This window comes from Hetaerina americana, unplaced genomic scaffold (genome assembly GCF_022747635.1).
Source record: "Hetaerina americana unplaced genomic scaffold, ioHetAmer1.1.p SCAF_10, whole genome shotgun sequence".
In the NCBI taxonomy this organism is placed as follows: Eukaryota; Metazoa; Arthropoda; class Insecta; order Odonata; family Calopterygidae; genus Hetaerina; species Hetaerina americana.
In genome coordinates this window covers 60,892,694-60,964,782 of record NW_027286070.1, presented here as the reverse complement: position 1 = coordinate 60,964,782, position 72,089 = coordinate 60,892,694, and positions in this window count along the sequence as shown.

The following is a 72,089-nucleotide window of genomic DNA, read 5'->3' as shown; positions in this document are numbered from 1 at the left end:
TTTATGGTTTATATATATGCTATGGTATAGTTAAAGTTTTATACATGCTTATATGGATATGTATAAATGTATTTTTTATGTATGTATATAAATACCCGACGCCGACCCCAGTGGCGGCGGTGTAACGTCCTCGCCTGCCATTACAGGGGTCGCGGGTTCGATTCCCGCCTGGGTTAGTTTTCCTCCACCCAGGGCTTGGGTTTTTTTGAATGTGACCATTGTTATCCGTGTTAATAGTTCGATGTAAAGGCCAAAATGTGCTGTTTTCGGACTAATACTGAATAAATAAATAAATACATAAAAAATAATATATATATACACACGTATTTATACAGGTATATGTGGCTCCCGGTAATCTAGAGGTAGAGCGTTGGACTAATGATCGGTGGGCCCAGGTTCAATTCCCGGGAAAGCCTCTCTGGGCACCTACAGCTGCACCCAAGCTATGTGATTCTATTGGTTACCAGATCTCCCTGGGAAACCATAACCGGTGTAGGGAAAGAAGCTGGCCCCCCTGCCCTGATGTGCGTATTTCACACGCCGTCTGGCTAAATACTAGGTGAACTCTACCATCACCTACCAAACCGACCTTCGGGTTGAGTAATGTGTAATTATAATATATATATAAAAATATATATATATATGTATATATATATATATATATATATATATATATATATATATATATATATATGTATGTATATGTGTGTGTGTGTATATATATATATATATATATATAATATTTTTTATGTAGACATATATATATACATTTATTTATTTATTTATATATTTATGTATAAAGTTAGCCCCAGCGAACAAAAACAAAAATTGACACAGAAAAAAAAAGAAACACGTTTTTAAATTTTCGGTGGATAAGCTAACCTTCTCAAGGAAGAGTTTCTGTTCTTATTGTATTTTTTTGTTTGCTAGAGCTAATTTGATATACATTATTATTCACGTCTGTGAGACTTAACATATATGTATTATTTTTAATTTTTATGATGCTTTAAACATATTTGTGCCATCGAAAGTCTTCAAAACGGTTACTGAAATGTAACTAGTTTTGTTTGAATAAAAGGCCTTTGAGGAGTTATGTGAATGTGAGCTTAATGTTCCTGTACTATGCTCATATAATTTTTTTGTTCTTACATGCGTAGGATTTAGGTGAATACTTAATGAAGCTAATTGAGCTTCACGTAAATTGTGATCACCTCAGCCATCGGTGACTGCCATTATTAAAGGTCTTTGAAAAGTATTGCATCGCATGGCTTCCGGCGACTTTCGGTTGGGCCTTGTCAATAAATTTCTGGATTCTCGTAAATGTCACCTTAAGTGCCTCCCAGCCTCGTTGTCTTGGTGCGTTTTGTAATCGTCGAATAACTCAATGGGTAGTAGATTTATATGCCGCCTATTGGTTGGACTTTGTGCTGCTTTCCTTAATGAATCTTTTAAATGAGTGGTGTGAGATAACCATCCTTATACAAACTCAAGAAAGGAATGTTGTTGCTCAGAAGGGTTTTTTCATGTTACTGTTTGCTGTGTTTTTTTTTATGTTTTCACATAATTTGTTTAATCTCAAGTGATTCAATTAAATGGCCTTTCCTGAACTATATATATATATATGTATATAGTTCAGACACACACACACACACATACATATATATATATATATATATATATATATATATATAGTACAATACACAGTAACACACAATATAGAAACACAAAAAAAGAACACTCACACGTATTTTCTTGATATTTCGACGGAAACAATCCGTCTTCCTCTGAAGATATAGAAGTAATGATTACTTCTATATCTTCAGAGGAAGACGGATTGTTTCCGTCGAAATATCAAGAAAATACGTGTGAGTGTTCTTTTTTTGTGTTTCTATATTGTGTGTTACTGTGTATTGTACTATTCGGCACTTCCGTGTTACGTCTACGAAAGCATATATATATATATATATATATATATATATATATATATATATATATATATATATATATATATATATATATATATATATATGTGTGTGTGTGTGTGTGTGTGTATATTTTCCTATTTTTATACTTCATCTAGTCAAACTATCTAAACGCGAAAAACAAGTATCTATCCCCTTTTTTAAGCAAAATCAATCTTCGGGTGGAGGAAACATATGACTTAATAAGATCACGCACCTTTAACGTGCCCTATACCATTATCAATGTGAAAACAATATTAACGGTGAAAAAAGTTGTTAATTTCGGCAATTCCAATGATTATGCTGTCAAAACGTTACCTTCGCAATTGATGCATTGAAGGATCGTCAGTTTATTATGAGCAATTGACGAAAGATGAAGTCAGTCTGAAATGTGTAAAATAATTATGTGTTAAAATATTTATAATTAAGGTATCATATTTATTTCAGAAATGCATTACTGCATTTCTGTCGTTTATAATGCTCAACGGATATTTTTCAAATATGAATGACTATACGTATCTATTGTCACTGGAAAGTGTTGTGGTGATTTCTTTAAGACTTTTAAGGCAAATTTTAGCCACTCTGTACCAGTTTAGAAGGTTTTCAAAGTTTGTTTAAGTTAAAAAAAAAGCAATAACGGATTGCTGCTCGTAGTGACCCAATTGTAGAATGCAGAGTAAAAAGTGCAGCAGCGATTTAAAATAGAAATAAAAGAACAGAAGTAATGCAAATAGAATTTAGCAAGGGCTTAGTAGGTAACAACTGCGGGAGCAACAACAACAGCATCCTCCTTGCGAATTCCCTGCTCGAAAAGGACGCTCCGCGCAAATGGAACTCCGTGCAAACGCAGAGCAACAAATTTTCAGAATATTCCATTCCGTACGAGCGTCGTGAAAATATTTTGTCTTTAGCGTCGCCCGGCCCTTACCACGGTCTACACTCCGGCGCAAATGACAATCCACTCCCTCTTCCCCCTTTCCGCAATCCCTTCCAGTCCGACCTTAATCGTCGCGCCGACTGGTGGTGCCCTGCCCACGGACTCTTTCGGAAACTCCCTCCCCCGCCTCACTCGAACAGGGAGCCATAATACTGATCGCACGTGGTGTAGCCATAAATGCGATTGTATCGGAAACCGTAAGAGGGAGAATCGGTGAGACTGGATTGAGGGGGGTGGGGTGATCGTGGTGAAGATCAGGGGTGATTGGGACAGCCTGCTGCAGGCTCCAGGTGCACCGTGCACCGATATTTGACAATTAAAATCTCAATATTTGGCATTAAAATATATTCCCGCCCATTTTCCGATGCTGGATTCGATCGCTCGAACAGCACTGGGCTATTTAAAAGTTAAATGGCCTTTATTTGTGTGCACAATTCTCAGTCATTTCGTTCAATTACACACGGTGTCATTTCTAAAAATTACTCGACGATAGACTTTCTTTTAATATGTGCTTGTGTAAACGGAAATGGTAACAACATGCGTAAACGGTAACGTAGTGCATACGAGGGGAAGTAAATTATCCTCACGGAAAAATAATCCAATTTCAATTTTTTGCATCTGAGTGTTAGGTAATTGTTAAATCTGATATATATATATATATATATATATATATATATATATATATATATATATATATATATATATATATATATATATATATATGAGTGAAAAACATTCAACATAATCAGACGCGATTTCGTGTGCCGTAGTTAAAAAAGTGTCTGTGCTATCCATTATCTTATTTTATTTAAACTGCGCAACGCATTTCAAAGCTTTACCTTAGGAGAAAATAAGAATGATCGTTAAAACGAACCGTGTATATTCCAACTAAACACAAATTATTGACGGCAAAATCGTGTTTCCTATTGAATAAATGACAATATAATATAATTAAGAAAATATAAGATGAGATAACATTGGTATAATTATATAAGGAAGGAAATTCTCACTGAATCCTTCTCTCCTGTGAAACACCCACCGGATTTCAAAATTTCAAGGAATTTAACGAATTTTTCTACGAATAACTCGCTCCGGTATTCACGTTGGATTTGGAATTGGACCAAGGGGGATTGGTTGTTGTTGCTTCTGAAAGAAGCGTGCGGATATGGACAGAAATTACTTTGAAACATGGATGAGTCGAAAGTGTTTTGGACTGGAGGTTGAAAAGTGAACTTAGTGGGAAGGGGGCTTCTCTTGCCTGGTCACTGTCCGTGCGCAAGTAGTATGTGTTTGCATTCTCGTCGTAAAGCGTTCGATCGGTCGTCGTTGCCCGTTGTTGTCGGGTCTTAGGTGCGCCTGCCAAGTAGTCGGGATCAAGGAGTTAGGTAAGGGGTGGGGCGGGGGGGGGGGGTAAGTACGGCAAGGGAACTTTGGACATCGAGAAATAAAAGGGGCAGTCTGGTAAAACAGCAAGGGGGTGGGGGTGGGTGACATGATGGCTTGCTAAAGTAGACCAAGCTGAAAAGAATCGGTGACGGGTGTCCGGGAGACGGAGGGAGCAACGTGGAGGCAAAGTTGACAAAAGTGTGCACTCACTCGTGCTTTTCTCCGTGTTATGCATTTGCCCCACCTCCCTCTCTATTAAAATTCATTAGCTCGTTTGGCCTGCGTGCCACTTGAAAGGACATAGAGATGAGACGATCGAGTTTTGGTGAAGCCTTTCAAGTTTAAAACAGCATTAATTTTAGCGTTTGTTATCTGTGAAAACGCTTCATCCTCCTTGATATTTTGGGTGGATCGTTTGAACTACGATTTTGGCTCAGAGAAAATAAGATCACGAGGCAAAATTCCCGAAAGTGTCATTTAAACACATGAAAAGAATTTAGTGGGAAACTTTAATGGAAAATTCTTGGTTGGATTAAAACGGAAACCAACGTAGGCGGTATATCGATATCCTTAGGACATTATTTTATATTTACGTATCGTAAATACAATACATATAAGATGTATTTAATGAGCGTGTGTGCTTTATTGAATAAGCTGTGTTAGAAAAATCCTTCTCCTAGTAATATTACTATCGGTATTCATTAATCAATGACCAGAAATGAATTTTATGGATTCATTAGAATTAATGCGTTAGAATTCATTATGAATTGTAACGCAACTACACTTGTTCTCGCCTTTGTGCGTTTAAAAAGCTTTTGCTCGTGAGAAATAATTAATTTCATAATTGAACACTGTGAAAATAATCCAGAGAGTTTTTGGGTACACCTTAGAGGTGTATTTTAGTAGCATTTCCTCTGCATTTAATTACAATACCATTCCAGTAGCAGTAAAGCCCTCTAGATAATATTCGCGCGCCCTTTTGTCAGTACCCTGTTGATTTATTTTTAGTGAGTAAACATTCACAGGCCGAAAACGGGGTCAAAATTTAAATTTCATATCGGTATTTCAGAAAAATATCCATTTATGTAGGATGAAAACTTGAATTATGACCAGCTAATGAGAGTAAATGTTTGCCTCCCACGTTTCGTGTTTGGGTCATACAGGTCGTCTGAAATTCTCCACAAATACTTTGCGCTCAGAGAGAATATTTTTATGACCCTGTGTCCTCTGAATTACAACTTGGTTTTCAGTCAAACGGCACTTTTTTTATCCTCTCTTAATGTGATATTAGAATTTAAATTCAATTTATCCAGCACCAGCTCCTTAGTTTGGGTACAAATCGTTCGCGAGAAAGACATTGCAAGATATTTGATCGTTGCTTAGAACATTTTCGTATTCTTAAAATAAAAATACCATGAAATTGACTTATCACTTCTAACCCGACGCTTGCGGCAGATAGTATTAAATAAGTCTGTCGGCTAGTTAAAACATTTTCAGCCATGGTTACTGTGTTTCTTGCATACCTGCTAACAGCTACCTTTTTATATTTCCAAAAGCCGACTTTGGAGAAGCAGGAATAGTTATGATCCCCCATTGCCATGACCTTAAATTTAGTCATGAGGGACTATTGCGAGTTTTAATTAGTTTATATATTTTATTGGTTTACAGAGTCGATATAGGCCTGTCTGTACTCAATGAAAGTTACCAGTACACTTTAAATACTAGCGATACTTCCAGAGGAATTAATGTTCTCTACATGATTATATTGCATGGTGCATATTTCGAACAGTAGCCCAGCTAATTCCCCTTAAATGACCTTTTTATTTAACAGCTCCCTTCATTCAAAATATGGAAACTTTCCTCCCACTCTTTTCTTGCCTACCGAATATCCCATTCTGTCACTTAACGACAGCTATCGCTCATTAGTTATTATTTAGTAACAATTGGTTACCGTTAAGTATTGCTCTAATAAATTGTTCTTTTATCATAGTAATGGGTAAATATTTCCCCACTCATTTTTTCCGCAATTTTTTCTAGTAGTGCATTAATTACTCTAAATCAAAACTTTTGCTCCACATTCTACATTATTAGGATCTAAAATAATTATGTTACTTTAGTAGGACTAGTGAAATTGATACATAGGCTGAATTCTTTCGTGCCTTTCAGGTGTTAACATAAATAGAAAAAAATAGCATAATTCCTATCAACAAAATTTTCTTAGCAGACGTTATACATGTCGATCAACAAGCACCTACCAACTAGCTGTGGATTTCCAGACCGATGTTTAACTTAAGGTTTCGCTTAAAGACCCATTCTTCGCTTTGGGAAGGCCACGACTACGTTGAGAGAGAGCTACACTGTAGTCGATGAAGGGTTTGGTTTGATGGGATGTTGACTTTGAGGGAAAGGAATTGTCTGAGGAAAGATTTATGTGGATAGACGGCGATGAGTAAGAAATGAAGACAGTGGGAGGAAGGGTGGAAGAGAAAGGTGTCAGAGGATGAATTTGCGGGCGCCGAAGGATCTCGGTGTTAAGATATAAGCCAAATCCCGAGCCTGATCTCTATAATTGATATGATTGAGCGTAGTTGGTGGGCGCAGCTGATTCCAATAGTGGAGCAGGCGTTGAAGGGAAAGGCTATGCAGATTGGCGTGCCCAGGCTACCAGTAAACGTAACTCTTTTGTGACGCGCTGCCATGGTAGTTGTTTACCCGTTGCTTAAGTGTAAGGCTGGTGAGAGTGAGGATTGAAGGGCCGTCAGTGTTTGCAGCAGATTAGTGGATGCATTGCATTTGCTCGAGGAGCGAGTTCCCGGAGTGTACGTAGGCTATGAGAAATTAGTCAACGGGTTGGTTAGGGAAGAGGGAGATTGGTGGATGTGGTATGCGATACGACGGGGCTTGTTGTACCAATCGGGAAGTGATTTGCCCAAATTTCCGTAATTGAAGTTCGCCGGACTTCACGGTTCCATGGTGTATTTCTGTGATTCGGTAGGCGACGGATGGAGAGCTTCCGAGGCGGTCGGAGGATTGAGAAAAGCGTGGGTGAGGTTCAATTGAACATTGCCTCTGTTTCTCCAATGTTTCTAGTTCTTTCGATGAATCTTGCGGAAGAATTAAGGAACGCTTCACGAACTACCTTCCGCATTTATCATCCGATCGACTTCCTTAAATCTCTCTGTCATTCCCGTATTCAAGTGCGCATTCCTACTTCTTCGGGATCCTCTGGATTTATTTCTGAATTATTAATACCCTGTGGATAGAAACCGAAGAATAGGAGGATTACGGGAATTGAACTTCGAGGATTAAATTGAGAGGAACTTTTACGATTCACGTCATCTCATCTTTACCATTTTCCCAGTTATTGTTACTTCTTGTTGTTATCCCACAATGTCTTATGACTTGAATTCAAACATTACTTGGTTTTAAACCTCTTTTGGTAACATAACCTGAAAAGGTGTTAAGCAAAGTTTGCGCATGTGTCAAATTTATTTTTATGCAAATTATTTTTATATTGTTAAAAATACGATGTAATTTGATCTTCGTATCGCTCGTAATCGTGAAGAATCAGGTCGCTCCTAACAATTAGGCAATGCAGAAATCATTATTTTCGTCAACTGATCGCATTACCGTTTCTTGAGAATCTCTTTTGGACTCCTCCTTATGACTGGTCAGTGATATACCGTAACTCTCTTGTAATAGGTAATTTGATGGTCTATCCGTGTGCCTCTCATTGATAAGGAGCCTTAACGCTACTAAAAAGTCACTCAAACTCGAGTGACATCAAGTAAGAAGCCTCAGTGGGTGGCCGCTGGGATATTTATTACAAACGAAAGCTTATTAGTGTCACACTATGGATTCTTCATTGGATGCTCTTATATGTATACGTGCGAGGGTACACCATTCAAGTGGGCAAAAGACTCCCGGCCATTTTATGTTGAGAGAATACGGCGGATAATTACAATCGCCCAAGTATTTATTTCAAAGCAATCGCGCACTCTTAATTTTCTCAGTCATCTGCAATAATCAATGATTTGAGTCACGGCTATTTTTCTCGTACCCTGACGGGTAATTTATTTCGGAGGCCACTCTGGCAAGCCTCCTTACATTTCGGTAATGCTTCATGGAATCAGATTTACAAATGGAGAAAGTTCTGTGTATCATGAAATGACTCTCATTCCAATGGTAACTTTTCCCCTCCTTGGTATTTGAATTACCTCGCAGAACGGTAGTCTATAGCAAGCTAAAATATGCATAAGGTGAAAATTGTTACGCATCCATATTTAATCTGGAAACAGATTGAAAATTGCATTATAAACCGCAATATTCAAATGATGAGATCAAACCTGCTGCTGATTATTAGAGAATACGTAATCGTAGCAAACCAGCGAAACAGCTGAGAGCGTTACGTTTTTCTTTCAGTTTTCTTCCTCGTCAATCCTGGAGTCTAACTTGGATATTCGTGGCCAAGTCATATTGCGGAAGCTCCCCTTCACCACCTAATTTTCCTTCCCCTACATCTTCATTACCCTCTGATTAAAGATATCTTCTCCCAATTTATTTCCTCTAGTTACCCATCTCGCAGAAATAAGAGCTAGGATGCGCCGCCTCCCATTTCCTCGGTTCTTTCCTCAGAAGAGAAAATTCGACAAGAGAACTGAACTTCCCGCTGTTTTCCAATCATATCTTGATCCCTCTCGAGAAGAAAGCGATAGGGCATTCCTTCACTCCGCTACATCGTGGACTTGTCATTTGGCAAATTGCATCTCCGTATTCCGGGATGCAGGAGGCGGGGAGGATGTGGATTCTTCAGATCTTCTTAAAGAGCGAGTGTGGGAGGTTCCCTTACGGACCGAGGGTGGGGAGGGAAATGGCGTGCTTCGGGGTGGGTCGGGTAGGAGGGTAGAGGTGGTTGGGAGGGGGGGACGGAGATGATTACAAGTGGGGGTGGAGGTTCAAGGGGGGATATCTCCCCTCTCTCGTGAGCGTTTGATCGGGGCGCGTAACGGGGTCCGTCCGACCGTGGGTAGGGAAGGTGGAGGGGGGGTGGTGGTGCAGACAGGGGGGATGGCGTGCTGTAAATTCGTATGAGATGACTTTGATGGCGCCGAGCTGCGGGGTGTAAGAACAGTGCGGAGGGATGGGATTCAGGCTCGAGTGAACATAACAAGGAACGAGGTGGGGTCCACAACAGGGTCGGAGGGTACCGAGGAGGGTCGTCGTTAAGGGGTGGGTGCAGAACGATGAGTGGGACGTCGTCGTATCTCCTCTTCGTAACCCCCCCCCCCCATAGAGACAGGTTCGGCGGCATGGAGTGACGTGGTTCCCCGTCGTGAGACGCGCACTTTTTACGCCGATCAAACGTGGTCTGCGTCTGATTTACAAAACTCATGTCCCTCCCCCAGTCCTCTCGTTCGTCGGTTACTCTCGCCTCCCCTCCAACCACAGAATTTTTCTTCCCTGGATGTCTTCCTTCGGTCCTCCACTAATTCATCCGCAGTCGGACCGGAAGGGACCCCCCGCGGCATATTTGATTGGCCGCTTGGAATGCTTTCCATCCCGGACGCCCTCATCTCTCCTCATGATGCCATAGTCTTTTCTTTCCAAATGCTCCTTGGAATAATAATTCCTCTCCTCTCTTTTGTGTGCGTGGAAATGCACGTAGTCACTAATCTTCCTCTCCCGCACTCTCTCTCTCTCACACACACACGCACTTTGCCTTTATCCCTTCGTTTCGGTCCACGTCCTATCCCTTGGCTACAAAACCTCTCTCACTCATTAGACGGAGCCAGATTGAAGAAGGCTTGCGTATTGTTTAATGGGAATAGTGCTTCTCTTGATGAGATTCGTGCTCGTACAAAAGTGTATTCCTTTTCTTCGCTGGCGTTTAAATTCTGACTTTTAATGCCGCTTTCGTGAACGGTGCTTCGTGCATGAACCTATTACGACGCAGTCGAAGAATCATGTGCAATTTTTGTGATCAAAGCCTATTAGGGAGTGATTGTGAGTGGATGCGATAATTCGTATTTTTATTTTTTTAACCAAGATTTAGTTATTCAGCCAGTTTCTCATCATTTAAGTTGAGGAATGAAAAATAATCGATTGCATCGGAACCAAAAATAACATTTGTTGTTAAATGGGGCAGAATACGTGACACTTGTTGCCCAATGTACCTCATATTTTACAATTACGTCATGGATTTGTGTTTTCCTCTGGAATCCGGAGGTATTTCCATGCATGGGAAGCGTACAAGTAGTCCTAACTTCCATTTTATAGGAATGATTTTGGCGGTAGAAATTAATTTCTCGTATTATTAAAAATAGTGAGCTATGAAAAATGCTATATATATTCTCAAATTTCGAAGTTATTGGCTAAGCATGCGACTTTAAGCAAACCTTCTTTTCAAAACGGAAGGTTAGCGAGTGAGGATAAAGCTTTTACATAAAATTACGTATTCGAGTGGGAGAACAGCTCTTTCCTCTGAGTATACCATGGATTTAAAAGGTTATTCCAATGGCCAAGAACTCAAGCACTGTAACATTTAGGCGTGGATGAATATGGCCTGCATTATTTCACTTTGGAACCTCGAATACGAAGCCGACTACTAGATCGATCCATCATCTTTAAAAAATTGCATAACTTACTTTTAGGCAATTGTAGGTGCATTCTAAAATAATGCTAGGAGATAATAATAGAGGAATTAAAAAATCGTTATTTGAGTGAAAATGGTCGTTGCCTTCTACATGCAAAAATAAAGAGGTGTTTATGAGAATGCATTACAAACGCCATCAGCATAAATTTTTAGGTTTCCAAATTTACGAGTGTGCTGCATGTTCCTAACTTGGCTTCTATCTGGAACTTAATGCTTTGTTTCTCTATTCTAGTTTCCTATATGAATGTCGCCTTTTCAAAATAACTGCGCGAGTTTTTTTGCACACGTACGGAATATTTATTTACGGTTAATGCGTATGAATATGCATCGTAGGTTTTAAGTAATAAAATGAATTACTTTTCTTTGAAGGCACGAACGCATGTCATGAGTAAGGTCTTCTCGTCAAGAAAGATTCGTGACAGGACGGAAAAGAGGAGTGATTGCAGATAAACACGAAGCTTTACGCCTTCTGGCACCTAATTTTTGTGAAATAAATGTTTACTTCGTTTTCTGGTGCTTTTATTTTCTTGTTCAGGTGGCCAATGGTTATATATTGTATTTTGACGGAGTGGCAGGAAGGAAGATGCTGATCTATCAGCAGCATTTACTAAGACCTCGTTTCAGCCTTTTCAAATGAGGTTTCGTAGTCATTGCAGGTATGCCCTTCGATTGAACTTAAATTCAATTATTGTAACATTTATTTGTAGACATTAGTGACGTTTATTTCTAAAAAAGTTATGAAAATTTAGTTTTTTGTTAAACCTTTTACTTGAGTCTAAATAATACGAATTAAGGATTCACTCATCTGCCCTGAGGACGATGCACGAGTCGAGTATCGTAACTTCGACCAACATGGAACCCCTGGAACCCGGTGGAAGACCCGAGAAAACGTCATCAAGTAGAAACGCGAAGAAAGCACCAAATCTCACTTTATTTTAATCACTACTAATATTTTCCGTTTATTATGTTTCTCCGCTATTTGATTAATTATAGGCGGCATATCAAGGATGAACAGTATGCCATAGCATTTACCAAGCCATCATTTTAAATTAGGATACTTCTTTTCGAGAAAGATATCGAATTTTGAGAGAACACCAAACAATAAATTGTTTTTACACCTTATCAATAAATCTAGCTGGAATATTAAATACGTTACAAAAAGACATAAGAAAATAGTCCTACGATCATTTTTAAACTCTTCCTTCTTTTAACCTTTTATTATTGGCTTGACCCTATTCATGACAAATTATCCTCCATACTGCCGTTCTTAAAGAAATTGGACGCATTGTTTTTCATTGTTAGAGCCTTAAAATACGTCTAAAATAAAAAGTTTATATATGACATGTTTGGCAATCACATGTTGTTTTTAATTTCAGGCTATTTGGAATCTAGAGAAGGAGAAGTCCGAAGGTGCCTTCGGAGAGGAAGGAAGCACTCCAGCAAAAACTGAGAACAGGTGCTCTCATCTCGACACGCCAAAGAAACTTAATATATTCCTCACATGTTTAGTGGTAGAGCGGAGGGGGAGAGATGAATGCAAGCACGCTGTCTGTTGAGACACTGGTGAGTCCATTCCTCAAGGAGAGCGAGATTTTTTGTTTCCGTTCCGTTCGCAGGGTGTTAATGATAATAGTGAACCCCGGTTAGCTGGGAAATATACATACAGCATATATATACAGCCTGTATAAATACACAATATATATACAGCCTGTATAAAGACTGAAAGATTATAATTCCGCTAGATATCGGAGTAAACATTTGCCAGTTATGCAAACATGTAGGCATCATGAGGAAATTTTATTAGTTCTTTTATACCTTGAAAAAACCTATCAATTCCTTGAAAAAAATCGCTTATTTAAGATACAAGTACGTGGCCAACATCAGTTTGCTGGTTATTAAAGTTTCTTTACTTTGTAGGTTATTTTTTGGAGCTGATATTTTTTTATGACATTGGCCTAATCAAGAATGATAATGTTTTGAGGTAATGTGTTTCATGGCGTTCGTGTAAGTACAGAGTTAAACAGCAGTGTTAAAGATGTGCAGGGAAAAATTGGCATTGTAACCAACAAATAAAGCACATTTAGATACATTTTAAATGGTGTTATTCTAATGGTCATCAAATAATTTCTCTTAAACTATATTCTGAAATAAATAGATAAAGAACGTACTACGGCCGAGTGCATGGAAAGAAAGTAAAACCCAAAGCCGTACACTTTTTTTTTTTTTTTACTTGATTGAGGGGTATTGGCTGTTAAGTTGGTTTTGAAATGCTTCTAAAGAGCATGAGTTGGTATCAAAGACTGCAAATATGTCATCCACATATCTAAACCAAACTTTTGGGAAGTAGGTAAATTTTCTTTGACATTGCTCTTCAAAGCGGGACATGAACAGGTTTGCTAGAAATGGAGAAAGGGAATTTCCCATCGTGGTGCCGAAGTCTTGTTGGTAAAAGGAATTGTTGAAGGAGAAATAGTTGTTACTCATAACAAGGTTGGTCAGGAGGATGTATTCTCTAATTTCTACCGGGGAAATGTTCTTAGACTGGAGCCACTCCGCCACAAATGTTATGGTATCCGGGATTGGAACACTTGGAAAGAGTGACTCTACATCAAAGGACACAAGAATCTCATGGTCCGTAAGAGTGATGTTTTTGATTTTTTCAATGAAATCGATGGAATTTCTGATATTGGATGAACTTTGAAACCCAATCTTGGAGAATTCACCCGTAAGCCACTTGGATATTTCGTAGGTGGGGGAATTGATGGCGGACACAATGGGGCGCATAGGGCAATCTGTTTTATGTATTTTTGGGAGTCCGTATAGGCGTGGGAGGTGTGGGTTCGAAACATTAAGTCTGAATTTAAGGAAATTCTGAACTTTTCTATTCTGAACTTTTCGGAAATGAAATTGAGTTCTCATTATGACCACTGTTTACGAATAATATGACAAAAAAAATAAAAGATGGATTCCTTATACCGTTGTAGGGATATGGCGTCCTGCGTCAGAGATATGTTGCAAGATGAAGCTGTAGGCAACCGGCGTGTGGGTAATAGGAGCAATACAGGTGAGTTGTTAGACCATATATGAGAATACAACTAGAAGGTAGCGATACGGTTTTCGAAGGAGTAGGGAAATTGGGAGAAATGTGGTACGTATAACCAAAGACGGCCTAGTGAGGCGTGCCCATCGACTCAGCGTTCGTTCTCCACGTATATGTACCGTCGTTGAGTCCCAAAGAAGAAGAAATAGATTGCGGAAGAAATACTATTAGAAAGGAGAACCTTAGCAATAGACAATTGCCTCGCCCCGATCGGAGAGAGCAATGAGATGACCATATATTTGGAGCAGGTAAACGGAAGTTCCGACGGAAAATGAGTATATTAATATCCAGCACATTCTTCGAGCAACATGAGCGTGGAAAACAAGTGGAAGGTATTTGGAAATTGTTTTGAATGATACGGGAGCAGTCCCGGTGCAAACATGGAGGCTTTTAACAGAACACAATGGCTATGGCTCCCGGCAAATAACCGCCGCAATGTGAAAGGCTTAAGTATGTTCATGTAAAAAGATACAGCATGAAAACCCTGGAGAATAAAATTTCGGCAGGAAACCTAGCTTTCGATGAAAAAAGTGTCCATACACACTGGACGACATAGAACCGAGTATTAAATAAAAACTACGGGAAAATTGCGTGCAATTTGAGTGGAGTCACCCACTGAGGTACGCACAAATGCGAGGATTTCACAAAGCAGAAATCATTCAACTTGACCGAGATTTGGAATCCGCAGTGCAAGAGGACGCCTCGGTAGCTCAACTGACACAAGTATCTGGCCACAATTCGAGGGATCCGATTTCGCATCTCGGTCAAGGCAAAAAATTTCTACACTCTAATATTCTCGCATTTGTTAATCCGAGGACTGATTTGTAGCAGTTCCTCAAACTATCATGTCACTTGCCAGTCTGTTCATTTTCTCGTATCTACTGCACCTTCCATTATCTGCTTCTCGTACTTCCTCATTGTCCCTCCTACTTGGAGGAATAGTGACCAATATTTCAAGAAGATGAGCAATCGAGTGAAAGTAGTTACTTAAATAGCGAAAGAGCAACTCTTAAGCAAGAGAGCTAATGAGAGTCGGCATGAATAAAAGAAGCGGGCTTCGGGCCTTGCAAAATATAAAAAGTAAATGTAGGATCCCATGAAAAATAAGTGAAAAAGCTACGCCTTATCAGAAGCTACGCCAAAGTCAGAAACATGTAAGGAACTCTCAATTGAAAGCTGCTCTAAAGAAATAAAGTATAACACGAAGAAGGCAACCACTAAAGTGGAATATCAACTCTGAAGTGAATAGGCAGTTTGAAGAAAAGAAGACGATGAACAATAACATTTAGAATGCAAATAAAAATATGCTGATGGGAGATAGCTGAAAAGCAAATGGATGGATGAAGGCATGCATGGAGAAATTGAATGGGAACCAAAATATTTGGAAGGCGGTTTAGAGAAAGCATAAAAAAGGGGAAAGGAGGATTTAGATAAGGCATTGAAAGGAATGAAGAAAAACATGGCGATGAGAGCAGAAAAAAATCAGCCAATAAATTAATATGGCACTTGGGAGTAATGCAGAGGGCTTGTTCTCGGTAATAAAAGGAAATAACTCTGAAAGTGAAAGGCCGCCGCAGGAGAAAAGCGTAGTGTTGGAAATAGAGTAGAAAATGAAGACAACTGATGCGAGGAGCGCCGACAATTTGGTCTGATGTCACATGCGTTCGAAGCACTAAAACAAATCCACTTTGGTCATATTCAGTGAAAGGATATTGCTGTGACGTCATGTTTCATATGAATTTTATTCATATGAATCATGAAATTTAAATGAAAATTTTATTTTTAGTACCATGCAAGCCACCATTAAGGTGTGTGGCAGGGGGTGAATACACACCAAACTGATCTTGATCCAAATATGACCCTACCGCAGTCGGACAATGTTATTCTGATCACTGATCGTTCGTGGAAAAAATGACGACTTGAATTTATCTGTTTTGCACTTAAGTTCTCTAATTTTATTGACATGATCTCTTCTACCGTAGTACAATGGGGGAATGTGCATTGTCATCATCATTGATTGTTCAATGATTCATCATCATTTTCATGCATTGATTAAGTTAAGAATTTGACGCACTGAATGCCACTTAGAATGTGCATAATGACAGAAATGAAATGTCTGAACTTTTCTACAAATATTAATTTGCCATGAAAGAAGGATAGCAACCAATATAAATAAAGGAGTTGTAATATATTTGAATGCATGTAAAACAATTTTGAAAACAGACGGGAGAGAATGAGGAAACGGCATCAAAGAAATTGAGATGAACGGGGAATATATTAAAAAAGTACTTTTTCCTAAACACCTTATGACCTACTTGAACGATATGGTTCAAGTACGAGAGAAATACAAAATGAAGATTTCTGAGATGGGAACTAAATTTATATGTGTGGGAGAGATGGAATAGAAAGATCCTCAAACACTGAAAGAAAAAATACGCATATTTGGCGCTAAGAGGAGAGAAATTGGAGTAGAATCTTTCATCTGCATAGCAGTGGGAAGAAGAGTACACAGCAAGCGGCGATAAAAATCCTCGGCGGACTTCGAGGGCAGAATAGCTCAAGGCGTTCATAAATGAGGTACCCACTTCACTCAAAAAATATTCATTTGCAAACAAACAAAAATTCGTTTTGTGTTTAGGGTCGACTCGATTGTAATTGGATCATATCAGAAAAGTAATTGATCTTTGGGATCCTATTCTGTATGCTGCAAGACCAAAGGATGCCGAGCGGACAAATAGTAAAAGGTTTTTAGGGAAGAGAGCCATCGGGAAATAGGGTAATTAGTTTTGGATGAGAAAAATGGATGGCCGCTGCCAAGCATCTCGGATTAATCTTTGAATGAACGAGAGAGATTAAAACTATACATCCCCTCTATTGAATTAATTCCGATCTTTCAGAGGAAAAATTAGGTTGCTCTTCCGTGAAAGGTTTAATGTGTGAGTGAAGAGAGGACTAATTATCCAGGATCCGTGTAATCTCTCGATTTTTGAGGTATCTACAGCCACTGGTGTACAATGCTGGTAATATATTTAATATTCTTGTGAAGTCGATAAAAATTTTCTCAAATAAAATTCTTATTCATATGGATATGGCATCATTATCTCATTCTCCTTTTATATTGATCTGGTAGCTTATATGAGAAACCCATCATCCTCTTTCAAAAGAATCCGTATTTCTCGGTTAATTCATTCGAGAAGATTAAATATGTGTGTGTGTATATATATATATATATATATATATATATATATATATATATATATATATATATATATATATATATATATATATATATATATATCGCTATTTAATATTTGATTTAATTTTTCATGAGAGCTGATTAGTCAAATCTATGAATTTTATTCTATTAAAAAACGAATATTCGTTTTTTCAGCTTTGAATCCAGCTGAGAGAGAGAGAGAGACAATTACCTCTCGTCCAGGCAAACCTTTAATGCAGTATGTTCTGAGTTCCATGGACATTTTTAAACGAATACGACTCGCTCTTGAGGCTTTCGTGAACACTTAATCTATCCGCTCGCTGCTACTACACGTCACTAATATACTTGTTACAAGAAGAAAGAAGGCTTGCATTTGAAATAATCCCCGAGAGTGTTTCTTTCCCATCATTAAATTGTATTTCACGAGAGACCCCCTGCTGACGTTGACGTCTGCTCTCATTTTTCCACGGCCTTGTCATCGTTCCACTCCCCGTAATGATTTCATTTTTTCTATTAAGAGGCTCTTCTGGGAGAGTGAGGGAAGGCTAACAGGACACGTAATCTTTGTCACCGTGGGGAGAGGAGCCGTGTTCGACTCGGAAACCGCGTGTCCAAAACCACTGTGCCGTGCGTGTGCGTGCGGAGGGGGTGCTTGTTTTTTTCCTCAGTTCTTGGGCTCCCCCGTGCGCTACCGTGTCCTCCTCCGCTCCCGGGATTGGATCTCGCCGGTGGTCCCCTCCATCTCCCTGTCGCGCGTCTCTCTCCCTCTCCATTCTTCCTCCTTCCCCTTCATTATGCCGGCACAGCGCTGTTCGTCTCACCTCCCCCGTTCGTCCGTTCAAATCCCTCAACCCTCCCGCGGCACGCGCGTTCATTATCCACGTGCTACTTACTACGCGATCGCCCGTCACGATCTCGGGTCACCCATGTAGTCGCGGCGCTCCTGCCATTTTCTCTTAACTTCACGTTGTGCACTCGGCATTTTGAGCAGGGAAGTTAATCCGCCCACCGAAATCCCACCTCCCTCCCTCTCCACAGGGAAAAAATTCTCTCAGAGGCACAGGTGGAAGCTTGTTTCCGCCACGTGTTTTGCAGCCCTAATCAAAGTTCAATTTCTTTTGACCTTTGACGAAATCCCCCGTGAAGCTTAAACATAGCCGCGCGCGAACTTTTAAATAAATTTGTTTTAAGGGCCGATCAATATTATTAGTCTGACCATGCTTGAAATTTAACATGGGTTCAGAATTCAGGCATACACGCGCTAAGATAATTCACTTGGCCGGTATTTTCGTCAATTAAATGCCTAACCTCATTGCTATTGCCATTAGCAAAATGTATTGAGCGAAAATACGATGCACAATAAAAATTGGGCAAGTGTACAGGAAAAATATGGTCATGAAAAGGAGGGCCATTACTATCATGCCAGTGTTAATCGTGCATATGGTGTGAATGAATTTTAAAAGCTAAAGTTATGGCCGTGTTGGCGTTATGTAACTTCTACTTCAGATTTAATATAATAAAAATACCGCTCAAGATTTAAAATATAGCAACTGCTCGGAAACTTGAAACTAAAAGGTTATGGTTAAGTCATATTTTTTTTATTTTAGATATTTTTAGTACTATGCAAGCTACCATTAGGGTGTGTGGCAGGGGGTGAATACACACCAAACTGATTTTCACCCAAATATGACCCTACCGCAGTCGGACAATGTTATTCTGATCACTTATCGTTTGTGGAAAAAATGACGACTTGAATGTATCTGTTCTGCGCCTAAGTTCTCTAATTTTATTTACATGATCTCTCTAACCGTAGTACGATGGGGGAATAGTGCATTTTCATCATCATTGCTTAAGAGGTATCCTTCCAATGAATGCGAGAGGTTTAATCTGTAATTTAACCTTCGCTCCATGAGTGATTCCCAGCCTAGGTCTATAACATTTTGGATACGCTACTAAGTTAATCATAACGTTTTACAAATCTAGATCCACCTTCATCTACGTTTACATAACACCCCGCAAGCGGCCGCAGGGGCGTGTGGCGGGGGGTGTTTGGTTACCACCCGTAAATAGGAACAATAACATATACCAAATCAACAACATGAAAAACTACAGCCACTGCAGCGGACACACTCATGCAAACACATTGTCGTAGGGGTGGACGCCTGACCCGGGCGCCCACCTCATATCATGTCGCTGGTTTTGGATTTTGCCCGGCTACAACATGTACCATAAACCAACAAACAGTTGCACCCCAGGATGCAGCACGAAAGCCATCTAACAACGCGCAAGCCAAAACATGACAAGCAAGAATGCGATTGTGAGGATACCATACATGCAGCATATTCTAAATTAGGCCCAAACAGCGAAAGATATCATTTCTCTTTGACCTTTTCATCACACTTACCCAGTAATTTTCTAATAAATCCCAATTTTTTGTTAGCTTTTCCACAAATTCCCCGTGCATGTTTCACCAAGGAGGGATCGTGAGTGAGGGTAACACTTAAGTACTTAATCGAGTCGACACATTCCATGTCGGTGTTCCCGATGCAGTAAGCGTTCTGGAGGGAATTTGACTTTTTCCAAAAATTTATTTCTACGCATGTTTTTAAGTTTAATTCTAATTTCCAATTGTCGCCCTAGCATTGTATAGAATTTAAGTTATCTGATAAAGCTGCTGTGCCTTCAGGGTTACGTATATTAAGTAAATCACTGCATCGTCGGTAAATAAACGCATCTTACTAGACTACGGTGTCAATGTCTTTAAAGTAAAGTAGGAATTGAAGAGGTCCGATTACACTTCCCTGGGGAATACCTGAAGTAACTTCTACTGCTATTTAGATAACTCCATCTATGACTGCTCTTTGCACACGAACATTATAAAAATCTTTAATCCAACTCGGGATATTTTCATCTATCCACCTATCCATAGCTCCTAAGGGTGTTAGAAGAAATTACAGGTTGTCTCCTCAGCTTTAAGGCTCATCATGGAGTCTAAAAATGTTGGTTAGTGCCGTATGATAATGTTAATTTTATGGTACATGCACACATACGTATATGGTAAACTGTAAGCCACTCCTATGATGTGCTGCAAGGGGTCATTGCACAATAATATATAAAATCAACTCACGCTAATAATTATTGGATGGAAAAAGTAATTATGTACTCTCAAGTATGCTTTCATCCTATGCATTGGCAATTGTGCCCATAGTTTTTGCTTAATTATTTAGTAAAATATTTAAAATTCCCGTCACACATTTCCAACGCGTGTGACCAACTCCTGTTATACCCTGGATACTAGAAACCTATCTCTTTTTGTTTTGCATTTAATTGCATTGCATTTCACGGGTGATGTTCAAACACTCACCTCCACTCCCTGCGGGATATTGTGTAGATATAGACTGGGAGAAACCACAGTCGTCTAACCGAAGCTCTTTCCTAAAAGTACAGTATCCATCTATCATTTATTTATTAGTAGTGCAACATTCATTCATTAAGGAAAGCCGTGGCCTGTTCCTTTCCTTGTGCCATCTCTGGATATCCGAAAAGAACTATTAACAACGAAATCGAACAGCCGGAGTGACAAGAGAGGGATGACTATACCTCCGGATAGTAGGCGAATATTCCACTTGCTACGCATGTCGTCGAGGTTATCAAGTACCCATTTGGAAAATAAAAAGGAAAATTAAACCAGAAGCTTAGGTACAACGTAGGAACCATTCAACATCATTTTCACAGCTACACGTGAAATCTGGGAAACTTGAGCTCTATGGCCTCGTAAAATAACAAAATGAAAGGGAATCTCCAATGGCCGTAATAAATCAGTTCCCACCACTTGTTCAAAAGGAAACATATAAATTGCTGTGATAGTTTGTGGGAGATGGAATACCTCGGCAGTGACTAACCACGACCTCTCAACCACAATGACCTTCTGTAGAGATTTGAGGGAATGTTACTCCTTCGCCAGTGACCAACTGCAGCACGCACACTCAACCCAAAATAGAATCCCTCACAGGGTTGAAGGGATCCGCTAAGGATGCCTTGGGTTATGACCACATACTCACCATTCGTGAATGTTTACGAGAATTGATTCCGCGCCGGGGACAAGCGTCGAGCAGATACACTCATAAACATACATTCAAAGAGGGCCAAGTACTGGGAGAATATAACTCAAATTGAGTAAAGTCAAGGGATAGCAACAAACAGGGAAAATATAGTTTTTCGTTTGGACAATTGGTGCTAATTTACCTGTATTACGTCCGTAGGAGATATCTTTGCAACTCACGTATCTTATAATTGAAATTCAATGGCGATGGAAGTATATGGCACACGTTTGACTGCTTCCTCTTCTTATTTATGCTGTTTAAAATGATACAAAGCGATAAATGTCCGTCGGAGAATGTGAAATGTACAAGTTGGCAAAAATATACTTGTGAGAGGCGTTCAATAACACTTTTAAATGCCACTTAACCCTTAATTTAGATGTCCCTCAGGCTGCAGGGTGTAAGCTATGAAAAATGTTCCTGTTAAAAGGGTTTCATTCATTTCAATTCATTTTAAAGCTGGTGTTAATTAATGCGATTGATTCACGGATTTTATTGCGAGTTAAACCTTAAAAATAAAACTTACGGTAATTCGAACTCTTTTTTATCTCCAAATCCGCTGGAAGGTTTATCATTTTTAAACGGATAACGGTAGCTCAACCATCTAAATGCCTGATTTATCAATTTTTCGTGATATAATCATTAAATGTCAGAGAAAAAGCGTAAAGTTATACTTTCCTCAATATCATAATGATGCAAGCATTCGATAACACTCAGATTAGAGCTCTGTAAAAAACTATATATCTAACATCACTCCTCGCGCTTACACTATTGCACCATGAAACTAACCTGTCATGAAAATTTATCCATTTACTTAACCATGTATTAAATACAGGCCATTTATGAACTACTCCTCTTCGCATAGTTAAATTAACCGTATCAATAGTTTTGTGTTGTATTATTTCAATTTTTTTTAAAGATGATTCTCTGTCATTTATGAGTAAAAGAAACCACCCTACAAAAGTTGTAACACACTGTAAAATGATATAGACGTGGAAAAGTAAATTAGCCCTATATACCTGAATGTATTCGTCCGCGGGTGTTTAAAAAAGTTCAGGAAACACGTCTCTGTTACTATGGAAACGCGCGTTATACCAAAGGGGGTAGTCTCTCGTCCTATCCAGGCTGTGTCATTTTTAGTCTAACTCTGATGTTGGCCCTTCTGAAAATTCAACGCATTCGACCATCATAAGGCTTCCGGAAAGAAAAATTCTTGTCTCTCGAACCGGATCATCCTCCTCTTCCTCTTATCCTTTCCCTTCTTCACTGCATATCATTGTGAATATGCTTATCACTCGTGAGTTCTTTTCTCAAGAGTTTCATAAATTTTTCAGCTTAAAGCTTCAAAAACCGTGTTCCCTTAGGCACCCAAAGGGAAGAAAGAGCGGTCCTCGTTTTTCATAAGGGTCAAGAGCGGAGAAACTTTGAAATATGGATTGACTGCTTCGCCTGTTTTTTTTACGACCGCGGTGACCTAAGCTCACACACTCAAATTTCGTTTTATTCTTGTGGTCGCGTTTGCCTTTTTTCAGAGCCGAAACGCGTCCGCATCAGGTCTTTCATATGAAGTGCACTAGCTTGGATTGTTATTACTTCGATAAAATGTCATGCTTCGAACGAATAAATAGGTAGTTTTTTCGCATAACGACAATCGATGACACACGAGTCAGTGGCGGCAAAAAGTTATTGGAATTGGTGAAAACAAAAACAGTTCAAAGGTAATCAGGGAATTCCTAGACCGATTGGCCTTTTTCATCTATTATGTCATCTACTATTGTGCATTTGATGCAATAAGTACTGCATGTCTAAGGGAATTTTTAGTAGAAATGCAGAATCGACGATTTCTCCAAATCTATATTCGGAATAAAAAAACCCTTAAAATACCAAATATGATCGTTGAATATAGAAACTGACAACGGAGAAATAAATTCTTTGATACCAATACTATACGCAGTAATATAATTTGAAATATATACATATTTCTTCTCGTGGTTTTAGAAGAAGAGATAGCAGGACATCTGTCGTCGGAATTGATGAGAAACAAACATTCAAACTTCCTGGTCACAAAGGTTTGAAAGTTTTGAGTGGTGTTACATGTCTTCCCTGACATATTCGACAGCTTTCTCGAACTCGGCCGAATCCGCGAGGAACGAAAAAATTGCTTGATGATAGATCGTCTCGGAAGTTAGTTTTAGGGATAGGGATAAGGGCAAGATAAATCGAACATATTTCATCCATAAATAACAAAGGGGCACGATAATTGGACATATTGAAATTCTCTTGGGGTTACTCGCCACCCAATATTTCATTCTTTGTAAGTATTTTAAACTACCTCATAGTGTAACCCGACTATTAAAAAAGTGTTAGCGGATTAATACCTTGAGCCATCTTGAATGCCATGCTTCCGATGAGCCAAACGATAAATAAACGTAAGAGTCGAAATGACACGTTTCCTTCAAATCCCCTTGATAAGACTCTTCACATAGTAACAGATGCCCCATACGGAACAACTAAATGGACGTTGAACTATCTTTAAAATGGGGCATTTCACTGTACGTTGGCAACAAAGCTATCATATTTCAATGGCATTATACCAGAGTGCATAAAACAACTATGCCTAACAAAAGCTCTGGGACATTCATTCATTTAAAAGTGCAATCGTTAGGGAATATTGTCCGAACGAGGGAGGGCAGCAAGAAGCGACTGCGACACTTTGAGTTGAGACTCGTCTCTCTTTCGACACTGCCCGAAAAACACCTCCGCATTCCGTAGTTAAAATTAACGCGGGGCATAATGTACGCGGGGAGAGCATAAAGCGCTCGCTCGAAAGGGGTCCTATGCCTTATAACCTAGGCGACTGACTCCACCTACAGTGTTGAGAAGATGGGGAAGGCGCGGAGGGTGGACAATGCTTTTGTCCGACGGAACGGAAACTAAATTTCCCCCGCATTATCTGCCATCTAAGAGTCACCCGATTCAGAAGTTTCTTCTCTTTCTTGCTTCGCACCCACAATGGATCTAAAATATTCATTTCTTCCAAACAATGCCTCCTTCCAGAATGCTCCCGCTTCCTTTTATCTCCGTCTGCTCTACCTGCGTCCCTCTGCCCCGCCGCCGTCGCCTTACGGCACCTTCGCCCCCGCCCCTTTACGGCACCCCCGACTCACATTTACCTTCTCTTCGGGGTCCTTTCCATTTCTTTCCTCCCACGCCTTTTCTGTCCCCCCAATCTTTCTCCCATCTTTCGGAGGGAGGCGTGGACCTTGACGCGCCAAAAAGGTGTTGGGAGTTTGATAATGTGACGGAGGAGGTGAGGAATGGGATGGGGTGGGGGTGGAAGTGGCGGGGATGAAGAGGGGAATGGGTCCAATCAAAACCTTTCAGCGCGAGGCTTCTGGGATAACTTTTCCGTGTTTCACCCTACGTCGCATTGTCCAGGCGAATATTTGGTTCGTTTACGCAGATTAAGGGTCCCTGCATAGTTTGCTCACAGAAAGAAATTTGGAGCTTGTGCGACGTGGTTTCGGACGCAATCCCGTTGGATATTATTTGTGCTCACGCTTGTTGCAGTCATTGGCGTGTCTCAAATCTATTTCAGAAATGTGACCGAAAAGTTATTTTATTTGTGTGCACTTCGTATGAATATATTTATTATATTTTTACGGGAGAGCAGCTCGTTCTCTCCCGAAATGTTCGTAATTTGGATTTTTGAAATGGATAAAAAAAATCAACCTCTAAGAAAATGTATGGGTAAAGCACAGAGGTAATAGTGTGCAGGAAAATCTTTAGAGCTCGCGCGTAACGCTGTGGTTAGATAAATAAATAGCATTTTGAAGGACAAATCAAAGGAGCAGATCGGAAACAATGGCTCTTTTTATGATTATAATATCTGAGACGTGGAACTGCTGTTGAAAAATTTGCAATGCATATACATATATATATATATATATATATATATATATATATATATATATATATATATATATATATATACATATATATATATATATATATATATATATATGCATAGAAAACTATTCGTACTGAAGTCACGTAAGTGAAATTAAAATTTCTGTAATAAAATTCAAAATGAAAACCTCTGGGACTTATCTATTTATGTGACAAGTATATTTGGGAAATTCCAAGTATTTCATACTTGGATATTCCCAAACGACGAAGGGTTGAGTGCATTTCTGAAACCATATGTCCCTAATTTTTTAGCCACATGTAATTCCAAACGGAATCTTGTCTCGTAGACGCATTATGGAGGAGCAATTAGGAGTGGTGAATGTTGCTTTAAACGGTAGTGGCAGCTACGTCATATGATTGTTTCAGCTACTGAGTGAAGTATTGGGCTGTGCAAGACTTCGAGGCCGTCGAGTAAACGCTGTCAATGGCTCTTTAGCTGGGGAACATTCAAATATCTGCACGTAATATACACAATGAAGTATATTTATATGCATTTCTCCTCCCTAAGTGAGATGTATAAGGGAGCATCTTAGCAATGAGGAGCGCGGTTGCACAAACTCCAACCATGTGCCATTTAACGGCGTCTCGACTCTTGCTGAGCGCGCTGACGTAAACGAACGATGAAAATGTCTGCAGACTATGAAATCCAATCTCATGAAATCGTCAAAGAGCTTTTTGACATTCTGTCGTTCAAAGGATCTGTATGCCATTTGAAATACTAAGATCGTACAATTCTCAGATTATAGTGATTTTGAACTTCCATCGCGAACGATGCAACGCATTTGGGTAATGATTGTGTGAGGAAAGTTGGTTAGAAAACTAGTGCAGCTAAGTTCTAGTGACTTGTCATGGCTTAGGATTGTTACTTCATAATTGTCCACTTAAGTTTCCATTAACAGGCCTTTTACACACTTAAGAGTTTCATATTCCTGTTACATTTCCGTTGTAGAAGTGAAATATGTCTTTAAATCGAGGATCGAATATAAAATATTTGTTAAAAATTTGAAGTGTCTTAATGTTATTGATCATAATTTTTTGAGCAGATGTCATACTCTATCGTGATATTCCGATTATTAGCTTTCCCCCACTTCTCAATCAGTAACTACTAATTTTTTGGTCAATCTAAGAGAGATTGAAAGATTTCCTCACTTCGTCATTTATAGTTTTCATTGTGATAATCCAGTGTTAAGTATACATGGTATCGTCTTTTTTTAAAGTTTAAGACTTAAAAAATTCTCCCTCAGAAGTTTTTTAAGGATACGTAAATTAATGGTGAGGAAAATTATAACTTGACCATAGCAATTATTTTACAGCAATGCTCATCAATATTTTAATTAGAATAGCATTATTTATTTGATTAGCAGGAATCCTTACCGAATCAAAATCTTATTTTATTCATTACTCAATATTCTTGAAGTTGAGATTAATTTTAATACCAAAATCTCGTTTCCGCATGTAAAACTTTCACTAGTCTGGTACATTTCCATATATATTTTGTGGATATGGCATTCCCACGGTATGATATTTTTCCCTCGCTTGATTCAAAGTCGTAGCACATTGCGGAACAGCGGCAGGTCTATCGATTCATGCTAAAGAAAATTATACTGGTGGCTGAGTCGCGAGGGGAGAGAACCATTCCTGGGAGTAGTGAAATTATGTGGGGTTAAGTAAGCCTGGAGAATGAGCTCCCATTGTGTTCAGCAGCAGTAGTAACGGAGAGGAGACGGGTGGGGGAGAGGGAGGGAGATATAGAGAGATGGGGTGCATTCAGTGGAGATTTTGGGGTGCAGGGAAAGGAAGAGGGTTGAGGGGAGTGGGGGGGGGTAGGAGAACAGTGGCGCAGGCTGCTCAAGAGGTGGGAGGACAGGCAATGTATTCGGCTTGGTCACGGTCGCCCAACCTAGGAACTTGGGAAGGTAATGGGAAGATGTGAAGATTACGACGCCAGCCTCCTTGACTGTAGCCACTTTCACGCCTAGGGGCGCCTCGTCCCCCTCAACCCTCTCGTCGCTCGCCCCTCAACAACCATTTCCACTCGCCCAGGGCCGTCCGTTGTCCCCTTGTATCTTGGCCCAGGACTCCCACTTCCCTCCTCCCCTCCCCCTACTCTCCGCCTCTCACCGCCCCAATATCTCTCCCAAAATCCCGGGCTCTCCTTTCCCCCACCATTACGACTCTCGCCCGCCTCATTCGTATATCTCCATTCTCTTTCCCACTTGTCCTCTCCAACTGTGCGCGTTTACTTCATTCCGCGGTAGTATATCCAGGCAGGTAAGTAAGTATGCTATGTTTCTTCCTTCCGTCTCAGCGTGGGCGAGTAGTTTGGCAAAGACGCACGGTGGGAAATATGATTTTCTTCGCGAATATGGACATTCATGAGGTTCCTCTAATTTTTCATCCGCCGTTCTCAGAGGAAGTCCATTTAATTCATTTCATAAGCATTCATTTCGGGTGACGGGAGAAATGATTTTTCACCTCCATGTAGGCTCTGAGGAATTCCCTAGTTCGGTATTGCAGTGTCTAATGCGGTTCAACTCTGAATGGCTGATTCTTTGATTTATTTGAGACGAAGAAAGTTTATTTGATGTGCCTTGGGTGCCAGAAAAATATCGATGAAACTCCGAGGCAGTATTTCGAATGCTATGTGAATAATGGACCGAATTGACCTTTCAGTCTAGATTTTCAGACGTGGCTAAAGAATTGTGCGAGCCGGAACGTTTGCGATGAATCATTTTTTGAGGCAGTTATTTAATAATCTGATTAATTAACAAGACTTAACTTGAATTAATTATATTTTCTCAACTACTAAAATGAAGATACGAGAACGGAAAACTTCACATCTACTTTTTAGTCTGCCTTACTTGCCAAATGGAAGGGATCCATGGAATCTTCTCATTAATGGCCCTCCGGTAAATAATTTGGCCACATCATCGCGGGGATCTTTTTTCATGATTGAACTGCAATTAGATAATTATTGTTCATGTTTCAGAAGGCTCATTTTCATTTCGTCATTCCGCATATACACATAGGCTTTAGTTAGATGAAAAAATACCAAGAAGTATCAAAGATAATTCTTCGTGCCTTGTCATTAAAATGTCGTTCGAGCCTAGACCTTTTTTTGGGACCTCGAGAAAAAATTAAGGGTCGAGTTTTTTACTCAGCGAAGTCGTTTAATTTTCTTTTTACACCTTTGTTTTCAGTTTTTTCTTCACTTGACTCCTAGCAATAGGCAAATGTGGTGTCCTGAGTAACTGCATCGTCTTTCACGGTACGCGAAACTCTGTAACCCCTAACGACCATCGCTCACCTCGTCATCATTCTGCAAAGCTACCCCTTTACCGCTCACCGAAATTCCCGCCGGAAAGTTCTCTTCCACCGAGAGTACCTACCTGCCACACGGCCATATTTCTGCAGTCACTTATCATTGGGGATGACCGCTGACCTTTCATCTGGCAACAGTGGGACCATGACCCATGGAATAAAGAAAATGTCGAGAGGAAGTGTCACCCTGGGTGAGGAGGAGGAGAGGTGGGGGAAGTTAGGGTCTTTCCTGCCGTGCTCTCACGGTGAGCGGACGGGGGAGGATCGGGGTTTTGGCGGGAAAATGCGACCCTCACTCCCCCATTCCCGCTTGGGAATTTTCTCCTCGCACTTCGACCGTTTCCCTCCTTTTCTTCAGCGCCTTTATCCTCACTTGGTCCCTGCGTCCCTTTATCTTAAAAAAAGTGAAAGAAACTTTCCATTCCCCTCATCCTCCCCTCGAAGGCTGTGGTCTCCCTCTCTCTCTCTCTCTCTTTAGGCGATCCCACTCACACTGTCCCTTTGTTACGTCCCAGTTGTCGATGGTTTTCCGCGTTGCTCTTATTTATGTCCTTCCCTCTCACCCACCCCCGCAATGACGGGCTCTTTTTTGTGGTTCTGGGGTAAAAGTATACGCAGCCCCCTCCGCTCTTCCACCGTCGTCCCCGCAGCAGCAAGAGGGTTCCAATTTAGTTTTCCGAACTGCCAATCACGGTGGCTTATTTTTTTCGAGCGCTGGTGACACCTTGAGAGAAGAAAGGCGGGTGCCCAGCGGGGTTGGGGGAGAGTTTCCTTCCATAACGTGGAGTGAATGAGAATAATGCTCGCGGGAAGCACCCCCGCCGATGTCGAGAAATATTTGGAAAACGTCCACAAGCGGTTTGAAAATAGTCCCTCGCCACTTGAGCGTGGGAGACAGCTATCAATACGTATGTGGAATGTGTCTATTCCAAGTGAGCTGCTCCCTCGTAGAAGTAGAGATACGTCGCAATTCAGGCGCGGAAATAACAGTATTCCAAAGACATTTTGCAAAAGTTTTGACGCATTCATCTAGGTATCGTATTTCACTGACAATTCCAATAACTTTTTCTGTTCATTTTCCTTTGTGTAACATGGGTAATACGCGAGCACTTATTGCCCATGTATATGTGTCTATTTATCTGGAGGTTTGATCGATGATGTACTTGGTGAAGAAAAGGAATGTCCCAATAATACTGGTTGCTGCGGGCGTACTTCAGCCGCAAGTTTGGATTTCAATTTTGGCACTACTGAGGTTCCCAAATCATCAATATCCGCATTTTTCGAAGTGGTATGAAATTCCTGCACTATCATATTGAACTATTGGTCGTCTTCTTACTTCATGTTTTTCGTGTTCCTTTTATTGCGCCTCCATATTAAGCCTACTTGTACTTGCAAAACATTCTTTGGTTGCTGTGTATCTGAATTGATAACCATAAATCAAAGTTGGAGTCAAAATCTCCGAATGAGTCCCCAAAATCTCCTAGTGTATGACGGGTAGATAGTCATAATAAATTATTTTCCTGGTTTCTCCTATTTAAAAGGCACAAAGACTAAATTATTTTCAAATCAGGTTTTCTTTATGCCAACATACAAATGATCACTAGTGATTTCTTAATTTCTGACTTCTTATGCATTAAAAAAATGCCTTTCCTCTTATAATGCTTTCTTGTTGGTTCTTTGAAACACCCTCTATAGTCCGTTTGTAAAAAAGATATATTTCTACCAGCTCGTTATCTACGTTGCCTATTTTGCATTGGGCTCTTTTGCGGCATTGCTTCGAATGTTAAAAAATCAAATTCATATTGAGTTTTGACATAGGAGTTATTTATGCAAAAAATCTAATGCATGATTTATCTTCCTAGGATTTTTAATTCCCGAACATTAGTAGACTATAGTTTTTCAATGTTGATACGTTTCTGTACTAAGCAATATAACTTTAACTTCAAATATCATAGATAACCATTACAGTTCTAAAATTAGTATACTAATCTACTCCTGCAGCAGAAAAATATAGGTATGGTAAATGTCTTTTTAGCAGCAGTGAACAAATGCATCTTCAAAATATTTTACGCAAATTCGTTTTCCTGACCCATAGACGCAAAATGGATTATTTTTAGGTAGATATTCTGTCTAAATGGGAACAGTTTGAAGCTACTTTTTTTGCCTAATGCTTAAGTGGCGTAGGGAATTGAACTACTGACTGGAGGGCCCGGGCTCCATTCCCAGTTAAGCCTCTCTGGACACCCTCAACTCCACCCAAACTATCTTATTTTTCAAGTAACAGATCTTCCTGGAAAGCCATAATCCATACAGAGAAAGGAGATTGGCCCCCTAACCTGTTGTGTTGCTTTCACTCGCCGAATATAGTTTAGTACTGGGCGAACTATACCATCCACTTCTAAACCGATCCTGGGGGTTGATTACTGTGTTTTTATAGTTCATTGCATCTTTGGTTGAGGATTGAAAGTTCCTTGGCGTTCGAGCACCACCCAAACTATCGTTTATCTCCCAATACCTGTGAATTTATCATTCAGATTCATTAAGTCTATGTGATTATTCATGATAATGTTGTCTTTGATGCTGCTAGTTCCTTAGCTGTAATTTTGTGTTAATGTTTAAGTAATTATGCCATATTACAGAAAAGCTCGTCTTGACTTTTGGTTATGCCAATTCGTGAAAGAATAGCGCTGAAGCGCTGTGATATCTTTTAAGAATTTTGCAGGGAAAAATTATCTATGTCCCTAGAACCTGTAATGAATTTTCAGCTTCGTGTACAAACATGACAAAAGATCAGTCTGTTATTTCTCGGTAGGTTTGAATATATTTGGAATTATTTGAATCGTATTGAAATAAGTCCATGGTCTAAGATATTGACGATAATCAGCCTTATTATGATTATTTTCGTGATTAAATACTCATATTATTTACGTACGTATCTTCTATATTTTACAGTCCTCTCTCTTCTTAAACTTAGTATTTATAAGAGTAATGTCCCATTTCAACAAAATATTAATCTTAGCATGACGGGATGGAAATTCACCTTTCCAAATATGTCCTGTATTCCAAGATTAAATTTCACGTATGGACTGACCTACTTTAGTGTCAAAAGTCAATTTATTATATAAGGATGACTGCTGGAAACATTAGTGTATCTGAAGATGATCGTGCAAATTTTGAAAAAGGATTGATTGTCTCCGTGGAAATTTCGAACTCGATTGAAGAGTTACCAACCCTGATTGCCAAACCTTAGTACAAATACAACGAACGGAAATGAAACATAAATAACAAAGATCACCATGGTTACAAATTATTACTCAAACGTCCGTGCGTGCAGTTAATTGTGGTCTGCTAACTTTAAACGGCTCGCTAGCCAGCCAGCATTCTAGGCATTTAAAGAGAGGCGAGTGGGACGAAGTTACTGTGGAAACTCCGACCTTGGTAATGCATTATTCTCTTCCTTTCCGGTGGTGTCAGCCTGGAAACCGCACGATCACTATCATAAAGCATATCGTATTGATCAAGAATGCTATTAACGCTATTCGATTGGAGACGTGGCGCAGTGTAAAGCGTAAACAATCGTGGCTTGTCTCATTTTAGTCGCTCGTTATCTCGGAAAACGGACGTAGTAAAAATATTTCTTGTTTGAAGTTTGTGCTAAAATCATCTAATTTTCTTTTATTAATAGCGTATGCATAAATGAATGACTTTATTCATTGGCTTTAAGCCCTATAGCTCTTGCGAAAATATTACACTTTAGGCGCTTGTAACTGCTTTATATATTCTTGCACTTACTTTTCATTCCCTGCATGCAAAATGAGCGACAAATCTTATAATGTATGCTTTTCCATGAGCTGACAACATTTTGGCAAAGGGTTGTTGCTTGCTTTGAAAGGTGTTTGTTTTTCTTTTTTCAGCGTTCACAACTCTTTTGCCTTCATGTCGTTACAAAAGAAATGCCTTCCTACTCCGCACTGTCTGACTATCCCGTGAAAACATCGCTGGAAATATTAATAAACATTTTTGAAGAGAAGACATTATTGTTTTTCATTAATTTTTAGAGTATTACGCATGCTATTTTTTCATTTGCGAATCTAAAACACTGTAAAACTATTGTAGAAGGAGTAGCATTTGAAGTAGGCACTGAAACATTTTCATACATATTAATCGAAAAAATATCATCTATATATATGAACTTCAGTAAATTGTTCTACCTTCCGAAAATCATAGTAAATTAAAACCCAACAGTTAAAGTGTGAAAACCTTAAATATCTCAAGTAAGAAAGATAAACTTAAAACAACAATATATTAAAGGAATAATCGTAAGATATACGAGGGTCATCCGGAAAGTAGTACCCGTTCGTGCCGCATGAAGTGCTGACGACGCGAGTAGCCGCTGGACGAGGTCAGATAGCTTCAGTGGCTTGTCTGCCTTCTCTGAGCCAAGTTGCGTGACGCTAGCATTGCCTGTGTTGTTTCTGTGATTGTTTACAATGTTTAAAAAAATTGAGAACGCCGCCAGTTGTGAAGTGAGGGCAGTGGAGGACAAATTCCTCAATGCAAGAAACGTTCGCCCATGTGATATTCATCGCCAATTAAAGGAGGTGTATGGAGACAATGTAATGGACGAGTCGTCTGTTCGGCGGTGGTGTCGCAACTTCAACATGGGGAGGGGGAACACACACGACGATGAGCGTTCGGGGAGACCGTCTGTCATTACAGACCAACTGGTGAGCTCAGTTGACGAATTCGTGAGGAACGATCGGCGCGTCACAATTGATGACATCTGTGAGCATTTTCCCAATGTTTCTCGAACAATTGTTCATGAAATTGTTAAACACCATGTGCATTATGCAAAAATTTGTGCAAGATGGGTCCCTCGCGTATCTCAATGAGCTGGCGGCGAAGGACTATGCAGCAGGAATACAGAAACTTGTCACACGTTATGACAAATGCCTTAATTTGCTTGGAGATTATGTTGAGAAGTAGTTTAAAGTATCCTCTTTCAAATAAAATTTTTTATGTTTGTTAATATTTACTTTTGTCTTTTTATTTCACGAACGGGTACTACTTTCCGGATGACCCTCGTAAATAAGCACCTTTTCAATATTTTCAATTAATTTTTCTTTGCATAATTAGGGAGTAGATGTTTCGGTATCCTAACCCATGGATTTCTGTTCCTGTCGGCTCACATATGAAGTGTGCACGACTGTTTAATTTTCGTGACTCTGAGTGAAGTCATTATTTATTTTACTCCTCATGAATATTCGAAGAATTTTCCCAAAACTTAATGGAAACGAATCGTTAGCAGTACATCCGGTGATATTCACCCCATTCATCATTTCTACCCTAAAGAACATAATAGTGACTCAAAATCTTGTCTCTTCGTGTTGAATCGTTGACCAATGGGACGAAAGAGGTCGCAGATCGACCACAAGAGTTGAAAGGGCGCGCTAGTGGAGTTGTTTCTCTTTTAATTTCAAACTCGCCCTCTTCCCTTTCGGTTAAACGGGTCCCTAAATTCACACAGGAATGAACCGGGCTGGGGCGAGTTACCCACGCCGACGGGCGAGCTCCAACGGAGCGGGGAGAGGAGTGGTTGCCTGTTCTAAGAAATTAATCCACATATTCACCAAGAGATGGAGCGAGCGAGCGGCCCCGACGCAGGGCACCAATCCGACCCGGCGTGGCGCTATTCCGGACGCGGTCAAAAGTGTCCGGTGCTCCGGACTGACATAACTTCGCTCTAGGGAGGTGGTTTTGCGGAAGTAGGGGGAGGGGGGGGGTTGAGGAAAGATCTGGAGGGAGAGGCCGTTGGTCCCAGGACTGTCCGATAGCTCATTTATCCCCCTCCACCCCAACCCCGTGTTCCCTGCACTCCAAAGTGCTCACTCTCTTCTCCTCGGCGGCCTCTCATGCTCCTCCTCACAGTCGGTCCCCGTGGCAACTTGAGGTCAAGGGTTCGAACGCTGAGCAGAGGACCTCCCCTCCCCCCACCCCCAACGCCGCCATTGTTAGCGTCCCAGTACCAACGACCACGCCCTCTCTTCCTTCCCCACCTCCACCTTCCTTTCCCACTCTCTCTCTCTCGCTACCTTTGCGTCTTTAAGCGGGGAAGAGTTCTTTAGCGTCGGCCTTCTTCGTTCATGTTCTTTACCCTCATCTTTTACTTTTTCATCATCTCTTCCCCACGCTTTCACCAACCCGCAACTCGTTTCTCGTTCATTTCACTCCTTTGTTATGAATTTTCTAAAATACAGTCGGATGGGGAAAAAAACGGAAATGTCTCGATGACTACTCATGCCGCCTGAGTGCTGGAAGGAGTATGCGCTCCTGTTCTACTTTCTCGTCTATCACTCAAGCTTGTCTTCTACCCGAGCCGGACCGAGATCTTCCTTTTCCTCCAGCTTCCCTTAATATTTTCTTGACATTATTTTTTGACTTTTCAACGCCTACTCGCGATATCCTCCACGCTGCCATCTCTCCTCTTTCTCTCCTTTCTTCTCTCCCACACTCCCTTTTGTTTTTACACTTCCATTCTTTCCGTCTCCTTTTCTGTGACACTTGCCTCTTCATCCAGGCCGCAAAGCGTGTTTTGAACCGCCCCAACGACGCTCCTCCAAGTGTTTTGTCACACCCGGCCTAGTTTCTTCTCGTGTCTTCTCCGCGTCGCATGAGGTCTTCTTTTTCTCCGCGTTTCTCACATTCATCCGGTTTCCCTTTCCTCTCGCTCAATCATTTGAGGGCATTTCTTTCATGGCGGATTTTTGTGAGCTCTCTCAAATTGTTTGCGAGTATTTTAAAACTCGTGCGGTCATACGCTCGATTGGGAATGCGACGGGGAAACAGCACATTGTTGTCCCAAGATAGGGTACCTCTCGCTTTTCACTCGTTATTTAGAGTTGATAATTAATGTTTGCCGGAGTTGGTGGTTGGAAACCGTCTGTATTTCACTTGCATGATAAAATATTTGTTGTCTTTCACTGTTACTCTTATGGTATTCAAAGCTAGTGTAGTCCACTCTGGCATACAATGCACAATGGCATAAGTGCACACAATACAACATTTTATCTCTCCACCTTATGTTGTCCTTTCTTTCTTTATAGATAATTGGAACCGCTATGAGTAGAATATTCTTAAGATTAACTAATGTCGCATTCGTATCTCCATGCGAAGAAATGAGTGAGAGTGCTCCTTCAAGGTGTGTCAATCAATGTTGGATTTTGGCATGCATGCTATGGTGGGGAGTTATTGTCTAGTGGATGATTGAATAATCTAAAATATTGGATGTACAATATGAACTTTGAGTGTGGTTATATTCAGCATTGTCGGTATTAAGTAAAAATATGAAATTCCAAATAAAATTTGACATTTCAGGAGTTTCCTACAAACACCACCATCAATATTGGCCACAATTCTGTAATGATGGCATTAGAATCTACGATTGAAAACGTTTAAAATCCTCAAGTAATGAGGAAAAAAGAGCTCGTGTAATATAATTGCAATTAAGTGCTGCATCAAAACAATTCCAGGATAAATGAGTGGGACGATGACCGTGATTTGGCTGTCTCATTTTTCCTTATTTATAATGCGTGCTTTTCACCAAAATGTCAATTTTAAATTCGAATCTATAAATAATGAAATATCATTTTAAAATGATTTCATGTTCAAGAAGTTCTCTCGGGTTTCCCACCGGGTCAAGTTGCAGTACACCGACGTTTCGAAGGCTGACTCTGCCATCGTCTTCAGGGTGAAGTGACTTCACCCTGAACACGATGGCAGAGTCAGCCTTCGAAACGTCGGTGTACTGCAACCTGACCCGGTGGGAAACCCGAGAGAACTTCTTGAATATCATACGCCGGGAAAACCTGAGATCCTTCATGATTTCATGTGCTCATATTTTTTCCGAGTGGTATGTAAATTAATTAAATCACTAAATTAAAAGTTCCACTTTATTTAATCTCCAAACACAGGATGGTTTTGATAAAAATAACATTATTAAGCGCCAATATCATATTATGTAGGAATGCTGCAATGAAATTTTATTTGTGACAGTCGAGGATTTGTTCCTCTTCCTGGTTCCGGTACAGAGTGGACAAAAAAACTTCAATCGGTGGCTGTAGTTAACGTAATCGAAACAGCCACATAAAACCGATTGTGAACCCTAAATGAATTGATGGCCCATAGACGGACGGCATCGTTTCTTCGTCTTCCGGATTCCGCACACTTCCCAAGACTCTTATCATTCCTTCGGAGTCCCATTGCATTTCATTTCCTCGTGATTTCACCGCATTCCTGCTTTCCTCCCCACCTCCCCCCTCATCTTCCCCGCTCGGTTCCACTTTCATTCTTCTCTCATCCCTTCGTCTCATCCTCTCCTCCTAAACGTCGTCCCGTTCCTTCCTAGCTTCGCGCCCTCTTCCCCCACTCATTCAACTCACCCTTCCACCTTGCCCTCCCCGCACCATTTCATCCCCTTCTCGGGTATTTTTCTTTCCCTTTTCTTACTCTCATCTCGGTTCCTCCCTTCATAAGAAATGCAAAGCGCACTCGCACAAACAACACACTCCTCGCGCGCACGCACGCTCACGCACGAACGCTGAGGGCAAAAAGATTTTTATCTCCCGACATCTCGCCAGAGTTTTCCTTTTTGCTTTTGGGGAATTGCTTTCCAGACGGAAAAATGAAAAAAAAATATATCGCGTTGTGTTTTCTAATGGGAGCGTAACGGGAGGAGAACAAACACGCGGTTGTTCCTTTCTCCTCTTCCTCAACTCTTTTTATCCATTTTCTTCTATGCTGGAAGAATTCCCTTTAAATTTCCTCTTTCCTTCTGTCTCCAGAACCCTCCTTAAGATTGTACTAAGAAGTTGTTATTTTTAACACGAGATGGTGGAATTATTTCAAGATTCATAGGATGCGAAAGAAAATGTGTCGAGTGTGGTGACAGAGGTGACGGAGGAGCGGCTGTCTCCTCCATATAAATCTAAGTCTAATAAAAAATTCCGCAAGCCACTGGGAAGGTGTGTGGCAGGAGGTGTCGTATTCACACCAGGCATTCACGCAGCCTACGAACAGACAAAGTCACTCACCATATATGGAGCATAACTACAGAAAAATTCCAACATGCAAATGAACTTGTAACCACTTATCGGACTCGAGAGGAATGCACACGGTATGCATCTGCATTTTATTCTACAAACTATTACAAGGGCTTGCGGCCGGGAGTGAAGGCCTCGAACCAGTAATTGAATAGACGATTAATGTTAATCGGGAAGCTCACCTTGTCATGCATCATTCTTCATATTTCTGTGGTCGCGATTTTTTCGAGGGAAAAATGATTCCTGAATATCGATCGGTTCTGCAGGTTCGTGATCTCCGCAGATGGGTTCGTGGTCTCCATATTAACGGATTCAGGGCGATGAAGTTGTTTCTTTTGTGCTTCGGAAGAAGAGAAAACAATATGTCTACTTCCAGGTCATCTACTTTAATCAAATATAATTTAATATGCAATTTTATTTCATTGAAGAGAGTGGAATCTTGGAAAGTAATGACAACTAATCTTGTATTAGCTCTTAGCGTTACGACGTACGTACACAAAGAATCCATCCACATTTGACGAGAATAACGCCTAAATATATCTAAGACTCCATTTCATTCGTTACCTTATAAATTAATGAAAATTTGCTAATTTATAGTTATTATTTTGGAGTGGAAAACGTTGGAGGAAGATTATTTTAATACAGGGTGTGTTCCGAAGTTACGCAGCTATTTTTTGAAGTAATTAATTGAACAGATTTGTAAAAACACTTGAAATTCTTCAAAGTACTATCTGTCCTTGGGTCTCATTTTTTTCAGCGACTCTGCCATGACCTATACGCGCCCTAGAAGGCGTCTTCGGGGACCTCTCAAAGTTTTGGTCACGGCTGATTGGATCTTTTCTTTGGACAAAAAATCTATACCTTCCTAGGCTTCCTTAATCCGAGTGAACAAAAAGAGGTCTACTGGGGCGACGTCAGGACTACAGGGGGGGGAGGGGCAGCTTTGGCTCCTGATACTTGGCCAGGAACTCGCGGGCTCGTAGCGCGTTTTGGCAAATTCCTTGGCCACAAAATTGTCGCACACTTTCCTCATCGCTATATCGCCAATAACATTGCGGAACACAACGGTAACGGACAAGTTTAGTTCATTGGCCACCATTTTGATACTCAATCGACGGTTATCGAATACGAGCCACATTACTGTCGGTTTTGCGGGTTGAGGGCCGCCCAGAGGGTTTTTCGTCGTGAACCTCTTCCCGGTCCTCCTTCAGGGGCCCTAACCACCTCAAAAATTGTGGGTAGGACAGAACCGATTCCCCGTAAGTGTCACGAATCAATTTTGTTAGTCTCCTCGAGAGATTTATTCAGTTACGCACAAAACTTAGTAATCGCGTAACGTTGCTCGATATTCGATTCCGTTTTTTTTTCGTGACGTGGTCGGCGCGCAGAGGTATACAATAACTGACGGCCTACCGCTTTCGCGGCTTAGAGAGCTCTGAGACCGGTTTCGCGGCAAAGCTTCGTGTCTCCCCCACTTAATCTAAGTTGTTTCATCCAACACCGACCAATAGGAGCGGCGCGGGAAATTCAATTGCATTACTCTATGAAGGCACCCTTTATAACCCGCGGAATATTTTATGCTCAGTTAAATTGTTTTAATTCTTTCATTGTTTTCCCGACGACATACCTTTAAGTGTTCAAAAACTTTACCATTATACAGTAAAATTAGAATTAAATGTAATTATTGCTCCTTCTATCGATATCCACGCTATTAGTATCCACTTATCCCATTGGGGATATCTGAAGTAGATTAGAGTATGATCAAGAAAAAACTGTAATCAAGTCAAGTTGAATTGAATTCCTACTAACCGAAGCGATATTTAACGACTAATATTACAATTGAAACTTAGTTACCTTTTGTCCGCCAAAATGTAGCTAGATGAAGTCCTGGTTTTAAGTTAAACCTGATGACATGATGATATAATATCTCCAAATATTTCATTCCTTTATAGTGAATAATACGGTTCAAGTGCAGAATGGCCGATGAATTTAAGTTAGCCTTTGCTACCACATATTTCCGCAAATCACTGTAAGGTTATGAAAAGGACTTCGATTTATTTTTGGGTTCTCATCATACTCATAAAATTCATACTTTGAGGAATACACGTATTTAAAAACGATTTATGACTAATATAGAGCTATGAGTTGTAAATTCCGAGCATTTAAAGCTTATAATAATTATAAGTTTTGCTTTTGTTGATAATAATTGAGACTTCACAGATTTAGTATCGTGTAAACACCCCGAGAAACCCCAATAAAAAGAATACTATTCAGTGGCTTTTTATGTAAAAACCTGACGCTATAGACCAGTGTTTTTTTCTGCAGTATTTTAGGTGAATTTCAAAATTCAAAATGAGATTTTACACGGCAATGAAACTGGAATAAATTTCTGCAAACGCCAATTTTCTGTGGTAAAATTAGTTCAGTTGTTCTCCTCCACCTATGCTACTTGAACTATTATTTTTTATTTCTAACAAGTTTTCAGTTCTACTAAAGATAAAAGTCACTGGTGTTCCTTTTTTTCTACGCTTGAATTTAGCCCGACAGGTAAAAGCACAAAAACGGAATGACACCTAATGGATATTAACAGATTACTAAAGAGTCCAGGGACAATCTATGGAAATCAGAGCCATCGCAAATGCGAACGGGAAGAGCGGATTTCTTATCGCCCGGAGGAGAATCGGCTGTATTAAATCTCAGAGGCTTATTACCCCAATAAACGTTTTTCCCCACCTTATCTCCCGGAGCATGGCAACAGTTTCCTCTCGCACCCTCCCTTCTCCTTCTAACCCGATCTCAACCCCTCAGCATCTCCGTTCGCAACTCCCCGCTTTAATCCCTACCCCGCGCCCTTCCCTCCCTCCTACTCTTATCTCCGCATCGTTCGTTCCTTCTCCCCATGCCCCCATTTCGGATCGGCCCCCATTTACATTCGCTCCCTCCCCCGCACTACGCACCTCCCTATCTCCTTCTTTCACTTTCAATCCTCCCACCTTTCTTATTTCTAACAATTGCGCGCACACACATGTGCGTAAGTATGTATTTGAATTTGTGTGTCTACATATACTATATATATGTGTGTGTGTGTATATATATATATATATATATATATATATATATATAATATATAAAACTAACATATATATATTATAACTCTTTCAATTAATTCTTCTTCTGCTGATAAATATTATTCCAACTCCTGACTCCGAAGAACCTGAGTTTTACGACGATACTTTAATATTTCTTTGAGTCCCTGTTTGAATAAACGTCTAATCATATATATATATATATATATATATATATATATATATACACACACACACATATGTATATATATATATATATATATATATATATATATAGATGATTTCGTCGACGTAACATGGAAGTGCCGAATAATGAATTGGACAGCAACAAACAATATAGACGATGAAGACGGAGCAGAATTCCGTCGAAATCATCAAGAAATAACGTGTGAGTGATATTTTTGTGTGTGTCTATATTGTTTGTTGCTGACCAATATATATATATATATATATATATATATATATATATATATATATATATATATATATATATATATATATGTATATATGTATGTATGATGGAACAATTTTTAACACTTTCTTAGTGCAGGGGGGAAACACAAGAATACGAAAAACATGGGGTACGCAAAGAAAGGAACTCACCATAGTGTTAAAATGTTGTCTTTTTCCAACTTCTTCAGTGAAAAGGAGAGGGTATCCTTCTTCTCGGTGTTTGTTCCTTTCTCTTGTGTGCTGTATTTTTTGTCTTGTGTTTCATGCTCGTGCCAAATAACTGTTTTACACACCATATATACACACACACGCATATAAATATATAAAAACACAGGTGTAGATTTTTAAAACATGGAATATTTGTGCGTCGCCGAAGAGAGCGTTCCATTTCGAAGATACATATATATATATATATATATATATATATATATATATATATATATATATATATATATATAACACTTTTTGAAAGACTCACGGACGTGAATAATAATGTATAACACTTAGCACTAGTGGACACAGACAAAAACACAGAAACACACAAAAAAAGAGACTCACTATTTTTCGAATTTTCGGTGGTCGTTGCCACCTTTATCAAGGAGGAGAGGGACAGAACAGTGAGTTCTGTACTATTGTACTCTTCCCAACGCTTTCCTCTCGCCCTGTCTCATTATCTCTGAGCATTTTTATCTTCTTGCTCTTTTACCATGCTTAATTGTGACGCAGTTTCCTCCTCAAAGGTGTGGGTGTCCCAATTAAAAATATCTTGATTCATCTTGTGCTGATTCTTTATGCTAAAACTTCAACTTTCTTACTTGGTCCTCGTGGTCTCCACTGCGCTTTCAGTATCGTTATGAAATGTGTTGGAAAGTGTTAAAATAGAAGCATGAAGATAAGTATACCCATTTTAGCGGACATGTTAGGATTCATTTTGGTGTTCATGAAGAGTCACAGATGCATTATGTGAAAACCAAAATGTGCACTTTTCCACGGATTTAAATTTTAAAAAATAATCAGTGGAAATCATAATAAATCTCTGGAAAAGTGCAAATTTTGTCATTCTTATAATGATTAACTTCCACTACATCTCGCCTAAATCTGTTGAATATATGTAGTCACACATACAGGTATATCAGAGCTTTCTAAAATGCTGTATGGTTCCTTGTCCGGTAGGCCTCAATGTTATTGTCCTTCCTTTTCAAAATATTTCCTGTAGCTCATTTCAACTTCAATGAATACATTCTCGAATAGTATATGTAATATCTCAATTCCTTGTTAAAACATGGTAAAGGTAATCACTGATATTAACCATCGTGGCATTATTTATATGCATACATATTTCGTCATTTTCACATTTCTCACATATTTTCACACCCTTTATCTTTTGTTTTTTTCGCACCAAATGATCCGCTCTAACTAAGTAACTGCAAGCCCATTACAACAATCTATATACGAACCATTTAGATTTATTAAACCCTCCATTGTATGATAGTAGTCGTCAAAGCAATTCACTAAACGCAATGAAAATATGCATCCGTTAAATTAATTTTCTGGACTTTAAATTGCCTGAGTAATGTGTAGTAGCGGCTAATTACCGCTAATTAAAAACCATAAACATTTCCGAATGTATTATACATGCCATAACCTTCCCCAACGATGTTAGTGTGACTATTTCAAGACGTAGAAAGTGAAAACTTTGGCAGTATTGGCTCATTGGTATTGTGTGGCTCATAAATGCATGTGTATGTCTGTAACGAAAAATAAAATTAATGGTAAATTCACCAAATATGAGTGCACCATCCACAATATTGTAAGTATTCATTAATTTGTCTTGATCCTGTTTTCTAATCCTTGCTTTCTATTGCAAAAACACTAGAGGATTTTACATTTTTGCCATTATCTCCCAAATATTCTTTCCCTTCTCTATTTAAAATGTGTTTTTCCGTTGTTGTTTTAAGTTCTTCCCATCAACTATAACCGCCCATTATTTTCTCTCGCTTCGATCGTCCAATTATTCCCTGGAAAATGCTCTCACGTTTCCGAAGCATATCCTCTTGTCCTTCTCCATCTCTTTCAGCTCGAAATACAAGAATCGGCATCTTATCTCCGCCCCTCAATTCTGCCAAGGTGGTATGAACCATCACACAAAGGAGACACCACATTCTTTTCTTCTGCTTGGATCGTTTTAGCGTCGGCAAGGTGAATGTTCAGAAGAAAAAAAGAATAGGGGGATTCTCACTCTACTATCCTATTCTATTTACATCAAAAGCATCTCAAGGAAGACATTTCACCGTATTAATTTGGTGTCCACCAAATTTTGTATTCTTTTGCATTCGAGTAAGGGAAGGACGATTTTTTCAAAAAAACACAGGTCATTTGTTTCCAGGGTGAATAAAATGATAACCTTATCATTAGAATTGTTACATTTTGTGTATGGAATTGTTCGTACGTTTAATTCATCTTTAAACTCTGATTTCATTCATTCATTATTTATTTCTGAGTATTGGGACTTTTAACCAAATATCCCAATTTTTCTCCGTTAAAATTGTCGAAGGCAGAAACAGATGTCTAATTGATTACGGTATAGTTAATAAGGACAATGAAATATTTTTCTTTTCGTGAGGTGTTGACGCATATTATAGTATTTATTAATATCTACGTTCTATAAATCGAATTCCGCTTGATCGGGTAGTACGTGAACGATGATTAATTGAAAAATCATTTAATGCAGTTTTTATTTCTAAAATGTTTGTTCTATAATGGTGTAATACTAAAAATTACGTATGAAGTGTTTGGTGAATTATTACTAGCATCTCAGATATGCCGGTTGCTATCATTATTTACCACTGGTCATGAAAGCTATGCATAATCATCGGATCATCATAGTACCGGAAAAAATATTTTCATTTACATCTACATAATTTCACGCAAACCACTCGTATTGATGTAAAAAAGGGAGGTGTTATGATATCTTTGAAACTCTTTACTTTTACATCATAAACATTAATCTCCATGCATCAACAATGCATTGCAAATGCATAAATATTACACACAGAAATACGTTACATGTACACTTACATTCATCTATTTACATCATGCAATGTGCCTATTTACATCATGCAATTATGGCTGGGATCTAGTGACTTTACAATTTTGTTTTTTGAATCGAGAGAGCGAGAGTGTTTACATCTGGTGTGTACTGTAGTTAAACAGTGTCTAAGAATTTCAAGACTTAAATTTTGAGAGAGTTTCAATGTCATTTTATGTAAGCAAAACAAACCATACGATCCGAGATTGCAAGCGAATATGCCGCCCGAAGGCACGAGGTCCAATGGGTGATTTTTCGTTCGGTTGGACTGCTCTAACCGAGTGCCCGGAAAGGATTACCAAGGGTAAACATACTCCGACACGAATGTATAAAAATTCGCCATGACTCCGCGAACACGGCAGAGTCACCAAATGAAATCTGGGTATCTACACCGTTGGAACATGGCGTCCCGTTTCTTTATCTGCGATTTCCTTTCTTCCACCTCCCCCCGCCAAATGCGCACTCCATTCTTCTTCCTCAAGGGATTCCCTTATCGCTCATCCATCTCTACCGCATTTCACTCCCACCCGCTCCATCTGTTGCCATGGTTCCCTCATTTCAATCCCAAAGGACCTTTTATCCTTCCTTACACTTGCTCCTTCCACTCTCCCTCTCCTATCTAGCAACCCCTTCGCTTTTTCACCCCCACCCTCACCTCCCGGTATTTCTCCAAAATGGGGTAAGGCGTCCATCGCTTCAAAAACCCTCCTATTTCCAATTTGACGGGCAGAGCTACTACACCTGACCAGCGTGGAGGTGGAATCACAGGAATGGAAGCGTAAAAAAGGAACCATTTAACCCAGAAAAAGGCCAACTTTCGTCTCCTCCCCATTTCTTATTCCTCTCTCTCTCTCTCACACCCCCCACCCCGAAAGAAATCCCTTCTTTTTATTTGTTTGCGCGGGAGTCCCCACTCTCGGTGGCCCTCCATCCTCCGCGACCCCCATAGCAGTCTCTCACTCTCCTCTCTTTCGCTTCCCTCATACCCATCCCTTCTCGACTCCACCACCCGCACCGCCGACGATTCCTTTCCAATTGTAGAACACAGCGCGTTCAACCGTCTTCAGGGTACATCGTAAAAATTTTCCCGCTCACCCCTCCCTATCTCCCTTCCTCATCCCCTCCTGGACCCTTTCCCAGCGTCCCTGCCCATTTCTCTCGGCAACTCCACCCATTCCCCTCCCCGCACCCACTCTCACACCAGCGGAGCCAAAGCCCGACTCACCCTCCCCACGCCTCACCCTTTTTCCCCCTCATATACTCGCAACTTTTTGCCATTCACTCGTTGTTTATCGCATCCACCCCACTTCCCCGACTCCACGCCCTCTCCATCCTTCATCGACGCAAGGAGAGCCCCCATTGTTGCCATACACTTGACCGCACAACTTTTATTCTTCCTACCCTTTTCCGTTTGCCCTTCCATTCTCTTTTTCCGTCTTGCCTATTCTTTCTTTATTACATTGTTTCTTTCTGGTCTTTTTATCTCTCTTTCTCTCTCTCTCTGACCTCCACCACTGATCTTTACCCCCCTCAACCGAGACCTCGTTGTCCCTGCTGTCCACTCTATCAATTTATCGCCCTCACCATTTCCTTCGTGCCCGTCCTAAGAATTAAATATGGTAGGGTTTTAAGGTTCCACCACGTGTCCCTTGCAAACTCCATCTGCACTGAAACTCTCCATTTCCATATTCGTATCCCTTCTGCTCCAACCTTTTCCAGATGTACTGCTGTTAACGTATACATCTGTTACGTAATTGACATTGACCTTTGCTGGAAGTTTGAAATATTTTGAATTAATCAATCTAATTATCCATCAGTATAATTTTTTCTCGATGTCAGATTACCATACATTTTACAGAGATAATATGCTCAATTTTATCATAGTTTGTTCCATTGGTAGAATGAACTGTTACCTTTCTTTGCTGAACTGATTTTGTATATACATTTGTACATGTGTGTATGCATATGTATGTATATATGTATGTATGTATGTATGTATATATATATATATATATATATATATATATATATATATATATATATATATATATATATATACATAAACATATGCACACACAAATATTTATGTATGTATGCAATACTCGTATATATATACATCTGTATATTTACACATAATTACGCGCACACACACACATTCCATCACGAAAACTTGCTAAACTGCGAGGGCATTAAGTCTGCCAAAAATAAATTAACAAATAACAAAAAGATAATTGGGCTTCTCGAGGAATGGGACCAACGGCCTTTGGTTTGCTAGTTGGACGCACTGCTAGTATACCACCTCGCCCCCGTTCACAATATGTATTTCCTATTCTCATTCATGAATTCTCTTCCATCCTGTAACATCTTAACAAAATATTAACTTTTGATTTATTTTTACTTTTTTCCGCCGCCCAGTAAAAATTATCTATAATGAATATTTCATTACATTATTTTAATGGTTGATTTCGACCTTAAGTAATATATGTTCAATAAAATATTAATTATAATAATTATTTTACGATTATAAAGAACCTTAATGTTGTTTTAACAATATTACGTTTCATAACATCGGAAGAGATCTCGTGATGCAAAAACACATCCCTTTTACCTCTTGGTGTCATTCATTCTCCACCCATCTTCCTCACTCGACCCTCCTCGTTCGTTCTTCCCTCCTCGTCCGTTTTTTCCTCCTCAGCGTCCCCCACTTCCACCACTCTGGAATTTTCCTCCCGCCAAAACTCCGTCCATCACCCGGGAGAACCTCCTTCATCTTTCCACTCGCGCTAGAGGATCCCAGATAGCTAGAGCAGAGCCATATTTCTACGCAAACCATGCATTATGACCTTTACTGCCATATTTTTCAGCAATCCAACCCGAATGACGGAGCGAAATGGAGAGAAGGAGGGAGACGGGATAGAGTAGAGGAAAACGGTTTGAGAAGAACAAGTTGGAGAGGGAAGGGAATGCGGATATTAGCCGAAGAAGAATAAAGCTTATTATTCCGGGACTAGGACGTGCCCTACGGCGTGCCATAAGTATGAACATGCAAGGAATTTTGTAATATTTGATGGTAATATCGCTTCAGTGCCCCTGCAGGCGAGCCCATTTTAACCCCCAATGGTCGTTGGTTTTTAACTTAGTGCGACGGAAGGAGAGCTTGGCTTGCTATTCGTATTGTTCGAACTTTGGTGAAGGGAAGGTGTAGTTTCGCAGTAGCTTCCGATAAAATTACGTCTTTTTTTGCATGAATAACGATCAAAACGGTCTAAAGTGTCACATGTACCGTGCTGATTATAGTAGGCTCTATATCATATTTGCGTTGGTATGTCCTTTGGGAACCAAGCAATCCTCCGAAGTTTAAATTGCGGATAGATTCAGCTATTTTAATTCTTCAAAATCAATGGAAATGAGAAATTATTGGCTTGTTTATTTTTTGTAGCTCGAAATAATCACGTTGAAAGTTTAGACAATATGGTAGAATGGAATCAAAGGAGTCCGAATCAGTTACGGCAAGAGATAAATAAAGAACTGCATCATTTAAGTCCAAAAACTCTGAATTAGTGAGTGATGGGAACGGTAATTAATGATTAAACCCCTTACCTATATAACATCCAGAGCATATTGCCCGTTGTTAAATAGAAAAGAGGAATACTCTGAAAGAAATTGGCTAATTCATAGAATGAATTAATTCACTATTATATCCAGAGAGTATTTGATTCACCTATTTTTCCCTCCATATCCTACGGTTTGACATCCACAGGCGCAGGGTATGTATAAGTTATATTGAAAATTGTATGAGTGGTCATGGGAATTATGTGGTACTAATTATCAATACGCATTGTTTGATCATAGAAATGATCATCGGACTCTAATGCAAATGTTCAACTTTAAATATTCTAATCCAAGCACCAACCTTATCAACATTAAGAACAAGTCAATGGTGTCAATGGATCAAGAGAGTTAATCGACCATACACTTAATTGGTTTATTATGTAGCATAAGTGCTACCAATCTTGAATAATTTGTTCAATTTCCTCCTGCTATTGAAATATGGGAACTCAGGAGGCTCGCTTTGACTTCTTAACCATTTTTTCGCCTATTTTCACGATACAATCTTCCTCGCAGATTAATATATTTTCCCATTTCATTACCCAAAACGCCTACATATTTTCTTTCTCCCTATATTCCCTTTGGCTAGTGATATCCCTTTCACTATAGCCTTTAACTTCCCGCTGCTTATCTCTATCTCCTCCGTCCAATCCACATTTCCTGTCTTCGATTCTACACCAGCAACTACCTTCGCCACTGGTCACATTTGCTTACCAACCATATACCTGCACAGCTGCACAACTATCGTTGTTTCTCTCACTGATGCTTAATTTAAGGTGGCGTGCATTATGTATGGTATTAAATGAATCTGTCCGTATATTACGGTATTTACGTTGCATAATCTTGGACAGAGCAATTTTCAAACTCGTGCTTGGTACAGTCTTAGCAATGTACCCTGGGAGCTTTACGGAATAATATTATAGTCCGCAATAGTGATAGCGGCGTTGCATTTACAAGTTCTTGCTATAGGAGCGAAGTGACGCTATGGTGGGTTCCAAGTTTTAAGTGCGTACAGGGGATTCTTATCATTCGACGATTCTATGGGGTTACGGCGAGCCTTCAGAAGCGTAGTTGAAGATGTTCGCAGCAGCACGAGGGAAGCGATTTAGCCACAAAATTCTCCCGATAGGTACGTGCACAAACTCGAAACTCACCTCAGAGTCATCATATCACTACGAATACCTGCGGTAATTGTTGTCCCCGTTCTATTACCAGTGGAAAGCTTGGGATCTAAACATTCCCACGTTGATCGTGGGTCGCAACATTTCAATATTTTAATAGTCTTATCTGTATAATACCATTTGTGTCGAGGAATTTCAAGGTGCAGGAGGGCTATCGCATTAAAATATCAGCGTGATTTCAAGTGCGAAAAAATCTGATGCTGTGAGAAGCCGATGTCAAGGGTAAGAAATTTTTTTTATTATTATACTTAAGTAGGCACATCCTTTATTGGAATTTAAGTTTTCCTTTGGAGTTGAAAGGGAATAAATATGGTAGGATAGGAAGTAATATTAAGGAAGAGTGAGAATGGCGATGAGGGAACGAAAGAGAATAGAAGTGTTTGGAAAAAGAAGTGGCGAGAGAAAAAGGAACGGGAAATAAATGCCGAGTTGGGTTTTTAAGGACTGCTCCTCGGAAGAGGCAGGGGTCGGCATCCAATTGTTGTCCCTCCACCTTTGGAAAAGCCTTTCCCTTCTTTACCTGTGAAAACGGTCTTTTTCCTCCCTTTCTTCCAGTCTCTTAAAGGAGAAGAAATATTTCTTCGGTTCGGTTCTTTCTGCTCTTTTCTTTCCGGCCCTCCTCGTGACGTCCCTTTATTTTTATGCACCTCTTTAACTCCCCCACCCTCTCATTCTTTACGGCCCTTCCATTTCAAGTTCCCATTTCGCAATCCTTTTAAATTCCCTTGCCCTTCGCACCCTACAGTCCTCTCACCTGTCTCTCTCCACTGCTGGCCCTTGCTCATTCCATAGGGTTCTCCCCCGTACGCATTCCTCCTGATGCCGTTTCCACTCTTCCCCCCTGCGTTACACTTCTTTCCGCAAGCACATATCTCTTTCCCGCTTACGTCTCTCGCGTGACCAACTTTCTGCTTTCTCCTTCCGATGCCCGCTTCCATAGTCCCCGCATTTCATTTTCTGTCGTCAGGAAGCATGGGATATAGAGCCCAATTGGATCGTTCGCCTATTGTTACGGAGAATAGTTCAAAATAAAAGGAAAAAGTCTGCGTCAGAATTCTTTTCTTCAAGTTTCCCGATGGCTACATTTTTAGGTGACATACTACTAATTACTAGGTAAGGCGATTTACACCCAGTTTTCATGCATTGCCTCCATTACACTAGAGCGAGAAATCTGTGTATGTTAAAGTAAGTTGATACGATTATCATGCATTAACCAAATAATAGACTTAAATTTGATAATTGTCCTAAATAAGATATTTAGTTGTAGAGCTGATATTCTGACATTTCGAAGTCTGTCCATTAGGTAACTTACGTTTCAGTCTAACGTGGCGTTGGGCATGCCTAGAGCCACCATCTTGATCTCTATGCGTCGCTACATTTAGTAAACATCCTGCTGTGGTACTGTGCAGACTCTGGCTCTTCTACTTTGTTCACTGCTAAAACTGTGTGCTTAAAACTGTTAAAATGTGCGCTGCAATTGAAAACCCCGCGATTTGTGAAGTGCAATCTGTGGTTAGATTTTTACTGGCGAAACCCACAAGCAAGTTGAAATTCATAGGCAACTTTGGGAAGTATATGGAGGTGGAATGATGAATGAAAATGAACGCGGGGTGAGGCAGTGGGGTATTCAGTTTAAAAATGGGCGCAACAATGTTCACAATGAAGACCACAGTGGTTAACTTAGCCTTGTGACAGATGGACTGACGGTGAAAATCGACATGAAAATGAGTGAAAATTGCCAATTTACGATTGCGGATCTCTAGCTATGCATGGCTTCCAACACAGCGCTTTGGCAGTGACGCAGAATCGCAAGCTGGTTTAAAAAAGTGGTTAAAATGTTAGAAGGTGGATTTCTTCAAAGATAGAATTGAAAAACTTGCGTATCGTTATGATAAATGCCTCATTTTGAATTGCGACTATGTAGAAAAATAGTTAAAGAAGTGTACATAATAAAAATTTGTCTTATCGCTGGGTTCATATTTTATTTCAAAACGCAATTTAATTCCAAGACAGCTCTCGTATATTCAATGGAATGGAATCATGCGAAATATTAATCATATACTGTATCAACCCATCGTACTACGGTAGGAGAGATCATGCCAATAAAATTAGAGAGATTAAGTGTAGAACATTTAAATTGCCATTTTTTCCATGAGAACGATGAGGAATTATAATAACATTGTGCGACCGCAGTGGGGTCATGTTCGGGTAAAAACTAGTCTGATGAGTATTCACCCCCCGCCAAAAACCCTAGTGGTGGCTTGCAGGGTATAAAAATAAAGAAAAAGGCAAATTAAAATCGAATTTACGTAATGTGGGTGGAGTGCTGAAAGTAATTCGGCCGTGATGTGTATATTTGTTTAAGATACTCATTGTAAAATTATGGCCGTACGATTCATGGCTGACATTACAAAATTGGGATAGGTTATAAAAGAGTGAATGGAATTGGAATCAGTCTCCATCAGAGTTGAGAACATTTGGCCTTCTTTATAGCTGAAAATGTGATTTTAAATAATGGTGACATCCTTGCCTAATGAAATTAGCAGTGACAAGCGTTTTTGTTCTGCTGAGTAAAATTTAAGGATATGCTCCGTGTACGGATTATTATTGTGTTTTGGCATAACATTTAACCCAAGTGTTAAGGTTAAAAGCTTACTCTTTTGATGTGTACACCCAGTTGAAATTTACAAACACTGAAAAAGAAATATCATGCTGAAATTAACTCCATAGAAATGTATTATTTTTATAAAATTATTTACTCGTGACCACCGCGTGCCCATAACTACCGGAAAATTTGATTTATGCTTGTACAGAGAAAAAGGCACTCCACTTTGAGAGATGATTCATCTACATAACACCCCGCAAGCCGCCGCAAGAGAGTGTGGCGGGGGGTGTTAGGACACCACCCGTAATTTAGAAAAGAAAAAAAACCGCATGCAATAACCACAAAATCATACATCCACTAAAAACAAAAACATGGCATGCATTCATGCATGAACACTTACACCCCACACACATGCAAGCACTCGATCTACATCTTACATACACATGTACCTGAAAGTATACCTAACAGCTTTGCAGTGTTTAACTTTGCTCCGACTTGCAAATTCAATATTTTCAATATTTCTAAAGTGACTTCGGTTCCTTACTATTATGATTTCTGATTGTTCGGGGAAAGAATGAGTATTTGTACCTATCTGTCCTGGAATCTATCTCCCTTAGTTTATGATTAAGCGGGATTGTGGATTCGCATTCAATGGTAATTTTGAATACAGTGAAAACTATCAGTAATTTAAAGTAATTTAGTCTGGCAGGAATTCATCGATAGTCTTCTTTCCTCATGGAAATTCTTACATCGCTACACTTGGTAGCAGTTCCTAATTTCGCGCTAATTGTCTTTCGAGTCATGGTTTGATGGAATGAGTCCATGAGATCCATCACAGGCGTCTCTCTCCCGTGACACGAAGTCCTGTCTGTAATGCAAGCACAGCCACGACAACCATTCCTGCATTAAGCCCATTTTAAGGATTTTTTCATTCGTAATGTTTGCAGGAGAGGCTTTTAATAGAAATATGACCGACGAAGATTACAATTAGATTCGTTTAGCATGTTCATAATTTACTGTAGGATTAACATTAATTTTAATGGAAGATTTCGTCACCAATGAATACGATATTTACCCCTAGTAGCTTCCGTTTAAGTCAATTTATACAGAGTAGAATGTTAATTTGATTGCTCAATCATAATTGTTATGTGTGGGTTAATTTCGTGATAATTTTACCTGTAGTTCATATTTTTGCATTATAATAGTTCGAAGCATAGAGAAATTATAAGATGTAGTTAACTTTCGTGTGCATTGAAATATTTAAAAAAATACATCTAATATTCCGATCGTTATATTTCGTACATTATTTTGCAAAAAATATCATTAAGAGCGTTAGCGGAATCACTCAACGGTCCACAAAAAAACGAAAATTTCACAAAAATCATTCGCCTGGACTGTGTTTTGTATCAGGATCCCTGTCTCCCGCTGAATAATTTGTTTAGTTAAGCACAATGATCTTCACATACTTTTTATTTGTCGTCAATTTGATATAAAAATTATAAACAAACATTATTATCCCAAAATTAATGAGATTTCCATTTTAATATGAATATACACAGAATATATAATATTGATATAAAGACTATGAAGGATAAGATAAAAGATACTCGTAATATGTGAAACCCAAATCTTAAGGTAATTTTTCATGAAATTTTAGTTCACCTGTGTAACGTTTTGCGTAATTCAAACCCCTTAGGAGCTACAGTAAAAGATGATTTCATGACATTGATATGCAGGTTTGAGTTTAAAAATTCCATCTGGAAGCTAAGATTTCGATTCTGAAAGAACGATAAAGCATGTAAACTCACCAGGCATAGAATTAATTATTATTATTAGTAGTCTGGTGTACACATATTAAAATTTTTGACGGACACAGATATTATCGCTACACTTTCCATCTCCGCTCAAAAGATACCACCTGATATCCCACGCCGCGTCAAACTGATTTTCAATTCCGTATACTTTATACCTCTCTTCGATTCGTCCAGGGTTGCAGTACCTTTCTTCCCCTATCTCGCCTGTCTAACGTTCTTCCCTCTATCACAGTCTATTATTATGATTTAAAATTGATTAAAAGTGTATGATATTTTAAAATTATTCAATGGTGTACCTTTAATCTCAGTCTTCTATTATTCAGAATATACATAGACCTTTGGCGAATTAACCGAAAAAGGTTTTAATTTGCTAAGTTATGTCAAACATTTCCCCTGTGATGTTTTAGATAAGTTGAGGCTTCAAAGTGCCGAGAATATCGATAACTGAAGATCTCTGGTAACTATTTGTGCAAATCTGAAGCTGTTTATCTCTGGTGGAAGCCGTAATGGCTATTACGCACAGGGCCATGTCGTAAAATGACCAGTGTTTATTCTATGTGAGATTTAACTTCGCATCGTCCCTAAAAACACTCATTGTTCATTATAATAAGGATTATTACTCCTTGCGCAATCTCTCCATCTTTTTGTTTTTTTCTCTGTTATTGCTCCTTCGCCCTCGCCTCCCCGTTGTTTTCCAACTCCCTTAGCCATTCCATTTTCTTTATGCTTCCCTCACGTTACTTTATCGCCTTCCGTCACCAGAGATCCACTTGTCCAGTTTTGGGATGATGTGGAGTGGGTGCATTATTTATCTCGTTTGGAAGGGACTGGAGGAAGGAGAGAGCGAGGGAGGAGGGGTAGGTAGGGGGGAGGCTAAAGTGTAGGCGGTTCCTGGATTCGTGGTCTGGAGCGGAGAGGAGGAAGGAGGAGGTGAATTTGGGACGAACGCCATGGAGACCGTGAAAGAAAGTGCGTGATATTCTGGGAATGAGGAAACTGGCCGAAAGGGATGATGGCCGGACAACAATAAATGATCATAATTTGGGGAAGAGGAAAATCTTTTGCTAAGGCCTCATTCAGCGTGAAAGCTCACTGCTGCAATAGTTCATGTACCTCCTCTTCAGTGATCCAACCTCTGTATTATTCCGCCACCAAGGCTCCTTATTATGCGGTGTAATTCTTACTTCAATTCTGTTAACATTCCTTTAAGAGTAAATGATATTTGGATGTCATGGAACAAGGATTCCCTGAATAAGTACCCACAGTCAACTAGTAATAAACTCGGATCGCAATGAATGGTCACGGCATGTTGAAATTCACTGATTTTGGGCCAGCGTTAACTTTAGCGCTTAGCTTTTTTCTTTACTGCGGTACTACGCGTCACACATATAGTAATGAATCAACCCTAAGCCCTTTGCTTCATTGCAAAAATTTAGATCATTGTCTAACTATATCTAGAAAGACTTATTTATAGCACTAACAGCACAATTATTCAGCATGGAAACGTGGTCGCTGAAACAAGATAATAAGCGTAGATTACGGCTTCTTGGACGAAGGTGTGAAAGAGAATGGAAAAAGTAAAAAGGTTGGTATGGAAAACTTACGCGGTAGCACTAGACCTGGTGGCGGAAGAAAGAGATTTGTTGGGAGAAATCCAAACAAGGCAGGAAAGGTGGATGGAGAGCATGTTGTTGGGAATGGAATGTCGAATATTGCGATAGAGGTCGACTTCCGTTAGACAAGCGAGGTAGAGGGAATAAAAGGATATGCGTTTTGGACGAAATGAAGGGAAGCAGAATGTATGCGGAATTAGAGAACCACATATTTTAGTAAGGGTGTCAGGTTGTTTATTGTTAAGCAAAGCTTAGAAATGTATCAGTATTTAATCTGTGTCCATCCGAAACCTACTTTAAATAATAGACTATCAATTAATTTCTACCACATAAAGAGAAAGAAAGTATTGGTGTTAGTATGACTTTGTTGATTCCCGCTGAAAACTGCCCTTGGATAAAAATCTCTAGTAAATGTACGTAGAACCAAATTGAAGTAAACCTAAGAAAGTTCACGATTTCAAATAGAATATGCCATATAATGTATAAGTTTTTATGAAATATTTATATAAATATGAAATAATAGCAGTTGATCTTATTACTATAACCTCAGGACGATTCTTCATTATCAGACCAACTCATTAAAAGATAAAGGATTCACTCTCCGTGCATCTACTTGAGGGTAACCTATAGTGAGGGTTCAAAATTTACGCTGAAGTCCCGAGGTGTTTTGAATATTTACTGAGAGTGCTAATTCATTCATGAGGCAAAAGTTCGGTCAATACAGCAAGAAGCCTGGCTCAAAAGTACTCCAGAATTCGCTTCTAAATTAATTTCCATGACGGAATCTGATAGATATTTTTATTTGAATTAATTGAACGAAAGTAAACTATTTCATTGATATATGTATGCTAACTTCATATTACATGTAATAAGATAAAATACTATTAATATTTTTTTCTATTTTAATCTATTTCGGCGTATTTACAAAAGTATTAAATGGAGACCAGATTATGGTTGCCCTTTTATATTGTCTCATATATAATGTTATTGAATATTTTCATATCTTCTAGTTAATGGGAACTGAGACCAGAAAAAAGTTAATTTCCCAAGTAAATCAAAATTTGTAAATTTTCATGCTTCTCTGCTACCGATTCTCGTACCGGGAAGGGAGATTTTTAGTGCCGTTTCAATTGTGTTTATGTTTTAAATGTTTCATTGCCACTGTCGTACATATTACGACCTGCGATGATTCTCTTTTTGAGAAAAATTGGTTGACCCTATCTTTTATTCCTTTTAGCCATTTAGCGTAGGAATACCAGTTAAATGAGATTGGTAATTACCATTGGGAGTTAGATAAATATCAGAAGTTCGCCAGCTAGGAAAAACTTAAAACTCGAGGTGAAATTATCTCACTGGTTAAAAATGCAATATAGTTATATAATGCTGTTGTAATATTATAACTAGAAGGAATACTTAAGATGTCAAAAAATGAATGCAAAATAACTTGTTCTTCATATCATTATTCGCATAATTGAAAATAGTCTTTTAAACGATGAATAATTATTATTTGTACTCTACCGTTTAGGGTAGATCATTCCTTGTTCGTAAATCGTTTTCCCTTGCATCAGCACCATCTCTTCCCTCATTCACTGTCGCTTTCCAGTCACTATCAACTTTTTCCATTAAGGAACACACCCTATATCCACTCACTGTTCGTATGTCCTATTGACTTCTTCCTCTTTATGGTTTCTCGGTGGCATGTATACGTAGACAACGACCAACTTAGTTGGTTCTGCTTTTACCTCTACCGGCAATATCCTATCCGCTGCTTGTTTTATGTTAACTGCGCTTCTGTCTGCCTTTTTATTTAATATTATGACAACCCCTTGCTGGCTCTCATTCCCTCAGCTGTATGTCTCTCTGTACCTATCACTCCAGTAATCCCTTCTATCCTTGCATCTCACCCCACATACACCTAAAATATCTATATTTCCCCTCTCCATCTCCCACTTTCCCTATCCTTAACATCGTCCTAACATTTCAAGTCCCCATTCTAACTGGAGCGGTTATTTTCGGAGTCTCCTTTGTTACTGCTGTCGATTTCACTTTGCATGTATTTTGTGAGATGACGACCGCGGAAGTCTGTCTCACCCGCTCTCGAGAATGATATGCATTGGGCCGTTGCTGCCAGGTCTCAGTCTGGTAATCACAACAGTCATCGTTTCATGGGATAATTATTGAGGTGGTTTCCTTCTTCATTCCTCAATAGCGTTTTAAACGTAGCACCATCACTCAAATGGACGCCCCCTAGGGTTAAACACGTTTCCATGCGCCTCAATGAGGAACAGTCGCTGCGCGGACAGCCTTTCATTTGGCTTCTACCCTTCGACCTTTGGGTTACTCTAACAGGAAACAAATGCTCCTGGTAGGGGTCCTAGAGCCATGGTAATATCAGGACGCGCAAGCTCTTCCACCAAGTCAAGGTCCACGGCGATGGAGACGTTGAATACTTTTTATAATTACGATATTTAAAAAAAATGTAAATTGAACTTTATTTTGATTATATTTATTTGAAATTGAAACAGGATATTATTATGCCGAGAGTTTACTTCTTCATCAATAATTCACGTGACATATGCCGTATTTCGTGGAGTAAATCCAATGACGATGTTGACTTTTGGGTAATACGATGGACTGTGTGTTCTCGGAAAATTATTCAAAGGAGGGAATTCCGCGTGTTTTCCCATTTGGAGAGAAGTAATGGTAACTTGAGATCCTCGCGTTTTCACTCCACAGATGGGTACTTTTTGGTCGATTCCTCAGATTTAGATAACTTTCCCTACATCTGAGAAAACCCACGTGCGTAATAAGTTGCCCCTTAGTTTCATATTTCAATTAGATGCGGCCAGCAGTTTCGATGAGAACGTTAGAGAGATTTGGGTCTTAGATTAAGCTTTACTGTACTCTCTTTTCCCTGCAAGATATATGATTCTTCTTACTCATAATTGGAGTGACCCAGTATTTGAAATCTTGGTAGTGTCGTGTGGTCAAAAACATTTTTGGGTTAGTCAAAACCTTTGTCCAAGTAGAAATAGAATTAGCACCCTTCAAGAATCCCAATATGCTAAACAATATACTTCTTATCCGAAATAGGGTGGTTATGAACAGAGTTAAAAATTAAAGTTTAAAATTTCGTCTAAAATTATTAGAGGTAAAAATATTTAACAGTGGGTTGCGGTTGTTCAGGGGCGTAGAGCGTTGGACTAATGACCGGAGGGCCCGGGTTTGACTCCCGGGCAAGCCTCTCGGGGAACCTGCAGCTCCATCCAAGCTATGTGATTTTTCGGGTACCAGATCTTCCTGGGAAGCCATAACCGGCATAGGGAAAGGAACTGGCCCCTCTACCATGACGTGTGCATTCCACACGCCGTCGGGCTTAGTACTGGGCGAACTCTACCATCACCTACCAAACCGACCTTCGGGTTGATTACTGTGTTTATGGTTTGAGTATTTAGCATTCTGATGAACATGCGTATTTTACTTAAAATTTCTCCTCCTCGTATTCATTTATTGACCCAAGTTTTCTTAGCATTGTGTCATTATAAAATTTGATTGACTTTGATAACAACGCTCGAAACGTTATGGAGAGAATCAACCCCAGCCGTTCTCTTGAGGGAAATTTGGAGAGCCACCATATACTTTGCCCACTATTAAGAGTACGGCTGGGGTTGATTCTGCCCATAATATTCGAACGGCCGTAATTATCGTTCCTTTAAATCCAACGCTAGAGATGTTGAGTCAGGTAAATAAATATAATTACGAGGAAAGTCAAACGATTTTGTTCAGCTGGAATAGGTTTTACCAAGAGTTGAATGTGGCTGAGAAATTCATTATCTGATTGCTTAAAATATTTATTAAGCCCAAAAAAAAAAGAATTTCGTTTTTAAAATATGGAAGTGGTGAATGAGAGCGAATTCCTATTACTTTACTTCGTACGAAACAATTGTTCCGCCCAATATTTGGTTCTGTTTGTTCGACAAATGAGGCTGTAAGCGTGCTCAAGATAAATAAATGCGCGCAAATTCCAGGAAAAAACGTCCGCCGAAATACAGATGTAACATAAATTGTTGATGAGAAATCCACATTGTCTGCGAACTTTTCTTTTGGGCACCCATGTGGCCGATTCCCCGGGCTCTACAGAATCAAAGAGAGGGCCTGCCTTCAATTATCCCTTATCGGAGAAAGGATATTCGAAGGGGCATAAACTGGGGGCATGGGCAGGATGAGGGTGCGAGAGTGGCAGTTTGTGGGGAAATACTAGGAAAGTAGAGACACTCTTGGGCAGGAGAGAGGATGGAGGTAGGTGGGATTGGCGGAGAGGAGGGAGCAGTGAAAAAGCACCCTCGCCCTCTTGAGGGAGACGGCGGCCAACACACACACACGCACAAGTGTCAACCCCCGTCCCTCCGCCATAGACTTCCCTCATTACCACTTCTGACCCCCCCGAAGGAGAGAGCGGGCGAAAGAAGAGGGGTGGGGGAACCCCTCGTTTCCTTCACGACATCTCCTAAAATCTCAACCCTCGCACCCCCCCCCCCTTAATGCGACGCCCTCGCAAACCGAACGAACTCACTCGCTCGCCCCATTCTCCCCCCACGCCCATCCCCTCCGATTCCATCATCCTCCCTCCCTCGGACATCTCCTCGCTCTTGACCTGCCACTTGATGGCGCCTGCAGGGCCCGAACCCCCGTGACGCCTCGCTCTTTACGGCTCCTCTCCAGCCATCCTCCCACACAGAGCAGCGCTCCCCTTCCCGCACAAAACCCTGTCACCCTCTCGTTTCATTCACTCTCACGCAATCACCCACCCCTTTTTTCTCGGGCACCTCTCAACTCACTCGAGACAATTTACGCCGTCCCACGCTCCCGAAAAAACCTCTGATTATCCCCCATTTATCGCCCATTACCACCGGCCACGCCTGCGATGGGTCGAGTCCGAATGTTTGCTTCTTGTTGAAGCTCTCTCTCTCTCTCGCTCGAAAATGGTCGAATCGGTGGTTACTTGTCGGTTGGCAGAAATTCCGTGGTGAATATTTATCCTGAGACTTGCAGATATTGCCCTCGAGTAGGCGCACATGAGAGAATTGTTTTTGCGTTATTCATGGTTACTTCTGGAATAACAATGAATAGGGATAGGTATTTCTTGGGGCATGTACGTTTCCTCACAATGCGAAGGTAATTATTATCTGCCACCTAAGGTTTGGGATTAAATCAAGTACATAACATGCAAAGTAATCATGTTAAGTCGCTTTTATTCTAAATTTTTAAGAACTATTTTATGTATCAGTATCAATATTTCGAGGGAGTAAATGTATGCCGATTTATTTATAACAGTGAATTAAGAGAAAAAAAGTGTTTGGTTTGATTATTGGTAAATGTAGTTCACAGTAAGGTTCTGAGTTAAGTAAATTGAAATAATGAAGTAGAAATTGCATGGGGAACAATGCATGTCTAGTGTTTAGGCTACATAAACCTTTAAGATGACCTTTCCCCCAGAGGAAGTGGTTGGTTACAAAGGAGGATTGATGTGCACCTCTAGGCATTAAAATTAAAATGTCCTTTTTATAGGGGAAGCTATGATTTGGAATACCGTAATTCTTAATTTTTTTGAACGCAAGAGGACCTATCAAGTGAAGAGTGGAACATATATAGCTGTCACATTGAAGAATTAAGGAAAGGATGAATTGATTACAGAAAAGCAGATGTGTGGATCCTCACTGTCTGATTTTTCTTCTCAGACCAATTAGGAAATTTTAACTAGCATTCATTTAAGTATCGCTCATAGGTGACTGCAGAGATTTTGAAAGGATTCCGCTAAAGAAAAAAACATTTTTTTTGTGCTAATTAAGAAAAAATATGTGACCCATAACGGATCAATGTGGTGATCAAATAAAAGTATTCACTTAGTTTTAGGAAAAGAGAACCATTCTTATTACCCTGATTTCTCTATGAAGACGTACGTATGAGTCGGTCATAAAAGAAAATGATTTAAAACATCACTGAATGCAAATCTTATTAAGAAAAAAATATAAACATGGCATTTAAATTCAATCTGAAGAATTAATTTCCAATTAATATTGAGGATTTTGACTTGCACGTGTTTTGAGGGGACCCCATGGAAATTTAATTTTCTCGGTGGATATTTGCTTAATCTTCTTCGTGTTCACCAAACATAGGGAGAGAAGAATTGAGGCTCACATTACCGTATAGTGAGTGGAGGAGAAATACTCTGAGGGAGGGAGAGGAATTCAGGATGTTGTGAGAGGTGAAATAATAAAATTACAAGCTCTTGAGACGGAGCCGCCATTAAATAATCATGGAGTGGTCTGAAAGGCTAGTGCTTGAATAAATGAGCAACGCTGATGGCGAAAAGTCTGCGAGAGAAATCACAGTGCCCCTTCATGATAAGGGCTATTTAATAGCCTCAGTGCGTACCATTTATTACAGGTATTGCGATTACTCTACAATTCTATGTTTGAAGGGTAAATCTAAATAAATTAAACCAAGATTTATTTGTGCCCTAAATTTTTACCGGTGAATGTAAACGGAGACAGAGCGGGAGGACATTCATGAGATGAATATATTCCCATCTTCATTTGCTTAAGTGACTGCGAATTTTATATTCTCGAAAACGTCATGATTGTAACCGTTTGCATATTTAAACAAAGCAAGGTTAGTCTCGGTGAACTACTGGCTTACGGTCCTATTGAAAAAAACTTGACATTTCACCCGAGGGTTATATGTGAGATTGAAATTTAATAATTAAGAGATATCCTACTACAGCATGAAATTTTAAAAGTTAAAGAGCGCCTTAAATGATATTTGGTATCTATGCAGTGGATGATGATTTTTTTCGATCGACTTAGTGTAAATACTTGCATGAACTAAAGTTTTAGTTTTAAGATTTAGTTGATTTTACCTATGAATGCGAAAAGGAAATCTAGCTAATTTAAATAAGCATATTTTAGTAGTTTTTAATAGTAAATATTTACCAGAAAGTAATGATGAACAAGATTTATATTGAACAAGTTTCCATTTGATTTTTTTACATCTCTCAAGTACTACTATTTTGGCTGATATATTTTTCTGCCCTGCTAGTTATCTTTTAAAATGATATTCGAATATTATGAATACCATTCCCATCAATTAAGTGAGCCCCACCTAGTCTTATACTCCTTCTGTCACTTTAATGTCTTGATAATTTTCATGCTGGAGGTCGTTGTTTAAATCTGATATTGAGTGACTCTCGTCTCATTTTATCGGTCTGCGTAGGTTTTAGTGTGTATCTCGAATATATGCATACATGCAGCCTTCGAATGAAAAACACCACAAGGATTTTGCAATGCATTCTGGCGTGCTTGTGCTTCAGAAACTTTTAATTATCCCACTTCTTTGCCACGTGATTCTTCTTTGATGAGTCTGAACTCATCTTTATCAAATTAACGCGGTCTCCTTTGAATCTTCGTCATTCACAATCTCCCTCCTCCTCCTCTTCTAATTGACTTTTTTTTATTCACATCCGATACAAAGCTTCGGTTTTGAACTCTTTAATAACCTTTACTGCAATTCTATTGATTCTTCCAAAAACAAGATCCCACTCATATGCATGCAAATCGAGTAGCAAAGACCCTAAGGATCAAATAAAAACGATAAAGTACCTGCTATCCATGGCACTCAGAATGCCGGGTTGGAGGACACGGATCGGAAAAAATGTCGCAAAAATCTAGAAAAGATCCCTGCTCGCCGTCATTTAGAACACGTTTGTGTGTTTGTGTGTCGTGCGTCTGTGCTTCGCGTGTGGGCCGTGCGTGGTCGGGCGTTGTGAATTTTCCCCCATCCTTCCCTCTCACTCTCGGCCATCCCAATCAAGCACTCAATTTCCATTTGCAGCGCGGACGTGACTTCAGTCGCCGTTGTTGCCAAACTCCACCGAAGATACTATTGTGACAGTAGCAGCGGCTCAGACACTCACCAGGAACGAGCAAACTAGTTCTCTGCAAACAACCCCTTTCCCAGACCCCATAGCCCTAAAACACTCCCTCGTCTCTCATCTTCCCATGCTAATAAAGGGCTTCATTCGGAAATGTCTTTACCTATAACTACCATTTTTTATTCCTCTTTAATGCCCATCCCATGCCCTCCCATCCGTATTGACAACAACTTTTGAATACATCCTACTATTATGGTGACGTGGCGAGTAAGTCTGTGGTTGGTTTTGTAAGTTTTGCAGCTATTGCAAATTATTTCGCGGGTAATACAATAATTTTAGGTTTTAGCGTAATTCAGCGATAAAAATGGTGCTGTCATCGAAAGAAAATTATGCAGAAAAAGGGCTTGTCGCCTCGATTGGGATAGGAAAATTTTCATTCCTGGGGTTCTCATACTTAAGAAAAAGTCGGCAGAATGGTTCTATCGGTTCAATACTTGCCAAAATAATCATCATATTTTTCTATCAGTTACGTCTTCGTACAGTTGGTCATATTTTCCACGAGCAATAAGAGATCAGAAGAACATTGTCCGACCCTAGTAGGGGTAAAACTATTCGGATAAAAATTAGTCTGGTGTGTATTCTTGCCCTGAAACACACGCCATATGCATGTGCCATGCAGCAGAATATGCTACCCAAAATAGAGATTGATGATTAAAGCAGTTGTGTGCACGATTCGGGGGTATTGTTGCTCATATTCACAGAAAGTAGTAAGAGAGATCTATTAAAAGACCCAATTTGACCCCGGTGGCAAGTAATCCAGTCTGTTCATCAACAACTGATTGTTACGAAACTTTCTGGGTCCCATTGCTATCAATGGTCTCGTATAGACTTTGAATTGGTCCAACGAACGCCAATTTACTCGAAGCCTAGCCAGATTATGAAGGGACGACGTGTAGGAAGGAAAATCGATTATCGGGTAATCGATTATGGACTGGGTTTGAGTTTCATGTTTGTTTTCCAAATAATTGATCAGTCGAAAAGCCAGTGGTGGGCTAGATTTTGACACTAGAGTGGAAACTTGCCAACATTTAACTAGGAGGTGGGGTAACTATTACACGTCGAACTTTACCCCGCCCTGTGAAGGCTCCGTGAAACGGTCCATCTAGTGAAAAGTACATTTTAAGTACTCCCTAGCGTACAAGCCTACTTCTCGTCATGTTCAAATGCAGTACGGGCTCATGGGCTTCGAGCCAAAAATCTTCTTTACCCCTTCGCTTATATCTAACTTTCCATCCAAAGTATAGTGGGTTGTATTTGATGAGTTCAAGACATGCAATTGAGGAGAATTGCAATGCGTTCTAGAGTTAGCAATTGTCTCTTTGGAATCTAAAGCTAATAGATGGAAAATTCAGCGTATTACTTTAAAAACAGTACAGTGATCCCCTGTACGAGTAGTTACCAAGTTTCAACCCATATTATTTACCTACATACCGCTATTAATATGGTTATGGAGGTCACCATTCTAATTTTTTATTTCCACTAAATCCTACTTTGGATTGCATTCCCGCAACAGAATTTCTCTTAACTCGTAATAGTAATTCAATTAGTCTACAATATAGTCTTTTCTCTTACAATTCTGCTCGCTATTAAAAGATTTAGCTTCAAGTATTTAAAGCATTCCTGAGGACACTTTGTTGGCTGATTTCACCATTATAATACTTACAACTCGGAAAATTTTTCAGTAGATTTTTAATTCATGTGTGCATACCTTAATTTAACTTTTAATGCATCTTAACATTCGTACAAAATCTATTGGAGAGTTCATTGGTATAGCGTCCCTTGTATTCCATCTTATAACATCCTAACTATTTTATTTGATTTAACACACTTGAAGTTTAAGTTCGCAAATCATAGTTTCCAAATGGTGTCAATTCTTCTCCTTAGTTTAGCTCAAAAAATAACTATCACTAAGATATTCTCAATATTTATTTTCTTTACTTTCTCCATGAAATGTGTACTAGTACTTAATATGGCGGCGTGGAACGCCTACTGAAGCTCGATGCTTATAATTTCATGCAGGACAACAGCTGAGATCCATTAAAGTCAATAAACCTCCCTATCCCGGTGAAAATTCAGCCTCCAGATTATGAAAGAATAACATTTTAAAATGGAAATGTCATATAATATATCGTTAACATACTAATCACTAATCTTCCATAAAAAAATAGTGAAATATCGTCCCTAAAGTAATAAGTGGGCAAAAAACGAAAAATTAGGATTTATTTGAAGAGTACTGGGTAAATGTGTTGAAAAGTTCAAAGAGAAATGTTATCTTTCGCTGTTTAGGTTTCATTTAGAATATACTCATCCCGTATACGTAGTATGCGGGATCCTCACGAAGTTGGATTGATTGCGAAATTGGATCGCATGCAGCATAGTGGAGCTCATTTGTAAAACGTTGTTATGATAAACTTAGTAGCGTATCAAAAATATTAGTGGAGCTAGGTTGGGAATCACTCACGGCTCGAAGGTTGAATTACAGGCTAAACCTCTCGCATAAATTGGAAGGATATCTCTTCAGCAATGAAGCTTAAAATGTACTATCCCCCCATCGTACTAAAGTATGCGAGATCATGCCAGCAAAATTAGAGAGATTAAGTCTAGAACAGATATTTTTAAGTCGCCATTTTTTCCACGAACGATAAGAGATCAGAATAAAATTATCCTACCCTGGTAGGGGTAAAAATATTCGGGTCAAAATTAGTCTGGTGTGTATTCACCCCCTACCACAAAGTGGTACAAGCGAAAATACTAAGTGAAAATACTCTTACCGTATGCTACCGGGTTATGAGTGTGATGTTGAAAATGTATTATTACCCCGATCGTACTACGGTATGCGAGAGCATGTCAATGAAATTAGAGAGATTATGTGAAGAAAAGATAGATTTATGAGGTCATTTTACCACGAACGATAAGGGATCATGATAACATTGTCCGACCGCGTTAGGGTCATGTTCGGGTAAAAAATAGTCTAGTATGTATTCACCCTCTGCCATGCACCCTAGCGGTGGCTTGTAGGGTACATAAATGCACAAATAAAAAAATAAATATGAGTTGCTTTCCATGGACCCATGCATCACACACAACTTTCATTATATGTTCAGAATAAGACGATAGAAAATATCCTTAAATCCCACACTCATCGTACAATAAATAATAGGATAAAACATTAATTTAAAGACGTTAATGAAGGAGAGGCTCACAGCTATTCATAACCCTCTATCCATAATAAGTAAGGTTCTGAAAGATAATTCAGTCGATCATGGATGGTATCGATTGTAAGTATATTTTGATTTTAAAAATCAGTGTGGATTATAGAATGCTAGATCCCGGAAGAACTGACCTACACTTTATGTTTATGGAATTTTATTTTATGATACAGATACTATTCTACTTCAATCAGCACTTCTACTTGAAAGGAAAACTCAAATAGATGATGTGTTTAATGGAAAGCCGTTTGCGAAACCTATGGGAATGGTAAAATTACTTATTATATGCCCAATTAGGCAATACTTATATGATCGCATTTATAAGGTAGTTAAATATTTAGAACAAAATGCTCTTCTCCTGCCAATAATTTAATGAGATAAATAGAAATAACTGGGCAGAATCTTTCTGAAGAATCTTTAGTAGTAACTATATCTAAAATTCTATAATCACTTGGGTATTACAGCTAAACAAGGTCTATTGAGGGGTGAACACGCTATAACGATAAAATATTGAGTTGCTCAAATTGATAGTGTGATGAAAAGGAGAAAAATTTATGCATGTTGTCCTCACTTTTTAGGCCTCAGTTCTCCACGTAATATTTTTATAACACAATGTAACGCGAGACATTGGATTGGATGTTTGCATTAAATCTAATAAAATTACGAGAAAGACAACGTTGGAGAGAGAAGTTTAGAATGAAGAAGTATTCAAAGCACTGGAGAGACTACATTCTTCTCGAAAGAGCTGTAAGAGATTAAGTTCTTTCTTTCAGGTGATAAACATTTTTCGAGCCGTGATCAAACTAATTGTGTAGAGGTAACATAACGTAGAGGGACTGATGTTGTGCATGCATGGTTGGAGATATAACACCCCCCGCCACGCGTCCTTGCGGCAGCATGAAGGGTATTGTGTACCGTAGATGTAGATAAGAAACGACTCATGGAAAACTTGAACATTTTTGGCCTTAGAATCGAAGAGGAAAGTTAAGAAACGATTGGGTTGGAAATGTACTTCCAACTGTCATATGGGCTCTTAAACTTAGAGGACTTTACTTTTTAATTTTAACAACTACACAACCCAACATTCGAATACATCGGTGAGACTTTGGTTCACCTCGTGCTGAGAACTACTTCGCATGAAATTCACGCACAAATTCACGGTAGATGCGGGGCTGTTTCCCTCGTATTTCCTGTGTGCCTTCCCTGATGGTTTCAGCGTCCGGAAAACCACACGGCATGGATTTAGCCTTTGGGTGTCCGGGGATTTGAACTCGGTTTCAGACCGGGACAAGCGGACGTCGATGGAGATCAGGAATATCGAGAGAAGCATCCGAAATTCCGTTAATATTGCATATCGATGTCAGTCGGTCGTGTGAGGGAAAGGAGGGGGGGGGGAGAGGGAGGATTTCAAATCAGCCCGCCGCAAAATTCTGTCTCTCTGCCCTAATGGGAATATGATGCGAGATTTGAAATGCGATGTCCTCCGTTTACATAGCGATGCCGATAGATGGCCACTTCTGCCGTGTTCACGTTTACGTCGCATCGAACGCGAACAGCCAGCCACCCCGGCCGTGATCGCGGACATCCCTCCATCTCCCTTCCTGTACGTGCTATCCTTCCAACCACAGCGCAGTGGCCCAGCGTAGCCTTCATTGGTCCTGTCCTCTCTCCTTCCTCCCCAACCCTCATCCCCGTTCAATGCAATTCCCCCACCCGTGTGTTTTATGCCTCTCAACAGCCCCCCCCCCCTCACTGCTGGGCACTATAAAAGACCACTCGAAAAGCCTTCAGTCTCCACTCCAACCTCCCATACTTTGCTCATTCAATCCAATCTTCGGCACCCTTCCCGCTTTTCCCCCCACACTCCAGACTCCCCCATCATCTTTTTCCATCCTCCCTCACACCCCACCCCCGTCCTCACCCTTTTCATGCAATCCCACACTCTTCCGCAAGCCTCACCGCGTCAAACCAAACCACTGTACGTTACACTCGCCCGGGTGCCCCAAGCCCACCCACCCCTTGCTCTCAGAGATCCACAGACTCATTAGCTCCCATGGCACTATTACACTCTCATCGTGATCATCACGCTCTTACCCCTCGCTCAGCGTTTCAACCCCTCCGGTGGTGTTCCTCTTGGGATCGTTCGTTGTCTCTCTCTCTCCGTGCGTCATTCTACGTATGGATTTAGACACTTCAGAGGAGAGTGTGCGAAGCTGTATTCAAATTTAGATATGCATTACGATATTAATGAGATAAAATGGTGGGTTTTTAGGGTAATTAACGAGTAATTTTGTCGTAACCATTCCAGAGTAATAGAAAGAAATCACTTGTAGTTTTCCACTCATTTAAATTTGAATCACGACTAGTTTGGGTGGAACGCACATAATGCGAAAGATTGACTTGAAACTGATAGAGTACATCTACACTGGTCGTGATTTAAACTTATTTTGGCAGAAAAATGTACATTTTTTGTGTTTGTTTTAATGACAATAAAGTTAATTTGTTTAAACTCATTGTCATTAAATCTATGAAAATGACTCTGATTTTGCTTCTCCTTTGATGGATATCTGTTTTGAATAATTAGAGAACCTATATCTGGAAATATCTAACGAATATCCAAAATCAAACGAATATCAGGGAGAAAATTGTTGTATAAGAGATCCTTACTCACAGCTGCATCATATTAGACTTTAAATGTATTTTTCTATGCGGATGTAAAATGCTTGGAACTCAAAGTATAATTTCTCGCGTGCCATTTAGGATCTATTTTTCAGGGCATTGGCAAAATAAGAGTTATCAGCGGGGACTTGAGCCCCGTACCTTTACTAGTACAGTTTCATCAATTAAATTTTTATTTATTTTCATATGTGAATTTAATATGAGAGCACTCCAAACTGCAGAATCCCTTTGTTGGATGAGAAGTCAATCTACGGATTATCTGAATCATCGAAAGTCTATGTCGACATAGTGCCCATGTCAATGAGAGTAAAAATATGGGGACGCCGAGTTTCTCTGTAATCCCTCTTCTATTCGAAATTTCCGCCTAGCTTCATAATTCTGTTTCCTGTATCGCCTTAATTCGTGCTAAACGGAAGTATGCATTAAATAATTTTGAAAACACAACGGATCTCCCATTAATAGTGCTATTTAATGCTTCTACCTGAGGTGTGCGTCAGTTCGTCGTACTCCACTCATTACATCATTCTAATTTGTAGATGCAATAAATGCAAGGACGTATGCAATGGACTAAGTGTCTAGAATCCTAAGAATCGGTTTCCTAATTTTTTCTGTTTATTGGGATTAATCTATCCCAAATACTACCATCATTAATATCTCATTTTCAGTTCTGTGTTCTTATTTTTGAAGTTCATGTTCTGACATATGGTATTCGATTGGTTAGAACAAGATTGCATTATGCCCATTAAATATACAAATCGGTATTCTCCTGTGGATTTCTGTTCGCGAATTTGTTTTCATAGGTCCTTTGCAATGAATATTCTGCAATGGGCAATAGTAGGTACTTTCATCTTGACTTTTCAATCGTGTGAAGTTCCATTATTACAATTATGGATATGCGTTCCGTTTTTGATAATCTGCTTTTGACACCTTCTTGATCCTAAAATAAACTCGTATACTTCGCAAAGCCTTTCCGCATGTTCTGTGCAGTATCCAATTATCTCAAAATCTTTACCTTTCATTCGCATACTATCTCCATCTAGCGATTCCATTATTACCTAACTCTAATCTCCTTCTCCATTTATCGCTTCATGTCCTGTTTCGTCCCTTTCCGCTTGGTGCCTTCACTGCGGCGCACCTTTTCCACACCCTTCGTACCGATGGGAATCGCGTTAAATTCCCATCATTGGTTTTTTTCCCTTCCTGTTCTTCCTCTCCCCCAACTGTTAAAACTCTCCTTCTCTACCTCTCTCTCTCTCCGTTCCTTTCTTACTCTCTAAATCCGGCCCCTTCCTCATTCATGTAATTTGAATGGCATTTCGGGCGTCTATTTCCCTTACTTTGCCTTTCCCTTCGTTACCCCCATCTCGAAATGCGAGCGAGATGGATCCTTGTCCGTACCGTAAACACGCATCGCCATATAATCTGACTTCCGTCTTAATTTTGCTGCCGTTTCCACTTTCCTCTCCTTGTAATCCCATCTCATTCTTTTCCACCCCGCCCAGACATTCATTTGCGTAGGTACGCTCTCTCGCGGCCTCCAATCCTGCCGCATGTATTACGCCGCATTCTTGCTCTTCTACCTCTCTCTATCTCTCTCACTCTTTGCTTGAACTTTCTGCTTTGCCCTCTGCCAATTGCTCTTCTCTCGCATGCCTCTCTTCGCACGTGCGACTCCTCCTCACCCCTCATCTCTGTATCCTACTTCACCATAATAGCAACGCATTAGGAGGAGAAAGTCAAAAGTAATTAAATCCTGTAATAAAGTGGAGTGCATCATAAGACTGAAATATTTTCTCCCGCTCATTAAGATGAGTCCACATTTCCTTCTGTGACTCTTCTCACGTCTTTAATATTCCACCTTCCGTTTCATTTATCGTCCTTGACATTACGCTCGTCCGATAAAGATCTGAAGCTGAAAGTAGCTGTTTGCAATACGTGTTTATGTTCATTTACACGCATCAAAAGCCTCTGCAAACGACGAGCACGACACCAGTACTAAAAGTGTGAATGTTTGTGGGTGAATGTATATATATATATATATATATATATATATATATATATATATATATATATATATATACATATACGCATTACCCCCATCGTACTACGGTATGCGAGATCAGGTCAATAAAATTAGAGAGATTAAGTATAGAACAGATAAATTTAAGATGTCATTTTTTCCACCAACGATTAAGGATCAGAAAAACATTGCCCGACCGCGGTAGGGGTAAAAATATTCGGGCCAATTTAGTCTGGTGCGTATTCAGCCTCTGCATCTCGCCCCACACCCTAGCGATGGCTTGCATGGTACTAAATACTATTAGATATAAATATAATATAATATGCATGTATAAGTATATATATATATATATAAAAAACACAGATGTAGATTTTTAGAATATAGAGACACAAAGAAAGGACACTCACAATTTGTTATTTTACGTTTCGACAGCACGGCTGTCGTCTTCAGAATGGCGTTCTCGGGGAAGAGCGGAGAGGATGTGCGGGGGAGAGGTGGGGGAAGGAGAGGTAAAGGGACCAATAGGAAATGAACAAGGGGGTGGGGGGGATATGTAGGCAGCCAATTGATGCATTCAGTGGGCTTGGTTCAGCCCGGGCGGTTTGAATGATTGGGCCACCCAGATATGCGCCATCTCGCGGGTTCTCACTTCTATCTGGGTGGCCCAATCATTCAAACCGCCCGGGCTGAACCAAGCCCACTGAATGCATCAATTGGCTGCCTACATATCCCCCCCACCCCCTTGTTCATTTCCTATTGGTCCCTTTACCTCTCCTTCCCCCACCTCTCCCCCGCACATCCTCTCCGCTCTTCCCCGAGAACGCCATTCTGAAGACGACAGCCGTGCTGTCGAAACGTAAAATAACAAATTGTGAGTGTCCTTTCTTTGTGTCTCTATATTCTAAAAATCTACATCTGTGTTTTTTATATATTTGTGTGTCGCCGAAGAGCGTTCCATTTCGAAGATATTTTATATATATATATATATATATATATATATA